Below are 70,500 nucleotides of genomic sequence, written 5' to 3'. Positions count from 1 at the left end.
TTATTTTTGTTTTTGTTTTTCAAGACAGGGTTTCTTTGTGTTGCCCTGGCTATCCTGGAACCTTCGAAAGGATTTTTTAAATTGCATGTCACACACATCTCTACCCTGCTCGCTATAGTCCCTCTGGCATCCTTCTGGCCACACCCCAGTCCCCTGGACTCTACCTAATCCTCACACACTCAAGATCACACTTTTCTCAGGACCTTTGCACTTACTGTCCCCCACCACCTGTACACATATCCTCCAGGGATTCGCATGGCTGCCTTCCTGTGCATGCTCAGGCTTGGCTCCAAAGGCAGAGAGGGCTTCCCTGCCCCTTGCTGCCACTGTCTGCCACGTGGCTGTATTTCATTTCGTCCACAGCTATTAACTGTGGCCAAAGACGTCTTGCTCTCTTTCCCCTGACTTAAAAAGAAGCCACCAAGAAGTCTACAGTCTGAAGGCAGGGTTCTATTTGTCCTCAGTACTGGGGAGGTCCCAGCCAGCACCTGGTGCCTTGCTGGGTACCATAGACACACAAGAGATATAGGATTTACACACAAACGGCTGCCCAAATGGGTACTTCACAGCCTGGCATCAAGCCTGAGTGCTTGGAAGCAAAGCCTGCCTGGACCTGGGCTTTTGTCCAGAGCCCTGGGGTTCAGAGAGTCCCATGTCCCACCCAAAAAACCTCTCTTACAGACAGGGAGGGAAGATATTGGTTCTGGAAGGAAAGGCTGTTTTTGTGAAACCAGAAGGTTGCCATGGTAATGCTTCCTAATGCAACAAAGACCCCCCCTTAAAGTTAGAGAAGAGAGGGTGCAAGTCAATGGATATTGACCAATAGCTGTGGGGCCCTCTGCCGTGCACAAAGAAGGACTTTCAAGTCACCCCTGCCTGTCCTTCAGCTTGATCTGGCCACTGTGCTCTGTCCCTTTGGTTGTCCTCAGCCTGCTCCCATCTAAGGGGCCAGCATCAGTCACCCTGGGACATGAGGGAGAGGAGCAGAAGGTCAAGGGTCATCCCAGGCAGTGGAGCCAAGCAGGGAGCTGGTCTGGCTGAGCTGTGACGAGTCACACATGCACTAAACACCACACTGTTGTGGACTTGCTTAGATGAGTTAGGATCCTGAGCTTGCCCAGCCACAGGGGACCACATGCAGCTGTCTGTCCATCCCTAAGGCTCAGAGAGGTCATACTGGGCAAGGGATAGTTCTAGGGTCTTATCGCAGACAACCCACATGCAGAATTCAAGCCTGTAAGCACACTGCCATGACCGCAACCTTCAGTGCAAACGGATGTGATAGCTGCTGCCTGCTGCATTTGCTGTGGGTCGGCCATGTCGTCACCTGAACACCTTTGCTATTTCATACTAGGAAATGGCATTTCAGGGGTAAAGACCATGACCCCAGCAGTAGAGTTGGGATCTACACACCTGTCCAGAGCCCAAGTTCATGTCCTAACATTGTTGGAACCTGGGTATGCAATGCCAAGACAGCCTTTCCACCTACCTGGCCACTCTAGCCGGTCGTGGGGCTGAGGGAACAAAAACCTCACCCTTGGGAGCTGGGGAGTTGCTGAGGCTGTCCAACAGTAAATACTACCAGCCACTGTCCTCAGGTGGGCTAGAGAGGCCACGGCCTACAGACCCCACAGTGTCATACACTGTTGTCACTACAGTGGCTACATCAGGATGTGGACCAACTCCTCCCTACTCTTAGGCACATCCAAGGACACTGGAGCAAGTGCTGCCCAACCTGCTGCACTGAGAGAGGCTTTTCCAGCAGAGAAGAGCCCCTTCTTAGGAATGGGGTTGGGAGCAGGAAGCAAGGGGCAGAACCAAGCACATCACCTGGCACTTACTGCTGCGGCGCCTTCCTCCCTCTAACTGGCAACTCCTAAAGGCATTTCTATTGGGGATTCAAATGAGAAAATTGAGATCTTTAGGGACATGCCCACTATACAAGGTGGCACAGGGCTGAGCATTCATGCCAAGGCCGCAGTTCCTGGTGGTTTACCGTGACAATACAGGACCCCTGGAAGAGCACCCAGTGCTCTAATAGCTGAGCCATCCCTCCAGCACCAACAAGAAGCTGTTTGAACAACAACAACAACAAAAAAAGGTATAAACCCTTTTTTGGTAGCTTCTCTACCAGCATTGGCACAGTGTCCATGCTGCAGGAACACACATTTAATCCCAACCCTTGGGGGCTGAGGCAGGTAGATATCTGTGAGTTCCAGGCAAGCCTGGTCAATATAGTGAGTTCCAGGACTATATAGTAAGTTCTAAGACTATATAAAGAGATCCTTTAAAGAAGAAGAAGAAGAAGAAGAAGAAGAAGAAGAAGAAGAAGAAGAAGAAGAAGAAGAAGAAGAAGAAGAAGAAGAAGAAGAAGACGAGGAGGAGGAGGAGGAGGAGGAGGAGGAGGAGGAGGAGGAGGAGGATCTAAGGAACTTTTTTTTTGGTTTTTCGAGACAGGGTTTCTCTGTGTAGCCTTGACTGTCCTGGACTTGCTTTGTAGACCAGGTTGGCCTCGAATTCACAGCAATCTGCCTGCCTCTGCCTTCCAAGTGCTGGGATTAAAGGCGTGCACCACCACCGCTGCCCAGCCATCTAAGGAGCTCTTTTGGGAACCAGCCTGTGATCTAAGGATAGCTAGCCTTGACAAAGCTAAGGAAACAATGCAGCAAGCCAGGAAGAAAGCAGCCACTGGGTGATGTGGCGTGCCTGAGACCCAGCCATGCTTTACTCCTCACCTGTGCAGCCCACACATGCCCTTACTTGCCAACAGCTCCCATTCTCATCCAAAGCTTGTCAAGTGATAAGGATGGGATCAGAAAGATAAGAGGACAACACATTGCCACTGGCAAGCACCACACACCGGGCCTGGGAGCATCACTGGAATTTGGTCCCCACTGTGTTGGGTCTTCAGAACCAGGTAGTGCAGGGTGCCTTTGACACCACCATGCTTTCGAGCCCAAGCAACCACCTTCTCCACCCACACCTGTCACCTTCAATGTTCTGCCCAACCCTGAAGCTGGGGAGCCTGGACCTGCCACCAGCATAGAGGGAAAACAGCTGGCCATTTTTTATTATTGTGGGCACTGGGACTCCCTACATTGAAACTTATCTTTGGTGTTGTACTATGTGCTGACTCTCTCCAGTCAGTGAGGTGTAGGACCTGGGAAGGGGGCTCTGCTTTGTCCTCACACCCATGCAATAAATGCAGGTGCGCTTCTGCCTCGACACACCCCTAAAGCCTCGTCACACTCCTCCTCAGCTCTCTGGACTAACAGAGCTTTCACTGTTGCTAATGATCCAGAGTAGTCAATTATTTTGCATTTGTTTACTTATTTGGGGAGGGGGTGGGATGAGGGGGGACGCATGGTGGTCAAAGGACAACGCGCAAGAATCTGTTCTCTCTTTCCACTCTGTGGCTACCAGGGATTGAACTGAGGTCATCAGACTTGGTGGCAAGCACCTATACCCACTGAGCTATCTCACTGCCCCATGGTTTTTAAGTTTTATATGTCGTTGAGTTAAGGAGTAGATCCAGACTAGGAGAAATATTGAGAAACTTGAAATTTGTGCAAGAGAAAGGGAGAGGCTAGGGGAAGGGACAGATAGCATCACAGGAAGCCGACCCTCCTTCTGCCCTGATCACTTCAGGCTGCCCACAGTCCTTTCTCTCCCAGCCATTGGTCTCTTTTCATCCTGACCCTGCCTCCTCCTCCATGGCTCCAGGCCCCTCCATTGCTGCTTCTTCACAGCAGCCCCACCCAGCAGATTCTTCAGCTCCACAGGCTCCCTGTGAGCCAAAGGCTGCCACTCCACAGCCTGGACAGACAGTGCCCCCTTCAGGCCAAACTCAGCCCTGCGCTGTGGCTATTGGAGTGACAAAGACAAACACCCATGGGAGAGATTAGAAGGACACGGGCAAACCTCCACCGGCGACCCCAATTTCAGATTCGAACTCAGGTCTCCAGAGGTGAGTGGGAAGAAAATGGCTAAATTAAAATGCTAATTACCGTCTCCGGCAATTCGTTACCAGACAGTCGCATGTATCTATTATTAACAGTTTCTCCCAAAGCCCTGGCTTGCCCAGAGACACCGGTGACTTAAGATTCAGGTGCAAGAGAAAATAGCATAAAGCTGCGTCTGCACACGGCCATGCAAGCATCGCCTGGCTGTGTGCACCTCCCAGAGAGGTGAGCTGAGATGCTGCTGAGGGACTTAAGGCCTCTCCAAGCTGCCCCGTGGAGGCCCCTCCAAGGGTGCTCTCGACCGTGAAGTGGTTAAATCAGACAGAATAGGATGACATATGAACTCCATGTCTAAACGCATCTGCAGAGTGCTGCATGTCTCTCTAGCATCTCCACGGCCCCTCTCCCAATCACACTCCTTTTTCCTTTTTGTTTTTGCTTTTTCTGGCGGGGGGGGGGGGGGGGGGGGGTGGGGCGTTGGAGCCAGGAATTGAAGCCAGGGCTGCCATGTTTTTATTAACCAAATTTGGATTTTAGAGAAGGCAACTGGGGCTGCTGTCCCCTCTTCCCTAGTAGAAAGAGGTCTGGGTAAGGTTCTATACTGGGCACACGCACATGTGCACACACTCAGTGCACACATGCACACATATACTACACACACACACACACACACACACACACACACACACACACACACACACACCAATCCTAGAATGTGAGACTTAGGGAAGCAGATCTGAAGGAAGGAATTTGCTTCTGGCAATGGGGGGGGCGGCGGGGAGTGGCTCCTGTATGAACTGTGTAGCACTTAGGAGAACCACAGCACCCATCCATGCCTGGGATGTCCCTCTACACTGACCTCGAGAAATGAGACAGAACTAGTCTCCAGGGATATCGTGGGGCCTTGACAGTGACAGTGAGGGACCTGCTCAGGCCAACGGCATAGGTGGCCAGGACAGGAGATGGAGGTAAGAATCCCAGGATGGTGACTCTCTGCAGGCAGACAGAAGGAGAACTGCCAGAGGTCTGAGTCTCCACTGAGGACACAGGTGGACACTGCTGTCCTTTGGTACTCCCAAGCTAGATACCAGCAGGTAGCCTACAGAGGTCCTCTGCCCTGTGTCACCCTGGTGAATTGCTGTCCCAGCAACAGTGCTACTTTCTAAGATACTGTTCTGCCTGGATCCTGGCCCCAGGTAGGGCATAAACATCCCCAGTGACAAATAGCCCCACAAGCAGCCACAGCATAATGGGAGCCCTCCGCTCTCTCCACCACCTGTTCCTGCTCAGCCAGAGAGAGGGGCACGGGTGGAGGGGTCTCTACCCCAGTCGGAGTCATCCATCCTAAGTAATTAGCTGCCATAGACAATGCACACCTGCCAATGGGAACAGCGCTTCCTCCGCCCCACCAGCCTTGCAAACTCCCCAGTCCTGGGGGCCTGCCTCCTGGGGCTGCTGGAGGCTGCAAGGAGGCTGGGAAACCATCTGCCAGGGCGCAGTGGCTCTTCACAGATCAAAAGCCAAGTCAATTCTTTCAAGACTGGCACTGTCAGGCCCTGCCATGCCAGTACGCATCTTCCCTTTAGAGCTGCTAGTCCAGGCCCCTTGGCAATCCTCCCCTACGCAGGGGAGGGCAAGTGTGTTTAACAGACACCACTGGTCACCTGCCTCAAGTCATTCTTACAGGAAACTGTTCATGTTGACACTTGGTGGCTCACTGAAGTACTTGGAGGCACATGAAGGGAAATCAGATGTCTCTTTGTTTTTATGAGAGACTCCCAAAGAGAGGTTCTGCTATCTCTGGGCACTGTGGTTTCTGGATGTTAAGTCATTGTGACTGCAGGGGAGAGTCAGGCTGAGGGCAGAACTGAAGTACCAACAAGTACAGAAAAGAGACAGGGAACAAGCTGAGGAAAGAGTTTAGTTAGTTAGAGTTTTCTCACTGTGAAGAGACACCATGACCAAGGCAACTCTTATAAAGGACTGACTTACCGTTTCAGAGGTTCAGTCCATTATCATCATGGTGGGGAGCATGGCAGGGAGCATGGCTGCGTGCAGGCAGACATGGTGCCGGGGAAGGAGCTGAGTGAGAGTTCTACATAGTGATCTAAAGGCAGCAGGAAGTGAACTGAGACCTCAAAGCCCCACCCCTGCAACACATCTCCTCCAACAAGGCCGCGCCTCCTAAGAGTGCCACTCCCTGGTCACAAAGGATTCAAACACAGGACTGTATGGAGCGGTCCTGTTTAAACCACCACACTGGACTCCTTCTTTCCCGCCCCTGCACGTTTTTTCTAGACTCCCCCTAACGCGCCATAAGAAAGGTCATTATCCACTCTGAGCTGGGCTGCGTGCCAAAGGCATCTGAATGATGTGAAAGCAACAGCCGCAGGTCCTTGTGCAGTGTGCAGTGGAATCTGGCCCCTCTGCGGCTCGCTGGTTTGGGCTGTCCCTGAGGTCCAAGCTCCAGCGTCTGCTGCATTAGCGCTCTTTCTCCACAGAGGCTAATGCCGGCATCCTCTGTTACAAACACCAACACAACTCCCACTGCCCCTGCGTGTCTTCTCTTAATGCCTACAGGCCACCCAGCCTGCGTCACCACGGGCCAGAGGTGATAAAAATCAAAGAGCCCAGCTGGAGAGATGGCTCAGAGGTTCAGAACACTGCTCTTCCAGAGGTCCTGAGTTCGATTCCCAGCAACCGTATAGTGGCTCACAACCATCTATGATGTGATCTGATGTCCTCTTCTGCAGGTATACATGCAGGTAGAGCACTGTACACATAATAATAATAAAAAAAATAAACAAATCTTTAAAAAAAAAAAAAAAAAAAGAAAGAAAGAAATCAAAGTCCTCGACCTGCAACTGATGGAGCTGGTTTTTTTGTTTTGTTTTTTGGGTTTTTGGGTTTTTTTTGGTTTTTCGAGACAGGGTTTCTCTGTGTAGCCTTGGCTGTCTTGGACTCTCTTTGTAGAGGAGCTGGTTTTTTAACTCCTTATGGCCCCTGCCACTTGGGCAGGATAATGTGTGGCCTCACCCACCGGGCACCTGTAGTACAGACTAAAGGTCCCGGCAGCCGGGTGGGAAGATGTCCCTTTGCCTCCCCTGCCCAGGTCCTGTCTCCCTCCCCTATTATCTTCTACAGCAAGTGGGTACACTGGAAACCTCTTCCCAGGGGTGACTTTTTTCTTTCTTTCTTTCTTTTGGGGAGCATGGGGTTTGGGGTTTTTTCGAGACAGGGTTTCTCTGTATCCCACTGGCTGTCCTAGACTCTCTTTGTAGACTAGGCTGGCCTGCAACTCACAGAGCTCCACCTGCCTCTGCCCCCCAGCGCTGGGATTAAAGGCGTGCGCCACCACACCAGGCTGGATGGCTTCTAAAGAAACCTAAAGCAAGGCTGCTCTCTCCCCACCATTCTTGAGTTCCCACCGTGCCGCCGCAGACACTCCAGAGACCACAGGAGACATGGTGGCCCAGCTCTCTGTGCTCCTGTGGAGGGACAAGTGGCAGCCAGAACATCTACCAACTGCAGATCATCTTACACACAGCGCTAACGGGGGACTGGACAGTGTCAGAGATAGCTTAGGGTTTGTTTAAGAGGCAAAAAGGGAGGGGACAGCCTTGCCAAGAACTGCAGGAAGATCATGCCAGGCAGAGGGAACCGCAGCACTCGCAGGCAGTGGGGCAGGTGAGCACCAGGCACCTGCCGCCATGCAGCAGCAAAAGGAAGGCGAGCCAGGAGGAGAAGAGGAGAGGAGGAGAGGGAGGGATGAAGCAACTGAGGCTAAAGAAAGGGGCTTTTACAACACACAGTCATGGGTCCATGCAATGGAAGGCGAGAGGGGCGGCGGGCGCGGAGGGGGGCCGGGGGGGGCGTGAAAGGCAAACTCGCTGAGTATTCTGTTACTGCGCATGCGCGGAGGTGGATGGTAGCAGAGTGGGAGAGGGTAGACTGGGGACCAGCTAAGGCAGTATCAATTGTCCAAATGGGAGATACTGGCGTTCGGCGATCTTTTTTTTTTTTTTTTTTTTTTTTAAGATTTATTTATTTACTTTATGCATACGAGTGCTCTGTCTGCATTTACACCTGCACGCCAGAAGAGAATCTGATGATCACATTCTAGATGGTCTTGAGCTACCATGTAGTTGCTGGGAATTGAACTCAGGACCTCCAGAAGAACACTTAACCACTGAGCCATCCATCTCTCCAGCCCCCATTGGCAATCCTCTTGCTCTCTGCAGTTTGAAAAGCTGCCTCCTCTACCTTCCAGCCTAGGACTAGGCCCTAGCCTGACCCAAGGCCATGTACTCTAGTGCAAGTCTGTTATCCTAGCTGCTCAGTGGGGAGGCTGGGGCAGGAAGATCAATTGCCTAGGCAACACAATGAGATGATCTAAATGAACAAAATAAGCCTAAGGGCCAGAAATATGGCTCATTGGTTAGGGAGCACTTGCTGCTCTTGCCAAGGCCCCAGGTTCAGTTCCTAGAATCCTCTTGGTAGTTCACAAGCATTCTTAATTCTCCTTCCAGGGCATCTGATTCTTCTGACTCCCTTGGGCACCAGCACACACGTGTGCAGGCAAAAGACTCCTAGACATAAATAAACAAAATGAATCTGAAACAAGAAACACAAAATAGCTTAGAAGATGGGCAGGGTACTACACACCCTTAAGGTCAACCCCTGGGAAGATGGGATCATATAGCAACAACAAAAAACAAACAAACAAACAAAAAAACAAAAAACGAATAACTGAGTCCAGGACAGGAGCCATGGCTGGAGTCATCAGAACAAAGACAAACTGTTGGGCATTGGGCGGGGACAAGTTGGAGACCTAAGGATGCTAGGTGGACACTTCCATCTTTCCCTGTCTCAGCTCCCTAGTCCTTCGTAGGACTGGTGGTGAAGGTTGCGGCCCTACACACACTGGCGGGGGCAGGAATCCTGGCGTACAGGCTGCTGTATCCACACACACACACACACACACACACACACACACACACACCCTTCCCTATTTCCTCCCTCTGAATCTTTAGCTGGCCCACAGCAGTCCTATAGCAGCTGACTCTGGGCCACAGGCCTTTGTTACGAGGGGAGCTGCCCCTCCCCCTGGAGTTCCCTCCGCTCCCCTGCTGCGCAGTCTGCATCTTGTGCTCTGGTGGAGAATTCCCACCAGGGCACAGGTAGAGTGAGTAGTAGCCAACGTTTATTTTTAGCAGGAAAGAGAGCACAGTGGAAAGTACAGCCTCCAGGGTGGAGAGCGGGACTGAGGAGACGCAGCGTGTAGGTTGCCTCTGCAGTCTGGACTGCTATGCCTTTCTCTACCAGTTCTCTCTTTGTCCACACTTCATGTGGGATTTCTTTCCTTTCTTTCTCCCTCCCTCCCTCCCTCTCTTCCTCCCTCCTTTTCTTCCTTCTTTCCTTCCTTTCATACTGGAGAGGCTGAGAACCAAGTATGTGCTCACACCACGAGGCTGGATGGCTCAGTAGTTCCAATCTGGCGCTGAAGGCCTAGAGGATAGATGGAGAGTTGCTGTCTTAGTCAGTGTTCTATTGCTGTGAAGAGACACCATGACCATAGCAACTCTTACAAAGAAAAGCATTTCATTGGGGCTGCCTTACAGTTCAGAGGTTCCATCCATTGTCGTCATGACAGGAAGCGCGGTGGCACGCAGACAGAGACGGTGCTGGAGGAGGAGCGGAAAGATCTACCTCTGGATTTGAAGGCGGCAGGAAGAGAGAGACACTGGGACAGGCTTGGGCTTTTGAAACTTCAAAGCTCACTCTCAGGGACACATTTCCTCCAATAAGGCTAAAATCCACTTATAAGTGAGTATACACCACGTGTATCTTTCTGGGTTGGGGTTACCTCACTCAGGATGAGTTTCCCTGAGGCAGAGGCAGTGGTTGAAGGGAGGGAACAAGGCAGAGAGACATGAAGGTGGACACCAGACCTGTAGCAGGGGTAGGAGGACAGAGGCCTGTAGAGAAAAGAGAAAATGTTGGGCAAGGGCATCTTTGCGACAAGCTGGAGACCTAAGTCAGGGTAGACTCCTGGGAGGATATGAGGGGGGACTCTAGCTAAGATTCCTAGTAGCAGGGGACATAGAGACTGAAGAGGACACCCTCTAACTAGACAAGAGTCCTAGTAGGGGAAGGGAACACCAACCCACCTACAAAAACTTCAAACCAAAATTTACCCTGCCTATAAGTTAAAGATAGGACAGAGATTGAGGGAATGTCCAACCAATGCCCGGCCCAACCCAAGACCTACCCCATGAGAGAGAAACAACCCTTGACACTGTTAACAATACTCGGCTATGATTACAGACAGAAGCAGAACAGACTTGTCCTCTGAGAGGCTCCACCCATCAGTGGTTTGAAACAAATGCTGAGACTCATAGCCAAACATTGGGCGATGCATGGGGAGTCTTGTGGAAAAGTCGAGGGAAGGAGAAAAGGACCAGGAGGTAACAGGACCTCCACAAGAAAACCAACAGAGCCAACTAGCCAGGGCTCAAAGGGGCTTGCTGAGACTGAAGCACCAACCAAGGACCATGCATGGACTGGACCTAGGTCTTCTACACAGATGTAGCCAATGGGCAGTTCAGGCTTCATGTGGGTCCTCTAATAAGGGGACTCTGTTGCCAGATTTTTTTAAAAAATCACTTCCCCCTGTCAGGATTGCCTTGCCAGGCCACAGGGGAAAAAGAGGAGTTCAGTCCTGATGCAACTTGATGAATTGGGGTGGGTAGGAAGGGGGGCTCCCTCTTTCTGAGAAATAGGGGAGGGGAAGGGAGGAAGGGCAGACTGGGAGGAGAGGAGGGATGGAGCCACGACCAGGATGTAAAGTGAATTTTTAAAAAAGAAGACCGCCCCTCATAGGAGCACCCTGAGGCTTGGGTTTTAGTTGATTCCAGATGTGGTCAGCTGCTTCCTCCAAGATTAGCCATGGAGAAGAGGTGTCTTTGGAGCACAGCCAGACACACCAATGCAGCTAAGGAAATCCCCTGCTCTCTCCCTGGCTCGCACCTCCATCCCAGATCACTTGAGAGATAAGCTCAACTCCTGTTCTCACTGTGGCACTGCTTTCCTCTTTCAAGTGGCTACTGCCACTCATAGCCAGATCTAACCCTAGCATGTGTGAGGCCCTGGGTTCAAAACCTGAAAAATGCAAACATCTACTCCGTCTGCCTCTCACCCTCTGAGAGACTGTGAGTATGGTCTCACCCTCTGCAGCCCACTGCCCCATACTTCTTCAAGGAAGGGGACAACGGGTGGAGGCCACCACAACACAGCAGAAGATGCTGCAGCGGCCTAGCCAGTTCTGGAAAGGTCCAGGAGCCGGGTTTGGCGACAGGAAGAGCATGACAAAGAAAAAGCCAGGTGTGAGAGAAACGACTGGAATGAATTCATGGTGTCTAGGATGGCTGAGAGCCAAAAGCCAACCAGCACAAGAAGGCAGGACTGGGTTGGAGAGGGCTCAGGGATCCACTCCCATCTCCAGAGCATTTGGACAGGTTTCTGGCAGCCAAGCAGGTAGAAGGAACAGCCCGTTCGACAGAGACCAGCATCCGTTCTTCTCAGTACCAACGTTGTCTGTCTACCTCTGAGAATCTCTTTTGGTCTATAGCTTTATTGAAATGCAGCTGACTCCACCCAACCCAGAGCTGGAGCTGTCATATGACTCAGACATGTCCAGTCAGAGGATTTGCATCCCTGCTGGCATGTTGACTGGTCATGGACACAGAGACCCAGTAAGTAGTGCCCACCATCAAGTCAGACAGACTTTAGCTGCATTTGCGGGAGGCAGACTGACTTCTCTCTTCCCATTTGCTACCACACACGCCTCAGGATGCCGCTGAGGTAGAAGTGAGCACACGAGGGAGACAGCAAAGCCTCTGGCTCTGTATGGCTACAGGCCTGGCCCTGCAAAGCCCTGAGCATCTGAGCACCTGAATATGAGCGTGTGCGGGAGAAGCCATTTCTTCTCACTCTGTAAAACCTCCTTGCAGCATCTTCAAGTAAATTTAAACTTTCTCCTCTCTGAAGAAGCCAGCAGATCTCACCAGCAGGATTCATTACAGGTTGGTACATACCTATGCCAGAGGCCTAGAAAGGCAAATCCACCTTCCTTTGTGTAAGCTGGCACCTAACATCCAGTAGGCGCTCACTAAATGCTTGTGGGATAAATGAATGGCTACAGAGAAGCAAGCTAATCGTTCATCAAGTTTATGGATGACATGAAATTGGGAGCAGTTTCTAGCCAGAGGTTAAAATCATAGAGCAGATTGCCTTTCGCAAATGAGGCTGTGGCAAGACAGACTCGGAATTGGATGACGTTCATTAAGTAACCAGTTTGAGGAAGTCGTCGCCGGGAGGATGTGAGAGCTGCAGACATGAATGTTTCTGTGCACGTCGCCTCGCAAGCTGTGGGTGGCAGGGTGGACTCGGAGGGAAAGAGGCTGATTGTCAAGGCTAGGAACAGGGTCAAGGTCAACTCACAAATTCCAGAGACACCCTTAGTCCCAAGACCTGCGTCTAGGAAGCCACTTGGGACTGTGTTTGGGGACGATGTGGGGAAGCAAGGGACAGATCAGAATTCAGGAACCGGGCTTGGAAATAGAGGTTGCAGAATCTGGAAGGAAGCAAAGCCCGTGCTCCAGCAGACTCTAAAGGCAGGAGCCAATCTCAGGCTGGGGATGATTGCTGGGGCTGGGAAACCAGTCTCCACCCTCCACCGTTCCACCCCCACCCCCCCAAACCCCCCAACCCCACCCCTGCAGCCTCAGGAGCTCCACCACCCCTGCTGTTTACACTTTTATCGTTTGCAATGAAAACCATGATGTGTGTGCCGCTGTATTGATTGTGCCTTTTAGATTTTTATGTCATTGTGGAAAGCAGCAATTATAGTCGTCTGCTCTGGAGGGAGCAAATGGCCCCGGGGGAGGACTTAAAAGGCAGCCCAAGGGATCTCCTGATCCGGAGATGGGGTGTGGAAGGGCTGTTGGAACCTGCGAAGGGGAAGGCTCAACACACCCGTCTCAGAGCTGTGGGCATCTATTAGGTGCCTGTGGTATGCCCAGTACTCAGTCACCATGGTGATCCCGCCCCCCATAGAAGCCTTCAGTGGCCTCCTGTCTGCTTCTAATAACAGATCCACTCTGCCTGTACCATCTGGCCTCACCTCCCATTCCCCCTTCATTCACTGCCCATTTCCTGACCTGCCCATTTGTCTCTGTGCCAAGGCCTCTCTTTATTGCCACTGCTCCCCTCTGCGCTGTTTGTAGCTGCATATTCAGGCCTCCACCCAGGAGTCACGCCCCAGAGTTCTATCATGAAGATCCACGTCACACAAACCAACTGCCACCATGGCTTCACCTTTATGTCATAAATATTCAGAAATATTTCCTCATTCAGAAATATTCTGTCTGCTTGTGAGTTCCTTGTCTCTTTACCCTCAAAATGTAAATTAAAAAAGAAAGAAAGAAAGAAAGAAAGAAAGAAAGAAAGAAAGAAAGAAAGAAAGAAAGAAAAGAAAGAAGAAAGAAAAGAAAGAAGAAAGAAAAAGAAAGAAAAGAAAGAAAAGAAAGAAAGAAGAAAAGAAGAAAAGAAAAGAAAAGAAAAAGATAAGAAAAAGAAAGAAAAAGAGAAGAAAAAAAAAGAAAGAAAGAAAGAAAGAAAGAAAGAAAAATAGGGACCTCACTCTTTGTTCTTGGCAAAGGCAAAGGAATTCTTGGCATACAACCTTGAAAGAAATGCCTAGCCCAGCTAATAGAGAGTGGGGCTCAGAAAATGTATCCAAATACCCACAAAATAGCCACCTATTACTCCAAAGGTGATTGGCTACAGACAGTTTGCTCTGTGGTACCCTGACACACAGGCTTTCCTTGGGACTACTCGGAGCCTGTCTGTCACATGAATGAAGTGGCTCTTTCTTTCTTCTGCAATCATTTGACACTTAAAGCAAGAGAAAGAGGAGAAAAACAAAAATCAAAACCTCCTTCCATCTAAGCTTGGGCCCATTTTATAGGGCCCTTTCTATGACCAGGGCATCATTCACAGAGATTCTGGAAATCTCTGGCTCATTAGCCAGATCTGTGCCACCTGCTGCGAGGCAGATTCGCAACCAAGGTCTCAGGAGCCACACAGGTGAAAGCCAAGAGGATGTGGACTGGGCAACGCTGTTGAGTGAACAGCTACAGTGATGGCCCTGGAGAGGTGAGGTGTCTTACTCACGGCCATGACTACAAGCAGTAGAAGTGAGATTGCTTCTAGTATAAGGCTGTGCCCATCTACCACCCCCTGGGGCTGACATCCTGGCCCCTGGCTGGAGAGGAAAGGCAGTCATTCAGGTGGAGAGCCTGCGTGTTCAGTCACATCTATGCTGGCTTTGCTTCCTCACGTCTCTGCCTCTTCCTCCCATAGGCAGCTAGCTCACACTCTGGGCCTAGCAGTCAACTCAGGATCCAAACCCACCCATTTGCCCTCCTCTGCCCATATGCCTTGGCACTTCTTGGTGCAGAGTCCCTGCTCACCCTGCACCTGTTAGACTTTGATCGCCAGAGTCTATTCCTGAAACTCCGACTGAGAGCCAGAGTCCAGAGTCGAGGCAAAAGCCAAGGAATTTATTAAGCTGATGCGTCAGGGTCCACCATACTCCAGGGAGATGGAAAGACCCCGTTCTGTAATGGCGGAGGGCTTAAATACCCTTATAGACGCAGGACTTAGAACAAACATGATTGGTTAGTTGACCTTTAAAATGATTGGTTACTAGTTATTTTATCCCTGAAGGGGCAAGAGCTCAGCTCAGGACAGGTACGAGGATGTGGTTTTTCTCGGAAAGAATAGAACAGCCCTGAGGCCATCTTGGAAAGTACCAATTGGCCAGGGTGGAAAAACCACGTTTCTATCTCTTCACACCATTCTGCCCACCCTTTGAGCCCAACCAAGGGACCATGTTCTCTTTGTCCCCTAGTCATGTGACACCAACAGTGTGCCAGATCCTGTCCTTGCAGAGTTCACACTCTGGAGGTAGAGACAGATAATTTACAAACAACCAAAAATCAGACCACGCACGGTGGGATCAACACTGACAAAAGCAGCAGCCAGGGCCAGAGAGATCGCTCAGCCGTTAAAGGCTAGGCTCACAGCCAAAACTAGAAAAGCAGTAGCCAGCTTTAGGTGAATCTGGCTAAGAGGATGAGGTGGGCAGAATGGCCCCCTAAAGATGTTCACACGCTAACTCCCAAATTCTAGGTATGTTACCTGGCCAAGGTGAGGTGAGTTTGAATATGAAAGAAAGAGTCAGACTGGCCTCCTGCTGGGTTCCTTAGCTAAAGGTTGGGAATCTGAAGGCAGCAGAAATATCTTGTATGCTAATGAGGTCAGGGCCAGGGTTGGGAGTGTGGGGAAGACCAATTATGTGATTGGGAGGTTGGAGGTTTACTTTGAAAGATATCAGCACAATCTCCAGAGGGGAAGAGAGGCCAAAGACAGAATGGCCAATGAGCCAACTAATGCCACTGAAAAGAAGGCCTCCTTAGCTAGCAGCGCTCTGTACCACCAACTATGGACGCCCGGGACAGTAGTAGCTCATCCTTGCTGTTCAGAAGACAATGCAAACTTTGTGTTGGGGGCTCTCTTTTCTTGGTTCTGATTTATATTTGCAAGTATAATCCTTGCTAGAGCTCTACAGGTCTTTGTGATGATTATTAAATTTGGGCGGGTGGGCAACTCCTGATTTTGTAGCTGGCTGGTCAAGGATGAGGGTGGTACTGAGACCTGTGTGACACACGAGACATCTAAAAGAGGAGAGCTTAACCTTTACTTCTTTTTTGTTGTTGTTGGGTTTTTTGGGGGGAGTTTTGTTGTTGTTTTTTGTTTTTTTGGGGGGGTTGTTGTTTGTTTGTTTGCTTGTTTGTTTTTTTTGAGACAGGGTTTCTCTTGTAGTCCTGGCTGTCCTGGACTCCCTTTGTAGGCCAGGCTGGCCTCAAACTCACAGAGCTCCACCTGCCCCTGCCTCTGCCTCCCAAGTGCTGGGATTAAAGGTGTGTGCCACCACACCCAGTCTGCCTTGATTCTGGGTACTTGGTGCCAGAAGGTATGGCAGCTTGCTGTGTCAGCTGACTTTGGGTCAGAGAGATGCCTCTCACCTCCCCCGCTTGCTCTGATGCCCCATCATATGCACAAGGCTCCTTTAGAATGGAAGCATACACACTTAGCATGGCTAACACCCAGTTAACAATAACTCCGCCCTGTAGAAAGAGGGGAAGCAGAAAAGGGAAGAGGGTAGAGGAGTTTGTAGGAGAGAGGCAAAAGAGAAAGAACCAGAAGGATACTATGGGAAGGATTCGGCTCTGCCAAGCTGGCTTTGAAGACCCACAAGGCTGGAGGCATGCAGCCGTGAGAAGCTAGGAAGGTTCCCAGGCCTCCAAAGGGAGAACAGCTCTCAACACCTTGTGTGGAGTCTGAGAGGAGCCACACTGGACTACTGACCTCTGAAACAAACCTGTACTCTCCTAAACTAAGTTTGTGGTGGTTTCAAATTTTAGTCTTACATTTACTTAGTGTGTGTCCATGTCACAGAAACATCTCGCTGGCCACTGTGGTAGGTTTTGTTTGTCAGCAGGGAATAGATAAGGCAGATACTTCATCAGGGAAGAATCAAGGAAAGCCTGTGTGTGCAAAAGGTGACAAGCAAGATGGCAACTGAACCTCTCCTCATGCCTCGGAAGTCACATTGTCTCTAAGACCCTCCGAAACATAAACTTTAACTAATTTCAGCTAAAACTCACCTGAGACCTAGGAGAGATATCCTGAGTGATTTTCTTCCCAGATACAATGTTTGTTTTATTTAAAAGCTAGCATATAGGGGCTGGAGAGATGGCTCAGTGGCTAAGCATGCCAGCTGTTCATCTGGAGAACCCACAAGGCTGCTCAAAAACCAGCTTTAATTACAGCTCTATGGATCTGATGCCCTCCTCTGGCCTCTGTGGGTACTGCAATGCCCTCCTCTGGCCCTCTGGGTACTGCAATGCCCTCTTCTGGCCACTGTGGGTACTGTATGCATGTGGTGCACAGACTCAAGCAGGCAAACCTTATAAAATAAAAATCTAAAATTTAAAGCTAAAGTATACTTGTCTTTGTGTGATACAGGTTATTTGAACTCCATATACACATGGTGGTATGTGGCCACCACAGTGGTAAATACAAGAGACAAAAAGACTAGTGCCGGTGCCCGTGGGCTTCCCCAACCGCAGACCTGACACCATTGGTTCCTCTTTGAAAAGAATGCCCCACACATACAATGACCCAGCACTAGCCTCTGAGACTGGATTCTCTTTATAATAGTTTGTTGCTTTTTATTACAGAGTACTATCCATTATATTAATGGATATTAAGGCTGCCCTAGATATTTGCAACTCTAGTTTTCACAAAAACCTACAATTTCATTTTTTCCACATTGGGTACAAAAGAAGCTTAAGAATTACCTTGAATTCCCACCAGCAATATATAGCCAGCCCGGTTGCTCTGTATACTTGACAGCACTTGGTACTGGCAAGATTTTTGTTTTATTCATTGTAATGGTGTGTAACTATAATTTATTTCTTCCCTAGTGACTGATAGAGTTAAGCATCTTTTTATGTGCTTATTAGCCATCCCACAGATCCTCTCTGGCAAAGTGTCTCCTCAAATCTTTTGCACAGTTTTTATTTGGTTGATTGATTTTTTTTTTTTAAAGACAGCATTCTCTGTGTAGCCCTGACTGTCCTGGAACTAACTGTGTAGACTAGGCAAGTCTCGACTCAAATGCAGAGATCCACCTGCTTCTGCCTCTTGAGTGCTGGCTGGGATTAAATCCATGTACCACCATGCCCAGCTTTATTGTTTTTATTTTTTTAAGATTTATCTTATTTTTAATAATGTGTGTGTTCTGGTGTCTGTGCACAGGTGTATGCACATGAGCGCAGGTGCCTGGGGTGGCCTGGAGAGGGTACCAAATACCTTAGAGTTGGAGTGACAAGGCAGTTGTTAAATTGCCCATCTTCAATCCTGGGAACCAAATTCTGATCCATCGACAAGAACAGTGTGTGTTCCTAACCACTGAGCCATCTCTCCAGCCCTAGTGTGTGTTCCTAACCACTGAGGCATCTCTCCAGCCACCAACACTCTTGCTCAGGTTTTTTGTTTGTTTGTTTTTGTTTTTCGTTTTTCAAGACAGGGTTTCTCTGTGTAGCCTTGGCTGTCCTGGACTCACTTTGTAGACCAGACTGGCCTCGCACTCACAGAGATCCACCTGCCTCTGCCTCCCGAGTGCTGGGATTACAGGCGTGCGCCACCACGTCCGCTCTCTTGTTCAGTTTGTAATTAGATTCTTTGTTTTCTTCCCGTTGTGTCTTGAGGCTTCTTTATAGCTCTAATTATGCATCCACAGGATGCGGGGTTCACACATATTTTCAAATCTGGAGCTTGTCTTCTCTCTCAGGCAGTTTCCTTGTGATGAAGTCCAGCTAACCTTGCATGTACTGCTTTAAGTGATGTCTAAAAACTCGGTGCCCACTCACAGATGGAAACATTTCCTACTATGCCAGTCCAGTTTTTTTTTTTAAGCTTATAATCTATTTAGAGTTCGTTTTTGTAAAGGTTTAATGCAAGATTCTTTTTGCCTATTAATGCACTTTTATCTATTCTGGGTTTGTTTGCTTTGAGGCAGGGTCTTTGTGTTCCAGGCTGGCCATACTCACTATGCAGTCAAAGATGACCTTGACCTTCTAACCCCTCTGCTTCTACCCCCTTAGTGCTAGGTTATCTGTGGCACAGTCACACTTGAGTTATGTGGCAGAGCTCAGAACTAAGCCCAGGGCTTCCTGCATGCTAGGCAAAGGCTCTACCAGCTGGGCTACATGCCTAGCTCCTACCTCAGCATTTTTGTTTGTTTGTTTGTTTACTTGCTTGTTCATGTCATTCTTTGGATTCTTATGCAATCCCAGGCTGACTTCAAATTCATAGACTCCTCCTACCCCTTTCTCTCAAATTGCTGGGGTTCAGGGCATGAGCCACCTGGATCTGTTTTTTTCTTTTTGTTGTGTGTATGTGTGTGTCTGTGTTTTCTCTGTCTTTATGCACATGCTACAGTGCATGTGTGGAGTCATTGGACAGCTTGCAGGAGTCCTGTCTCTCTTTCCACTGTGTGGGTTCTGAGATTGAAACTAAACTCAGGTCATATTTCTTTGAACAGTTTGGGGGTTTGCAATAGACATACTGACTTTTCTTAGTCTGTTTAAAGTCCCCATCCTCCCTTTCCCCTTCACGCTGCCTGTATCTATCGTCTAGATAACACCTTTACCACTAAAAACCCCTTGAGATAATGTTATATTTTCGACCATCAGACACATAACAACATGAGAGGAGCAGCCTGTGATATTTGCCCAGGCAATTGACATTTCTGCTGCTTTTCAGTGTTCCTTGTTTCAGGTTTCCCCCTGATAATATCATGTGCTTGCTGCCTAAGTGACTCTTCAGAGACCCCAGTGCAGGTCTCCCAGCAACAGGGCCTCATAGCCCTCCTCCATCTGAAAATTCTTCCTTCCCCTCTCATGGCGTCTGAGTTCACAGTTCTTTTCCTTCAGCACTTTAAGAATATTATTTCAGGGACTGGAGAGGGGGCTCAGTGGTTAGGAGCACTGGCTGTGCTTGCAGAGGACCCAGTTTGGTTCCCAACACTCACAAGGCTGCAGTTCTTCATCCATAACGCCAGTTCCGGGAATTCCTATGACCTCTTCTGACCTCCACAGCACCACTCATGCACATGGTACATACATACATACATACATACATACATACATACATACATACAAACACTCACATACATTAAATAAAATAAATAAATCTATTTCTAAAGAACTTTTTAACGAGAGAGAAAGTGGAGTAGGGAAACAAAAGTCAAAAGAAAAGCTGTATGGATGAAAGGTGGCAGGGGTGAGGGAGAGGGGGGAGTCTAGGCTAAAGATAGACTGACTAAAAAGAGGTAAAGATGCACAATCAAATGATATAGAGCAGTCTCGACTCTCCAAGACCTTGAAAACCAGGTCAATCTATGTTCTTTGGGAAGAAGAAGGTATATATATTATATATATATATATATATATATATATATATATATATATATATAAAAAGATACAGGGCAAGAACAAGCAGGACATGGTTGGCGTCCCAACTTGACACTGGGTATTCAATAAAGGAAGAGTTGGTGAGGAGAGTGGAAAGACAGGGACGCAGTATGTGAAAAGTGACTGGCCTGGTTGCTGGATTCAGTCTCTTGGCATTCCTTCCCCGGCTCCCAGAATCCCGTCTCACCCCAGGGCATCCCTCTGAGGTGGGTGTCGAGTGGTCCTGTTCTCTTCCATAAGTTCTTTTAGATGGTCAGGTTTCTGATGCTGGCCTTGTTCATGTTTTTGCAAGTAGAGTTTCAGGTGCTCTCACAGTTCTGTGAGTCTCGTGGGGGGCCCCCTCCAGCCCCCCCAGCAATCTGCTGGAGATGTTAGCCCCACCCCTGAGCTGCTTGGAGTTCATAGAACAGTTCCCTTGCAAGCTTTGCTCCCTACCGAGTTTCCAGCTGGCTGAATACAAGGCGGATTTGGTGCAAAGTTTCTTTCCCATGGTTTACAGCATTCCCCCAGCCAGGCTTCACCATATGGTCCCATGACACTTGCTCTGGGGTTCCCAAGAGGGTTCCACAGAGGCTCTCTGGCTGCTGAACCACCACCGTGCAGTAGGGACTTTGAAATGGCCTCTCACGTCTGCTCCATTGGGAACTCCGAGGAGAGTGTTTTGTATCCAAGCAGCTGACATTCAACTCGCCCGGCCCTTTCTACTTGTGTGATAAAGGCAAAAATCTCAATGTCTATAACCCCAACCTTGCTTTCCTGTGACACAGGGACCCTTATAGGAACGTGGCTAGGATGAGGGACAACCATGTCTCTGGAGTTTTATCTTTATCTTGGTCTGAAGCACGTGGCATGTGTTCAAGAAGCCATGGCTGCTCTTGATGCTACCATGATCAATTGCATTGCTCAGTTGCAGAGTTCTGAGCCGATGGCTGCAGAGATCAAATTCTGCTCACATTAAGCGAAACGGGAAGATTCTATGTGGGGCCCTCAGATCCCCCAGGTAGCTGCCGGATCAGCTAAGAGAACTCTAGGGACTGAAGGCCGGAGTGAGCTTCTCAGTGAAGGCCATTCCTTGCCCTACAGGATGGGAAGAGCTATACTTGGACTTCAGGCACAGGGAGCAGGCTTCCATACCCTCTTATCAAGAACACACCCAATGGGGGTGTCTTTCCAGAGGGAAATGGATACAGTAAGGGAGGGATGTGAGGGAGGGTTCTGCAAAGTCTTCCCTCCCAGATGAAAAGTCTTCTTCCTGATAGCTACAATCATAAGCAGTTAAGCCAATCTCTCAGCACCTCTGTCTTCTTGGCTTTAAATTAAGGCTATTAGTGGTAGACACTGAAGATTCCAGCCAATGATGTAAAAGAAAATAAATATAACTTGGGCTAAATTATTATTATTATTATTAATTATTATTATTATTATTATTACTACTACTACTACTACTACTACATGTAGCTGACTTTCAGACTCATGCCTACCCCTGGGTGTTATTGACTTTGCCCCCCAGATAGAGAAGCTTACCAGACTCATTGATTTAGCCAACGACACAACAAGGCAGTGGTTCCAAACTCAGGGACTACTTGAAAGGTTGTTTGGCTTCCTCATAAGCCCGGCCCATTATGGGGGGAAGGGGTTAAGGGTGTCCTACTGTTGGGAGAGGCACTCAGTAGAGCAGCTGACCGGAGTGGAGTAGGCTTGGGGGGTAAAGTGTCTTGTGAAGAGGAGGGTGTGGAAGTTCTTCTAGCTGAGGTCCTCCATCATTTGAAGCAAGGCACTGCACAAGGTCCCCTTGCATGTGCAAAGTGTGTCTGCTCTGTGCTTTTCTCATGAAGAATGTCAATTGTTTTTCTGTTAAAAATGCCTAGTCAGGTCCGGGCGGTGGTGGTGCACACCTTTAATCCCAGTGCTCAGGAGGCAGAAGCAGGTGGATTACTGTGAGTTCAAGGCCAGCCTGGTCTTGAACAGGAGCAGCTGACCAGAGAAGATGGTGGCCACACAGGGGCAGGGCGATTCTCAAGAGATGTGACAACACTCAGATAGCACACAACTTCCTCACCCTTTCTTTTCTTTCTTTTTTTTTTTTTTTCTCCCCACTTAGGAAAAAGCTGTAGTGAGACAAGCTCATGGAACAGCAAGATTGATTGTGTCACTATGGCCTTTAAGGGAAGAAAGGGGAAAAATCAAATTATTGGACAGGGTCCTTTTAAGGAGTTGCTGCTTTAATTTATTTTCTTATATTTTGTCAATAGCTGGTTTTTTTTGTTTTTTTTTTTTTTTTCCTTAAACAAGTGCAGTGCTTAATAAATGGATTTTGCTTGGGCAAAACCAACAGCCATTTCACAATCTTCCACCTCAGCTTACTTGAAACATGGTGATCAGCCGAGGCAGCCCACAGGCTTGACTACAGGCGTGACCATCACGGGATGGGTCACCGGGAACTTTAGAGAGCGCCATTGCACTGCAGGAGGGGCTGTGCTGGTGCAGATACGGATGCCGACATCACGTAGAGAACACTCCTTCAGATGCCCAGTTCCCCCTTTGGAGGCTGAACTGGGTCCTGGAGCTGGTTTGTCGCACTCAGGTGGTGATATAACAAAGCAGCAAGCAGGCTCGACGCCCAGATCCTCAGCCCACCCTCCCTGATTCCTCGGGGTGACCTCTTATCCCCCCATTCTCCTCCAGCACCTCCCAGAGTGTAGCCTCTTCTTCCAGGGCCTGTCTGGAGTTCAAGCTCCCCGAAGAGGAAAAGTCCCATGAACCCGGAAAACCTCTGGACAATCACCTCTGTGGCCTCCTAGGGACACTGCCTCTGCAGTCTTAGAATAAAAAATTGCAGGTGAGCTGGGAGGAAGTGCAGAGTGGGAGACAAAAAAATGTGCGTGCGGAGCAGCAGGCTGCCATGGGAAATCAGCAGAGGTTCAGCCAAGTGAGAGGCTTCAGGGCAGGCTAGGCCTGGTGCATAAGCACAAGCTGCCAGGCCTGAAGGATAGGGGCAACACTGCCCCCACGGGTCCAAACCAGGAATCTAGTCCGTCCTGAACTTCTGTCTTGGGGTAGGGAAGTGGGAGAGTGTCACTCACAAGCTGGCCAGGAACCCAGTGGCCTCCACCTCAGGTGGCTCCACCTCCACCCGTGGCTCGCCTCACGGGTACTAAGATTACAGGTGTGTATCACCATGTCCAGCTCCTTCCTGATTGTTCTTACAGGGAGATGAAGCCCCTTGTTACCTACACAGACTCCCTACCGTCTGTGCTGACTGAGACCAAGGGAACTAGAGTCAGCAGACTGGCCCCTTCAGCTGCCCAGAAGGGAGAGGAGAGGGAGACAGTTGACACAGATGTTTAAAATGCTGTTTGTTTCAGCCGGTGAATTTCAGGCAAGGCGGGGTGGGGGGCAGGGGCCAAGAAGAGAACTCAGTCTGCTTCTAAGCTTAAGGATCTGAGTTCAATCCCAGCACTCCACCCCCCCAAATGACTAGGTGTGGGGGCTGGAGAGATGGCTCAGTGGTTTAGAGCACTGGCCGCCTTTTTTTTTTTTTTTTTTTTTTTGAGACAGTTTTTCTGTGTAGCCTTGGCTGTCCTGGTTTGGTGCCCATCACTAACATGGCAGCTCATAAGCACCTGTAACTGCAGTTCTAGATCAGATAAGATCCTCTGAGTCCATGGGCACTGGGTGTGCATATGGCAAACAAAACAAAACAAATATAGCTAATAAAACTGTTTAATTAGTTAATTTTAAAAACTAGGTGTAATGGTGAATCACTTGTAACTGCAGGGCTGGCAGAGGCTCTGTGAATGAGCATAAGCCTTGGTATACACAGAGAGAAAGACAGAGACAGACAGACAGACAGACAGAGACAGACAGACACAGAGAAAAAGAAAGAAAGAAACAGAGACAGAGAGAGAGAGAGAGAGAGAGAGAGAGAGAGAGAGAGAGAGAGGAAAACAACAGGCATGAAGCAATGAAGCAGAGCTGGTGGTGCAGACCTGTAGTCCTCCTGGAGGCTAAAACAGGAGGTTTGACAGTTTAAGGCCTACTTGAGTTACAGAGCAAGTTTAATGCCTGTCTAGGCAATATCCTATCTCAAAATAAAAAGTGAGAGCAGGGCGGTAAGAGAGCACTTGCTTAGCATGGGAACAACCTCAGAGACACAGAGAAAAAGGACCGCTGGCCAGGAGAGCACTTTGGGAATGCTTTAGAAGAGTGCTAAAAACATCCTCCCAGAGGGACCACTGGGCTGACTCAAGTGTAGAAGAGACAAAGATGAAGCTCAAAGAAGAAAGCGCTCTGGCTGGGCAGTGGTGGCGCACGCCTTTAATCCCAGCACTCGGGAGGCAAGAGGCAGGTGGATCCCTGTGAGTTCGAGACCAGCCTGGTCTACAAAGCGAGTCCAGGACAGCCAAGGCTACACAGAGAAACCCTGTCTCAAAAAGCAAAAACAAAAAACAAACAAAAAAGAAAGAAAACACACTGGAAAAGGGAGTTGTAGGTGCGAAGGGCCTGAGATGGGCCTTGGTTTAGCTCAAGCATCAAGGAGGAGACACAGAGGGGTCTGGCTTACTATGCGGCCACCCCAATGCACAGCCATGAATCCCATAGACTGGGCTTCCTCTCACAGCCACGTATGCTAGCCAATTCTGTGTCACTGTAACAAAAGACCCGAGGCAATTCATGTAGAGAGGTTTGTTTAGCTCACAGTTCTGGAGGTTCCAGCTCAAGACAGAACAACCATAACCCTGGGATTCCTGCATGGTGAGCACATCTGGACAGGGGTTTGCGGTGTCAAATCATACACATTGTGAGCTAGGAAACAAAGAGAAGACCATCCACAGCCTCCCTTGTGGGAACACTCCCACTGACCTACAGCTTTCCCTAACCCTAACCCTAACCCCTAACCCCTAATCCTAACTCTTCCCATATCCCGTCTCCTCCTAGAAGGTTCACCTTAGGAACCTTCCCTAAGCCACAGCACCAAGCCTGAACCCGGGAGATGGAGCTGGAGCACCACATTCCCCAGACGAGAATCCCAAAGGGCACAGAGGATCCTGCCTTGTCTGATGTGAAGGGATCAGAGGTCTCCTGAGCAGATGTCCCCTGGCCTGCTGCTGTGCTTCCTAAGCTTCCCTCTGTGCTGACAACACACAGAGCTGGCTTAGGTCCCAGCCTTCCTCAGGCCACTTCTCTGGCTGAGTCACCCTGGCTTCCTTCCACCCCAGCAATCCCTTTCCTTCCAGCCCCTTCCTGTCCCTGGCTCTCACCATGTAGGTAACTCCCAGGGCACAGGAAGAGGATGACTGCCCACCAATAAGCCTGCTCCCTCATGCGGTATGTTACCAGAGGAAGGACCCTGAGGGCGTGTCCAGCACCCATCACAATGCTAGAAGAGCGAAGGGCAGAAGAGCCCTGCTGACCTAGGAGAGCTCCAACCCCTGTCGGGAGGCTAGCCATGCACGTGGGTCTGAACCCACAGCAACCTTATCTTCCTACGACCTTGTTGCCTGCCTGCAGCAGAAAGTAAGTCTCGGTCATCACAGCACCAGGTTGATGAGGATCCCTTTATCCTATCTCTTTGCGCCTGGATTCCAGAAAATATAGGTGGAATGGCAGATGGGTCATCAACCTGTGTTGTCCCCCACTGGTTCTCCCCACATATACACAGGACATCTGGTTCCTGGATGCGTTGGCAGGCGATGAGGTATCTGCAAACCCATCTGGTTTCTGTAAGGGCCAAGGCAGTTTGGCTGTGGCCTCACCTCTGTGACTTAGAGACCCCTGGGTGCCCTCCCTGAGAAACGCAGGCTGCTCTAGCCAGGATCTGGGAGCTGGGGAGCTCACCAGGCTGCCTCCCCACCTACTGTCACCACCACGGGATCAGGGCACCTGGGGCCCCACTGGACCCCTAAGAGAAACTCCCCTCCAGTCAGATCCACAGCTGCAAATAAGGGGCTTATCCTCCCCCAGCCCAAGCCTGGAGAGCCAGCCTGGAGTGCCCAGCGACCCTCCCTGCACTGTTGTGATAGACACCACGACCTCGGGGCAACTCTTATAAAGGAAAGCATTCTATCAGAGCTGGCTTACAGTTTCAGAGGTTTAGTCCATAATCATCATAGCAGGAAGCATGACAGCACGCAGGCAGGCATAGTGCTGGAGGAGGAGCCAAGAGTTCCACATCTTGATCCTCCAGGAAGCTGCCCCACCAGTCCTAGCCTGAGCATACAAGACCTCAAAGCCCGCCTCCACAGTGACACACTTCCTACTCCAACAAGACCACACCCCCTATGGATCAAGCTTTCAAACACATGAGTCCAGGGGCCATGCCAGCTCAAACCATCACCCCAGCTGTGTCCCCATAACTTGGGAGAGCTCCAACTAGAGTGATTTGAACCTGGCATGCTTTCTTCTTCCTGCCTGGGTTTTAACCCTGTTTATTAAGTATCTGTGACAAGTTTAGAAGCCACCAGATAGTGCCCAAACCTTCCATCTATGATGAGACCTGGGCTTTGGACATGACCTTGTTGCTTTCTCTGCTTCTCCACTCAGCCTGTACCTCAAACCTCAGCTCTAGTTACTGTTGCGGGAGGGGAGCAAGGACTGGCCACTGTGGTAGGGTAGAGACATAGGCTGGAGGGAGGAGCTACAGAGGTGGGGGCCTGAAGGCATTTCTGAGGCACGAGTGAGAACAGACTCAGAAGGAGACACACACACACACACACACACACACACACACACACACACACACGAAATGAAATGCTGTAGGGCCATCCATGCTGTCAATGAGAACAGGAGTCCATCACAGGGGCCTCACCTCAGAGGAAGGGCTGGCCAATTCCTCACCCTGCATTCATTGTGCTATCACCTGACCCCTGACAGGCTCCCGGTCTCTGAAGCCTCAGGAGTAGCAGTGGCATCTGTCAACCATTTTTCAACTCTAAGTGACCAAAGTCCCCATGACTGTCTTTTCACAGAAGAAATATACTGACTCACAGCTGACAGTCAAGAGGGCATACCTCAGATATTCAGAGTTTTGCGGGAGGCACTAAGTCCTATGATTAGATCAAGAGATGGCTGGAAGCTGCTGGAATGGCCAGAGTCTGTCAGAGACAAGAGGACCCAAGAGTATGGAAAAGGCTCCCCTCTCCTGGGTTGTTCGCAAGGCCCTAAGGTTCTGGCAATGCTTTTGTACGCTATTTTGGCCCCCCATTTCCTGCCTGGGATGCCCTAGGCATGATACTTCAGAACTTCTTCCACTCGCCAGTGGAAGATACTTTGGTCAGTCTGGGCTCATGCTCAAACGCATACACACAGATACACACACACACATGCACATGTGAACACCACACATGCACACATGCATGTACACATACATGGTCACACAGACACACATGCACATGGAAACACAATGCACATGTATACACATGCTCACACACATATGCTCACAGAGACACACATGTACATGCAAACACGTGTGTGTGCGCGCACGCGTGCACACACACACACACACACACACACACACAGCATAGCGCATACCAAGTCTAGTCCTCACCTGCTCTGGAGAAAACCCTGTCCTCGTACCTGCAAGGAGGAACAAGGGTGTTCCTTGAATCACATCTGTAGCTGTGGAAAGCTAGAAACTACCCAAGTGTGCACTGAGGTGATAGAAACCCTGTGTACAGTTCTGGGAACAGCCTAGAACCACAAGTGCCTACACAGAACTTGGAAGCATATTGAGTGACACAGAATACTTCTTTGGGGGCGGGGGCGATGCCCACAAGAACAGAACTGCACCTGTAAAATGTCTGTGTAATTATAAAATCAAGAGGAAAGCTGTTCCGTGTTGGGGCAGGAGGCCAGGACTGGGGCAAATGGATGCCAAGGATTTCACCTGTAGTGTTTGAACTTTTTCGAAAGGAAAATGACACGTAATTCATCACAACCAAACAAAAGATGGAGAATTCCAGCTGCTGCGGTCCTTCTTAAAAATCTCCTGGCTGGCTGCCCTGCCCCCTCCTCCCTATCACCACCTCCAGCCCTCCCTCTGTCCTCTGCCTCTCCATGGACCCGGGGCTGAAGGCTGTTAGGTCTTCCATTAAAAACTCCTCAAGCTTGCCGCACTGGGGAGATTCTTATTCCCTTTCAGATGTAGCTGTCTGTCAGCAGTAATAGTCTCTTTCGATTTCATTTCCTTCAGCTCCTGCCAGCCACTGCCAGAGTCTCTTTCCCACCCCAGCCTCACCCCTCCTCAGCCCCCAAGTCAAGGGAAAAAAATACATTTTTGCCTTTACTATGATGTATGTGATCCCATAAAATAGCGAAACAGATATGAAAGGTTGAGAGAAGGTAGATAAATGGCTCCTATTATTCTACCAATCAAATGAAATACCTCTCCACATCCTCATTTGAATGATAATAAAACTCGAGAGGCTGCCTTCGCTGTTGTCACCACCGCTAGTGGCTCACCACAGGCCAAGGTAACCTTGGTGTGTCCTCCGCAGAGGCCAGCCTTTGGCTCCATGCCACTCCCCAACCATGGAATCCCCTTCCTCAGGCACAGCCCTCCGTCCCCCGCCCCTTTCCTGCCCTGAAACTGGACAGCACTGGACCATTGTACACCTATTTGCTCAACCCCTAATGCCCTCCAAGGTCCACAGCGTCACCTGAAAATGCCCTTCTCTCTGCCACAGCCTGTAGTCTCAGCCTTCCCAATGGCCTCCTCAGAAAGTCCCTGGCTATCTGCCTGTCTGGGCCTATCCCCCTCCCTGGGCAGGGCCACAAGCCCATCCAGGACAGGCCATTGTGTGTGGGCTACTGGTGCCATGCAGGGTACCTCTGCTGTTTCAGTCATTACATGCACTTTTTGTTTTGACTTTTGTTGTTGTTGGGGTTTTTTGTTGTCGTTGTTGTTTTGTCTTGTTTTTTGTTTTTTGTTTTGGGCAGGGTTTCTCTGTGTAGGCTTGGCTGTCCTGGACTCACTTTATAGACCAGGCTGGCCTCGAACTCATAGTGATCTGCCTGCCTCTGCCTCCCGAGTGCTGGGATTAAAGGCGTGCGCCACTACCATGCCTGGCTCATTTCATGTACTTTTTAAGAACAGGCATGCAGTCCTCCTTCCCATAGACACTGGGCTGTCCTCAGTGGGGCCTGGTAGGAGTCAGGCCTCTCCCCTGTGAGCCTGACATACCCAGGCCTTCCATTGCTTAAACCTCAGGGGCTACAGTGCAGGTGCCTACTGTCTCAGGAGCCTGCTGTGTACTTGCCTGATGCCAACCCCCACGCTCAGCCAACAAGGGACACATATGGCTTTTGTCTTCCATTCACTCCCTCCATCTCGTCAGGAAGGAAGTGGCACCTTGGGACTTCTCTCCTACCACAGGCCACCCTGGCTCCGTGTTAGTCCTGCAGCCCCGCGCTCCACCCTGGTGCCACCAGCACTGGCCAGGGAAGCCAGGCTGGGCCCTTCACTCTTTCAGTCTTCAGTCTCTCATCCGAGTGCAGCACTGCAGATTTGCCTGCCTCTTAGCTTGTCATGGCAGATGGTCCTTTATTTCAAATGGTTTAGCCTAGAATGTTTCAGTTTTACAATGGTGGAAGAGCCTAGCCAGACAACCGTCCCGTCTCTCACTTTCAGCGTGATGTTCAATAAATTACCTGTGATGTTCAGCACTTTATTTTAAATAGGCTTATGCTAATGATTTGCCCACCGACGCTAATGAACACTTCTGAGGACAGCACATGGGCTGAGTGATACATGATGCTCTGTGAGTTTGGGGGAGTTAGTACAGTTTCCGCTGAGCAATATTCTTGACTTACAATGAGTCTAAAGACCTGAACCTGGGGTTCCCCATTCTGGCCTGACTGTCATACTTTTCTTCAAGGTATTGAGCTTAATTATGGTGGCCAAGTTTCTAGCCAGAAAGTGACAAAGTATGGACCTGCTCCTAAGCTGGACCCCAAGGCATTGGGACCCCCTGAGTCACCTGCTGAGCTGGGACACTCACCATCTCTCTTCTTTTACATTTGCAGTAAATCCCTCTTTCCTGCAGTACTGGGATCAGTGTCTGGCTCATATGTGACATTCAGTGAAGCAGCGCTGATGGGCCCCAGAGCCTCACCCTTGCTCCCCACACCTCAGCCTCCTCCTGAGCACCAATACCAAGCTCCCAATTCCTTCTTGGAGTCTCCTGGGGCTAGGAAAACGGCAGGAGGCAGAGAGCAGAGGGACTTTCCATGGGACAAGCTGACACTGAAGATTCCAGTCCAGGAGGGAGAGGAATGTCAACCACCGTACGCAGGGTAGCTGACTGCAAGCCAGAGAAACTTCCAGATGCTTTGAGAGTGTGTCGGAGAGCCTGCTGGGACGCCAAGCCTGGTAAGACAGCTAGGGTGAGGACGACACACACAGGCTATTTAGAGTCTGTGCCATCCGTTTTTACTCACTGAGTCAGACTTTAGCTCAGGGCTCGAGCCACCCCCCCCCCCCCCCCCAAGCAGAGATGTGTCATTTAGCAGAATTGACATGTGGCCCTTCAGGAGGCCTTATGAAACCTCACGGCCCACTACAAAAGAACCCCACCACACCTCAATACAATGACTCAAGGTCTGAGATGTCTCCATTGACAAAGTAATTGCAAGTACGAGACTCTGAGTTTAACTCCTGGCGCCCATGTAAAAACCTGGAATGCGTGCTTGTACAAGTGATACGTGCATGTAATCCCTATACTGGTGAAGTGTAGACAAGGGGACCATTGTCCAGCCTACTTGGCCAAATCTGTAAGCCCGGGTGAAGGCCCATCTCAAAAACCAAAGTGGATAGTTCCTGAGACCACTCAAACCTTTGGCTCCCACGTGAAACAGCATGCATGTGCACTTGCATGCACGTTCGTGGCCCAGCTGACAGCCTCAAGTGTTATCCCATTTAGTACAGAGCTTGCTCTCATCTGTGTAGCAAACAGCACAGAAAATGAACAAAAGCACATATGTCAACAGTTGTATCCTCCAGGGCCATAACTCTGAATTTCCTTCGGGTGTTTGTGTGCTTATGGCATGGGAATGTGGGTGGGCGTGAGTGGAGCATCTTCAGGTGGCGGCTGTGTGCGCACATTGGCACAGAAGGTGCCGTTCGGAGATGGAACCGATGCTCTCACAACCCAGCTTCCAGAGGCTGTGAGTCAGGCTGCCTCTGCTGCTCAGACTTACAGCAGGCCTGGAAACGCAGACCCGGACAGCTGAGTGGTTCTTAGCAGGACTGAAACGGCACACTGACTGTCCTATCCATAAGTGAATACTGTGGGCTAGGGGATTCATACAGAAAAGCGTTTGTCTATTCACAGTTCTGAGAGCTGGAAGTGCCAGAGCATGGCTCTGGCATCTAGCAAGGGCCTTGTTCCATCATGATGTAGTGGAGGCATCACACAGTGGGACAGAGTTCAATTTGGTTAAAACAGGCCCTCCACAGATACTCCACAGAGTGACAGCCTCTCTGCAGATACCCTACAGGGTGACAGCCTCTCTGTAGATACCCCACAGGGTGACAGCCTCTCCGCAGACACTCCACAGGGTGATAGCCTCTCCCTGGATTATCCCCCCTTCCGCTACCCCCCTCTGCTGCCCCGTCTCTGACAGGCTAATCCTTCCAGAAGGACATTCACCATGCTCCAGTCATTTCTCAAAGATGCCATTTCTCAACACCATGGCATTGGCAGCCAAGCTCCAACACAAACTTCTGACACATTCAAAGCATAGTACCAGCCAAGGCACACTGACAGAGCCAAAGCCCTTCCCTTGTCACTACAGAGCTGACCAAACAAGGACACTCAGGTGTCACCCTGCTGACACTTGTGGGCCGTGTGACATCCTGCGTGTCCCTAAAGCTCCAAGCTCCATCCTGTACACTGAATGAGGCTACTTCACCCAGTGACAAGGATTAAACAAATACTTCATTTACTAATACAAAAATACACAGACTAGAAGTGAAAACATATGTCCACACAATGGTTTGTACACAAAAGTTAATGGCAGCTTTTTGTAATTGCCCAAACAGCACAAATGCTCCACGGAGGGTGGATGAATAAAAAAACACGCCACAGGGCTGGTACTACCAATAAAGCACCACACCTCTGGGACCCCTCAGAGCAAGAGTCAACCCCAAGAGTATCATGAGAGCACAGAAGCTCACAAGTGGTGAATTCATGAGTAGTCATGTCCCACTTTTTGTAATAATGGCCTTTGAAGTCCCAGAGTCACAAATTGCAGGTACATGCAGAGAAGATGGGGTTGGGTTCCTACAGGCCTCTGTTTATGTTTTTGTCAACTGATCAGTATGTAACTTAGTGGTGTTTTCTATTGAAGGGTACAGCACTTTGTGTGTGTGTGTGTGTGTGTGTGTGTATGTGTGTGTGTGTGTGTGTGAGAGAGAGAGAGAGAGAGAGAGAGAGAGAGAGAGAGAGAGAGAGAGAGAGAGAAAGAGAGAGAGAGAGAGAGAGACACGGAGATGGAGACAGACAGACAGACAGACAGACAGACAGACAGACTTGCCATTGAACTCGTGTGTTCCAAAGCACCATGGGTCACACCTGCTTGAGGTTTATTTAACATATATATCCTCTGTGAGATACAAAGCGACCTTCTTTTTTCTTTTCTTTTCTTTTCTTTTTTTTTTTTTTTTCAAGACAAGGTTTCTCTGTGTAGCCCTGGCTGACCTGGACTCACTTTGTAGACCAGGCTGGCCTTGAACTCACAGCGATCTGCCTGCCTCTGCCTTCCGAGTGCTGAGATTAAAGGCATGCGCCACCACCACCTGGCACAACTTTCTTGTGATTAGGAACACTTACCAGCATTTCTGCTTTATGTTTCAGGCTATTTAAAATAGGGAAATTGCCAAGAATAAGCAGCAAAGGCTGAAAAGCAGCACAAAGTAAATTGTGAAAGAGACACCCATTTGGTGTGGGCATTGTTTGGAGTTAAGTGTTCACGGGTTTATAAAGTCATCATTCCCTTGAAAGCTACTCTTTGTGTTTTAACAATGTATTTGTTTATATTTATGTGTCTTGTCTGCTTGCATAAGCTGCATGTTCCACATGCATGCAAGGTGCCTCAGGAGGCAGAGGGTGTCCTCCCCTGGAACTGGAGTTACAGAGAATTGTGAACCATCTGATGTGGGTACAGGGACTTCAACCCAGGTCCTCTGCAGGAGTTTGAAGGGCTCTTAACCACTGAGCATCTCTCTAGCCCCTGGAGCTGTTGTTTAGAGGTGGAACATTGTTTGGTTTCAAGCACGGCTGGAAACATACACTTAGCGGCAACTGACATTGCCATCCACAGATGGCCACAGAGGACCACAGGAGCTCTGCAGACACTGATTCGGAGTAACAAATACCTCTTTGCTAGTAAGCAAATGTAAAATATGGAACCCCCAAATTCTGAGGATGAATTTCTCAGTTGACCCTCCATGAAGGCAGATTGGTTCCATCCCTCCATTCCCCAACAGACACCAACATTGGAGGATGCTCTAACTCCCTATACAGTGGTCTGGATTTGCACAGAACTGACTCCTGCCCTCCCCCTGTGCTCCAGTCACTTCTAGACAACTCATAATCCCTGATTCGATGTACATGTTGTGCAAATAGCTGATGTACATGTTGTGCAAATAGCTGCATCCTTTAGAGGATAATGGAAGTGAAAAGATGTGTGCATGTGTTCAGGATGGTGCAACTTTTTAAAGGTCTTTGATGATTGCTTGGCTGAATCTGAGACTGAGAAACTGGCAGATATAGAGATTCAATTGCATATTAAATCCTAAAGAAAACAGAATCACCAGAAAGCAGCCTGACGGCATATGGCAAGGGAGGAAGGGCAGAGGCTCTGCTGGGCAATCACAGGGCACCTGCTGGGTGACGGGACGTTCCCCACCCTGACTGTGGTGGTGGTTACTGTGGGAACAGATGCATTTATAACACGCATTGAGATACATGCTTAGTATGGGGTACGTTTTACTCTTTCTAAGTTATGCCTCAAATTTTTGACTTTACAAAAACTAGCTCTTAGTTGAAGTCTTGGCTATGCCTTCATCCCTCGTGTACAGGGTAAGAGGCAGGGATGGCTAGCTTCTAATCCATTCGGAAGCTCTGTTTGCATTTTCCTATTTCATCAATCCAGACACTTTCTAATTATTGTTTTTATATTTGTGTATGTATTTATTGGGTGGGGATGGGCACTACAGTGGGTGTATAGAGGGCAGAGGGCAGCTTTCCAGAGTTGGCTATCTCATCCCAACATGTGGATTCTGGGAACCAAGCTGAGCTCTTTAGGCTTGGTGGCAAGTGCCTTTAACCATTGAGCCATCTTCTTGGCCTTTAATCAAAACTTGGGGGGCAGGGGCTGGGACCAGCTCTGACATCAGATATGACTAGATCTAAGGGCTCACATGTGGCCACCAAGATGGCCTTGTACTTCCCTATGCCATTCTTGCAGAGGACCATGGGCAGGAAAGCGGTTGTGGGCAGATCTGCAGCTTCAAGGAGGAGCATATGTTTATCACCAAGGACCCTGGAGCAGCAGCCATTTGCCGGCTCTCCACTGCCAGGCAGCTGGAACACACTGTTGCAAGCCTGGGTTCTGTGCACTTTCCCCTGAGAGAGCATGGGTGGGATCCACCAAGGAACACCCAGACAGTGAGAAAGAGACAGAGGACCAGGCAAAAGCAGCCGATGCCTGACACTTGCTGACCCACGAGCCACTGATACTTGGCTGTGCACATCACAGGTACCCCTGAGAACCCAAACCTGACAGGAAATGGATGAGAGACAGGAAATTGACTCTCTTCAAGCCCTGTAGAAAACAGTAGGATGTTCTGGCTCCATATAACTCAGGAAAGTGAGTAGAAAGTCTCCAGAACTCTGATGACTGCCGCTCCTCCTCTCTAGAACACACTTTCTAGTGTGTCCCCAGATCCATGCTCCCAATCTAGAAGCCAGATGTCTTCTTCTCTTTCCCTCACCACAGAGGTTCCACTGACCTGACATCTCATCTGCTTCTAGACCAACACCAATTCCTTTGAAACCTAAGTCTTTTCTGACACCCCATTCCCTCTGGTCTTGTTTTGTTTTGGGTTTTTTTGTTTGTTTGGTTTCGGGGTTTTTGTTTTGTTTTGTTTTGTTGGTTTTTTTTTTTTTTTTTTTTTTTTTTTGAGACAGGGTTTCTCTGTGTAGCCTTGGCTGTCCTGGACTCACTTTGAGGACCAGGCTGGCCTTGAACTCACAGCGATCCACCTGCCTCTCCCTCCCTAGTACAGGGATTAAAGGCGTGCGCCCCCACCCCACCCCGGCTCCCTCTGGTCTTAAGGAAACAGTGTCACCCATCACTCTGGCAAACCCATTTTTGAACCTGTAAAATACATGGGCTTTCTCAGGCTTAAGCTTCAAATGTTCTTTATGGACTCACTGAATTTTTACTCAGTTTAATAAGCATTAGGTATCGGCTGAGTTGGAAATGAGGGGAAAAATAGTTCCTGTCCTGGTCTTTTCCCTGCTAATCTTCATACTTCTAATTTATTTTCTTACGTTATTACATTGGCAATGAAGTACTGAGAGTCAGTATCTGAATCCACATCCTTCTACTAATGTCCCCGTGTGAAGAATAAAGGTGAGAGCCGGGCATAGTAGCGCACCTTTAATCCCAGACAGCCAGAGCTACATAGTGAGGGGAAAAAAAAAAAAGAATAATGTTTTGTTCTAGATGGCTATTGGCTGCCTTTTACCAGGTTTCTCTTCCACCATGTCTCTTAGGTGGCTTTTACCAGGATAAGGGCATCCTTTTCTATTTTTGGTTGCTAAGAAATGATGATCTCTAAAAATCATAACTTGATGAAATTTAACAAATGCCTTTTCTAGATCAAAATCTGCTAAGATCTACACTCCAAAGCCACAGAGTTACCCCTGCGCACCGTCAGGGCTGGCCCAGGACCACAGAGTTACCCCTGCGCACCATCATGGCTGGCCCAGGACCATACTGTGTGGCTTTTCTCACTGATCCACTGTCACTAAGAAGCACTTTAAGGAGGGGAAGGATTTTGCTGTTGCTATTTTTGTTTTATTTTGTTTTGTTTTGTTTTTTAATGGGGTTTCAAGTGGCTCAGGCTGGCCTTGCATTCCCTGTGTGGCCAATTCTGGCCTCAAGCTCCTGATCCTGTCACCTCTCCTCCCCACGTGCTGTGACTGGCAGGTAGAAAAGATACATTCTGGCTCAGTGAGCATCAGTCCGCGACGATGTGAGAGGCACCGCTGCTGCAGGAGTGGGTGGGTGAACTGCCTCATGAGACTGCATACGGTTCGGCAGATCAGGAGGCAGAATGCTCAGGCCAAAGCAAGAAGTAAATACCATGTTCAAGGCCACCCCAGTGACCTGTCAGGCAGGGCTCAAAGCTTTTCAACTCAGAACCACAGCTAGAGGCCAAGCAGTCACACACACACACACACGAGCCTGTGGGAGGCATTCCACACGCAGACAGTTACACCTACAGACATGTTAAATCATCTCCAGGTTAGCTGTTATTACTTAACAAATGCTGTGTAGATAGTTATCACACCATATTGTTTAGAGAGTAATGACAGGGGAAATCTACCTGTGCTCAGTGCAGACATATTTTCAAAATGTTTGCACCACGGCTAGGTGAATTAACAGATGCAGAGCCCACTGACACAGAAGGTCAACTGGGCTGTCAGTTTGTCTAGATGAGGCTATGGAGAATCCTAAAGGACAGCCAGACGCTGTGTGAGGCAGGAAGGAGCATTTGAGCAGGATGGTTGCGGGCTAGCTGTACAATGTCGCCAGCAGGGGGCACCACTTAGAGATGCTTGGACTGGGCGGGTGGTGACCAAGGCCATGGTTAATCCTCTGGAGGAAGCAGGTCACTGGGGTGTGCCTCTGAAGAGCATGTCTTGGCCCTGGACCATTCCTCTCTTTCTCTACTCCTAGGATGTCACAAAGTAAGCAGCTTCCTCCATCACTTGTGCCCGTGGCCAGATAGTCCACCTCATCTCAGGCCAGCAACAGCGGAACCAGGAGACATTAGCCAGAAATCTCCAAAACCAAGAGCCAAATAAATTCTAATCTTTTGATTCCCTGTGGTTCTCTGTCACAGCTACAGACCTGCTGCAAACCCCAAAGTAAGCTGGGCATAGTGGCACACACCTGTGATTGTAGCAAGGGGATCAGAGTTCCAGGCCAGCCTGGGCTACATAGTAAGATTCTGTCTGAGGAATTGGGGGTTGGGAAAAGGAGGGAGGGAGGGACCAGGCATCATGGGGTGAGGGGCAAACTAAGCAAGAATATGGAAGCGTTAGCATTTGTTGTGAGAGCGGACGATGAGTGGCTATGATCCTTTCATGGACCGCATTCTCCCTGGGTTGCCAACACTTGCTCACAATGGGCCTGAGGCACCACTTAGCCCCACAAGAACCATGACAACAGCGTACAGCATGGGTATTCAGCAGCAAAATCAGTGCACATGGCAAAAACCAAGAGAACACTCAACATTCCCCTTGAAAATCACTTAAACTGCCCATAAAAACACACGTGGGTTTTTATGTCTGAGATCCTGAAAGATTTCTAGAATGCTCTTGCTTGACTGCACCCCGCTCTGGTGTGAGGCTTTACCAGGCCTCTTTAACACACATTATAGGCACTCCAGCCGTTCAAAGCATTGCCTGAGTGAAGCTCACGAGACTGCGCAGGGCTGGACAAGGCAGAAAGCCTGTACCGTGCATGCCCATGAGCTGACTTTTTCTACCAGAGGGGCCCTTCTTACCTTTAAAGCTGGCTGAGACTATCCCAAAGGTCCCTGGGTGTCTCTTCTTCACCATTTGGGGTACAGTGGCAGTTTCGGGGTGCTGAGGTCCTCGTTGCAGACGGGGAGGGTATTGCAGGATATTTGAGCTCAGTGGGATCCCTGAGATTATGAACTGTAAATGCCTGTTTCTTGTGGTTCAGCCCTAACACACACCTTTAATCCAAGAACTTTCTGTTTATTGTGAACAGGTGACTGAGGTGTGGTTCAGCCAGCCTTACACACACTTGTAATCCTAGAGCTATCTGTACACAGGATTTAATAAAGTTAACCCTAGGTCAAGAGGCGGAGCAAGAAAACAGCTGACCAGGATTAAAGAGTAGGAAGGACTTTGAGCTGGGAGGTATTTAAGACAGCGTGGAGAAGTAGAAGCCGTCTTTGGCGCTTTAGCTCTTTAGGTTGGGATCAAAGATCCTGCAAATTTAGCTTAGCTCTCTAGCTTTTGAGCTCCTCAGCTCCTTGGCTTTTGGCTTTTTGGGCCGTGGGCTAGCAAGCCTTTGGCCTTGGGATTTTTGGCCTTTTCCTCCTGGGCTGCCAGCTGAGCTAGTGAGCCTTTTGGACCTTTTCCATTAGGGACATGAGCTGAGTAAGAAGGTCAGCTGGGGCCTTTCTTGGCATCTCTGAGCTAGCAGGTTTTTCACCACAGCATCCAGCTCTGGAGTCTTTACTGGTAAAGTAGAATGATCAGGGGTTTTCAATTAAAACAACAGGAAAGCAAGGCGTGGTGGCGCACACCTTTAATCCCAGCACTCGGGAGGCAGAGGCAGGCGAATCGCTGTGAGTTCGAGGCCAGCCTGGTCTACAAAGCGAGTCCAGGACAGCCAAGGCTACACAGAGACACTCTATCTTGAAAAACAAAATTAAACAAACAAACAAACAAAAACCCTGGAGGGCACTTAGTCTCCTAAGCCTAACTTCCCCTAGGTTTTCAGGCCCAGCTGTGATTGGCCAGCGTCATGTCAGCAGAAGGATGTGATCCCTTAGGCCTGCCACCAAGCTTTCAGCCTTGACCATGAATCTCCATGCTTTATTTCAACCAGTTCCTAGCCTTATCTCTTCCTCATGGGTCGTAGCTCCCCGCAGCACACACACTTCTCCTGCTCTGTTTTCTTGGATGTACCCAGCCCATCACCACCTCAGGCCTGTCTTCTTCGCTTACCCTGTTTTCTTGATCACATAACTCCTGAAGTTCACCTCTCCCAGGGGTAGGTGGGAACAGTACCCATCACTGAACATCACTTCCGCTCTCCTGAATCTTGATTGCCACCTTTCTCCCCCTCCCACAGAGGATGGTCTCCGCTATCTCATGTCCGCCAGTGCCTCGCACAGAGCCCGCCTCACAGTAAGCGCTTCATTACTTGTTGACTGACTAAACAAAAGAGTCTTATCATGAATCCTTGTTGCAGGTCTGCCCCATATCTGTCCTACTCTGGAGGGTCCCCACAGCGAGTAACTAGAGATATTGCCTACCTAACCTTGATACTCCAGTGTTCATAACCTCCCCAGGGCTTTTGGAGAACTGTAGTCTCCCTTCCTGGACAAGGCTTTGGTCTCTGGGGCCAGCGGCAGCTGAATTCCAGAGCCACTCACTCTGTCCACCCATCAGCTTGTCCTGCCTGCTGTAGGGCCAGGTTGAGGGCAGGGTGGGCAGAGGCAGCCAAGGCGAGGGCAGGGTGGGCAGAGGCAGCCAAGGTGAGGGCAGGGTGGGCAGAGGCAGCCGTGGACAGCAGACATTCAGACTAGCTCAGCATCTCCATTGCCTGCCTGCCTCCCTCTGCACCCTGTGTGGGCCTCCAAGTGATCATCCCTCACGGTACCTCCCGCCCCATTCATCCCCATTAGCTGATGTCCACACTGGGCCAGAGGGAGATCAATTACCAGCCTGGCCACTGAACCGTGTTAATGAGGATGTACGCTCCTGGCTGGTGGAGCAGGGTGGGAGGAGCAAGGAAGGTCAAGGGAGGCAGAGAGCCTCCCCCGACACCCCACCCCCCCCACCCCGGCTTCCTCACTGTAGTCTTTGGGGTAGGATCCCTCTACAAGATGCCTCCTTTGAGTTGTGGGGAATGCCCCTCTCTGTCTGGCATCGCACTGTAACTCCAGCTGTGAGGCAGCAAAGAGGAAGCAGCCTGGCAGAGCTGGGTTGGGTGGCAGGGACTCAGAAGCAAACAGTGAAGAGAGGATGGGCAGCCATCCCTATCCCCCACCCCGTGCGCCTCTGCTCAGGCCGTCCCCTCTGCCAGCAGTGCCCTCCCTGCATCTGTCCCCCACTACAACAAGGACTTCGGCACCCTGAAACCTTCTGCCAGACAGAAACAGCACTGCAGTGTTGGGCTCCCCTGCCCTGGGGCCTCCCATGGTGGCATTCTGGTTGTGCCACTTCCCATAGAGCTGTACCAAAACAACAACAACAACAAACAACTCAGCCATGCTCACAGGGGGAGTAAAGCTATGAGAAAGATGGCTTTCTCCTATCACACTGGCAAAGATGAAATGGACAGACAAAGGCCACTAGTGGCAGGGCAAGGTATCCCCCTTGTATTATTGGTGGGACTGAAAACGGGCCATGACTTCTTCAGAGGGTAAGGCAGTTATGTTAATTTTTAAAATCCTAGCAATTCACTTCCAAGCATTCATTTTATAGGCGTAAAATAGGTGTGCAAGGATGATAGCTGCCAGTACTCACCCTTAGGGTGCAACTTGAAGGAACCAGTGGGCAGCTGGCCTGTGTGGACCCCTGCATCAAGGGGCAGATGGGAAACATCTCCTTGTGTGGTTGAGTTGTGCCGGGCCCATCAGTTGATGCAAGGAGAACGCTGTGAGAAACGGTCCTCATAGAGTACAGCCAGGGTCTCGTTGTTGTCTGTTTGCTGTTGCTTGAGGGATCTGGAACATCTCCACATATCCCCAGGGCCAGTGGGCAGAGCGAAATCCGCAGTAAGGGTGCGGGTCTGGCTTGCTTCAGTCCTTGAGATTTGCTTTCTAGTAAGTAGCTGGTGACAGTCGCGACACCCATCCCACATACCACCCCCCTGACCGGAAGACTAGAAGACAGCAAGGAAAGGTGTGCTTTTCATGTAGTTTCTGGGGTTTTGGCCACCAGAACACCACTTACTTGGACAAATCATAGATCACTCCTAAAAACTAGCAATGAGTCTGTGTCCTACCTAATTGTGATCTCCCAGGGATGGGGGATGTGGTGGGGGGGAGGACAACACCACCTCTGAGTTCCAGGTCTAGGATGGTTATGGTGCATTTCTCTCAGAGAAAGATGGGTGTGCTGGCATGGCCTGGGAAGGGCTGGTCTCCCTGCCAGCAGCCTTCCTCCAGATAGAGAGTCAACCCTGCAAGCAGGGCCCAGGTATACAGATGTGTCCAAGCCTCTGGACACCCAAGGAAACCTCCAGTGACACTTGGACCGCAGCATATGTCCCTCTGCATGCAGGGTAGTGATGTCACCATCTTGGTATATCCACAAAGAAGACAGGAGACATTACTGCGGCAAGAGCCTTTGGGTTAACTGTGTGTGTTGCACATTCTTCGGGGCTCAGATTTTATAATGGCGGCCAGATGTCAGAGTGAGAAGCAGAAATGAGACCCCAGGTGGCCTTTGCTGGAATCACCTTTGCCATCAGCAAAGACTTAGGGCCACCTCTCTCTCCTGTCTTCATCTCCCTTCCCAGTGAATCAATGATTGCTACAGGCTGTCTGTGGCTGGGGGAAGGGGAAGGGGGAGGGTGGGGTGTCCTGGGAGATGAGAAGGCTTGACCACACCCCCCTCCAGACCAATCTAGTGGAAAGAGCCCCAGGCTGGAAGAGCTCAGCCCTGCCATTGGCTGAGAGACAAAGCCTGCTGAGGGGCCACCAACAGCTGGCCACACACCATGTGGGGATAGGGTAGAGGGAGAAAGGATGGGGAGGCGGGGAAAGGGGCCAAAAGCAGGTGGCAGTGAACTGCGGACAGTGTCCTGCCATTTATAGCATACAGGAAGTGATATTAGGCATTCCCTATGGGTGCATAAAATGAATTCAAAATTTAAAGCATGTGAAAGGCCTGCCAAGAGCTATAGGTGGCCCTGGGCACTTGAATCCTCAGGGTCTACATTTAAGGGTTCAGCCAATCACAGGTGAGACTATTATTACCCTGCTGCCAACATGAGCCCCGAAGTCAGGCCAGTGGTGGCTGCATCTGCCCTGAAGTTACTTTCTTCTCTTTTTAAAAATTATTATTTATTTAGTGGCAGGGAGAGAGGGGGCTGTGTACATGTGTGTGGATGTCAGAGTACAGTTTTCAGGAGTCAATTTGCTCCTGTCATCATGGGGGCTCCAGGAATCGAACTCAGGTCATCAGGCTTGACAGCAAGCGCCCTTACCCATTGAGCTATCCGCCAGTCCTATGCAGACTTTTTTCCTTCTCATGATTCATCAAGCAAAGCAATCGTTGCATAGAATCTGCATCTATTTTATATCCTAAGTAGTTTAGAGATGATGATTTAAAAATATAAGGGAGGAACTGGAGAGATGGCTCCGTGGTTAGGAGCACTTGCTGCTCTCACAGAGGACCCAGGGTTCAATTCTCAGCACTCACATGGCGGCTCAGGTTGTCTGTAACTCCAGTTCCAGGCACTCTGACACCCTCTTCTGGCTTCCATGGGCACTGCGGGCACATGGTGCACATACATACAGGCAAAATGCCAATACATATAAAATAAAGTGAACAAATTTTTTTGTTTCTTTTTTTTTGAGTCAGGATTTCTCTGTGTCTAGCCATGGCTGTCTTGGACTCACTCTGTAGTCCCAGCTGGCCTTGGACTCACAAAGATCCGACTGCCTTTGCCTCCCGAGTGCTGGGATTAAAGGTGTGCGCCACCACTTCCTGGGTAACAAATCTTTTAAAATAATTAAATTTAGAGTATTTACTGATGTAGCATGGGAAATAGAATTAAGCCCTTTTGTTTGTAGCAACATGGATGGAGCTGCAGGCTGTTATTACATTAAGTGAAATAAGCCAGTAAAAAAAAAAAAAAAAGACAAGTATCACATGATTACACTCCAGTGTGGAGATTTAAAAAACGCTCATGCCCTGGGTGTGGAGATGGGTGATTCCCAGAGCCTGAGAGAGTCAGGAGAGGGTGGTGGAGAGTGGTTGATGAATGGTACAGGCTATAATTATATAGGAGTGGGGAGTTCTACACAGCGCGGTCACATCTCACAAGCCTCGGGATGTGCTGGAGAGACTGCTCAGTGGCCTGGAGTGCTTGCTGCTTGTGCCGGCGAGTTTTTGTCAGCTTGACACAAATATTTAATTCCCGAATAGGGAGCCTCAGCTGAGGAGATGCTTCCACTAGATTGGCCTGTGGGCGTTTCTGCTGGGCATCTTCCTAATTAATGATTAGTGTGGATGGGTCCAGCTCACTGTGCGTGGCGCCACGCCTGGGCAGGTGGTCCTGGGCTGTATAGGAAAATAAGATGACAGGCGGTGATGGCACACACCTTTCATCCCAGATTTCAGGAGGCAAGGGCAGGCAGATCTCTGAATTTGAGGCCAGCCTGGTCTACAGGTCTACAGAGTGAGTTTCAGGACAGCCAGGGCTACACAGAGTCTGTGTCTCAAAAAAAAGAAAGGAAGGAAAGAAGAAAGAAAGAAAGAAAAGGTGAAATGAGGCTGAGTGAGCCATAGCCATTAATCCATTAAGTAGCGTTTGCTTTGTGGTCTCTGCTGCAGTCCTGCCTCCAGCTTCCGGCCTTGAGTTCCTGCCCTGGCTTCCCTGGGCCATGGGCTTCACACTGTAAGCCAAAGAAACCCTTCCTTCCCCAAGCTGCTTTGTTTATAGTTTGATACCAAAAACAAAAGCCTCACTAGCACTCTGCTCTTCCCGAGGACCTGAGTTCAGGTCCCAGCTTTCACACTGGGCAGCTCACTGCCTGTAACTCCAACTCCAGAAGATCTGCTACTCTCTTCAGACCCTCATGGGCATGCAGAGGCGTGTGTGTGTGTGTGTGTGCGTGTGTGTGTGTGTGTGTGTGTGTGTGTGTGTGTGTGTGTGCGCGCGCGCGTGTGCCCATGAACGCGCTCTCTGTCTCTCTGTCTCTGTCTCTGTCTCTGTCTCTCTCTCTCTCTCTCTCTCACACACACACACACACACACATTAAAACAATAAGAATGAAGAGTCGAGGAGTCAAAGGCAGTTGTCAAGCCAGTCCTGTCCCACAGTTGCCTGCCTCTTTCTTTTTTCTTTCAACATGACAGATGCTGCTGTGTCCTTCACCAAGGACTTCTTGGCTGGTGGAGTGGCTGCAGCCATCTCCAAGACGGCAGTAGCACCCATAGAGCTGGTCAAGCTGCTGCTACAGGCGCAGCATGCCAGCAAGCAAATTATGGCAGATAGACAATACACAGGCATCATAGACTGCGTGGTTCATGTCCCCAAGGAACAGGGAGTCCTGTCCTTCGGCATGGTAACCTGGCCAATGTCATCAGACATATCCCCACCAGGCTCTCCAACTTTGTCTTCAAAGATAAATACAAGCAGATCTTTCTGGGTGGTGTGGACAAGAGGACCCAGTTTTGGCGCACTACTTTGCAGGGAACCTGGCATCAGGTGGTGCGCTGGGGCCACATCCCTGTGCTTTGTGCACCCTCTTGATTTTGCCCGCAACTTTCTAACAGCTAATGTGGGCAAAGCTGGAACTGAAAGAGAATTCAAAGGTCTTAGCGACTGCCTGGTTAAGATCTACAAATCTGATGGGATTAAGGGCCTGTTCCCAGGCTTTAATGTGTCAAGTACAGGGCATTATCATCTACCGAGCTGCCTACTTTGGTACCTATGACACCACAAAGGGAATGCTTCCAGATCCCAAGAATACTCAGGTCTCCATCAGTCTGTCACTGCTGTTGTCGCCCTGATTTCCTGCCCTTCTGACACGGTTCGTTGTCGTATGATGGTGCAATCAGGACACAAAGGACAGATGTCATATATACAGGCACGCTTGACTGCTGGCGGAAGATCACTCGTGATGAAGGAGGCGAGGCTCTTCTCCAGGGCGTGTGGTCCAACGTTCTCAGAGGCATGGGCGGTGCCTTTGTGCTTGTCTTGTATGATGAGATCGAGAAGCACACATAATTACGTCCTAGGTGTTCTCCCCGAGAACAGGCATGTTGTATGATATACTGTATCTTGAACATTCTGGACAGATTCTCTGGGCGTGTCTTTTTTATCAGTGGCAGCTATGACCAGTTGAAAAGTGGGAAGCAATAATATGCATCTGACCAGTTTTCTCCTAAATACATTTCCATAATGATAGTAATGATGGGACTCAATTATATTTTTTATTTCAGTCACCCCTGAAAATAAAAATTGAAGGAATAAAAATATCTATAATAATAATAATAATAATAATAATAATAATAATAACAATGTCTTTTTTAAACTTAGAAAAGAGGGTTTTGAAATTTTTCAGCATAAATAAATGACAACTATTTGAAGAAACAAATATGCTAATCCTTAAACATTCAGTGTAATGTATATATGCATCAAAACACTGCTGGGACTGGAGAGATGACCAAGTGGGCTAAGAGCACTTGTTGGTCTTGCAGAGGACCCAGGTTCGGTTCCCAGCACCTACATGGTGGTTCACAACCATCCATAACTCCAGTTCCAGGGGATTTAGTACCTCCTCTGACTGCCACAGGCACCAAGCACACACATGTGTACATATACACACATGGACAAAATAATCACACGTAAAACAAAATGTAAAAATCTAATTTAAAAATTTAAACATTACATAGCACTCCACTACTGTATACAACTTTCATGCCTTTATGTATCAGTTAAAGTGAATTTATAAACTATGCTAGAGAAGTGGGTCAGAAGTTAAAAGCGTTGGCCACTCTTGTAGGGGACCTAGGTTCAACTCCCAGCACTCATGTGGTGGCTCACAACCATCTGTAACTCCAGTCTCAGAGGAATCTGACATCCTCTTCTGGCCTCTGCAGGCACCAGGCAAAACACCCATGCACATTTAGAAAGAAAAAAAAGGGTCAAGGAGGACATCTGTAGGCTCTGTGCAGAGATGGCCATTTTATGCAGGGGCATGAGCACAGTAGATATCGCATGGTTGCTGTGGGTTGACTGCACAGCCTTGGGTTAGGGGGCTGGAGACCAGAGGGGACCTAAGAGACTTTAGTTTCATTTGTTTTTGTTTTGTTTTTGTTTTTCAGCTAAAAGGAGTCCCTGTTTTACCGGTGCTATTGAAAATATCTTAAAATTAAATTTAAAGAGTCTTTGCTACATCTTGCCTTCATAGCGAGGCTGTTCCAACCACTGCATTTCTTTATTGGTGCTGGGAAGAAAACCCAAAGCTTTGCTCATGCTATGCCACGACATCCAAGTCCCACCCACCAGCTACATCTGTAGCTCCCACAGTTTGCTTCCTGGTGGCGATGCTTTGTTCCTGTCCTCAGGCCAGGGGACAGCAAACGCCAGCCTGCAAGGCAAATCCAATCTGCCTGTTAGGCCAGCTCCAGAGCTAAAGATAATTTTCTATGTTTTAATGGTAGAGAAATCAAAAGAAAGCCAAAGATTTATGACAGCTGGAAATTTGATCAAATTCCAGTTTCCGTATCTGCAGATGATGGCCCTGGAACCTGGCCACTGACATTTGTTTACATCCTGTCTCAGCTGTTTTCTGTCATGAAAGCAGAACTAAGTGGCTGAGGGGCCATGTGACTCTGGCTCAGGATATTTGGCTCCTTGCAGGCAAAGTCAGCTGACCCCAGGTCTGGATACCTCCACGAGAATTGTAGGGATCGCTTCCCTTTTGTACTCCACGTGCCAAGAATACTGCTAGCACACAGTAGGTGCTTAGCAAACCTACCTAAACAATTGGAGGTGCATGCGGAGCCTGTTGCTTCAGCCTGCTAAAAATGTCACACACACACACACGCACACGCACACACACAGACGCCCACCACCACCACCATTGGTCTCAATTCTTCAATGCATTCTCCCATGCTATCCAGCAGTCTCCTTAAGCACTGGCAGAGGCATCCTTGGGGGTGTCTGTCAGTTACTCCACATCCCTAGAGGAGATAATGAAGAAGGCGGCAAGACTAGAACTTGGCTCCACTAGGGTGGGGCTTTATGGACCTGGAATAGTGACATACCTGGCCTATTCAAAGGGATCACTTGTCACCCGCTCCTGGTTGATGGACTATGCTGCAAGGCTTGCACTTTGCTGCCCTCTGGTGGTCATTTGGGGAGACTGCCACCAAGGACTTCATTTCCTAGGACACCCTTCCTTCAATCCCATCTGATTAACTTCCCCAGAGATGAAGGGGCTCTGTCCCCCGAAGCTTCCCACTGCTAACCTGCCCCGGGGTAATCAGGAGTCACAGCAACTTCTCTGGCTAGTCTGATGGGGAGATACCAGCTACCTGCACTAGAGGTCTGGGGGGCATCCAGCTTGGCGCTATTCATGTGCACTCCGTCCTGACAGAGTAGGAAGGTAGCCTTGCTCCCTATGGACCACCTAGAGGGATGCACGATGCAAGCCCTGCCTGTTGTCTTGTGTTTTCTCCATATCTGGGAAGGCACCTCTGTGGGTGGTGACTGGTGGGTACAGAGAGGACTGCTCCGTGAACTGTTGTGGGCCTGGGGAGTGGGTCTCTAATGAGCCCCAAAATGCACTGAGAAGCGGTTTATGGTTTAGATCTGAGATATCCTCCCAGAGGCTCATGCATTTGAAGGTTTGGTTCTTAGGCAGCTGTGTATAAAGGCCTCTGGGAAATGACAGGCTCGTGAGGACTCTGGCTTCATCAATGGCTTCATAACCTGGTAAGAGGTGATGGTAAGGAGGCAGAAGCTGGAGGGAGTGGGTCCTGGGGCACGACCCTGGGAGCTATGCCTTGTCCCAGGCCCTGCCCCTTGTGCTTTCTGGCTGCCATGAGTCAAGCAGTTCCATCCTGCCATGCCCCCTCGCACTATGTCCCACCTCACCACAAGCCCGTGGGATGGAGTCAAGCGGCAGGGGAGCAGACCCTCTGAAGCCATGAGCCAAAAGAAACCTTTCTTCCTTTGCTTCTTTTCTGAGGCATTTCATCAGAGCAAGAAGCTGACACGGGGATAGTCACATGCTTCTCAGTACATCCTCACAAGGCTAGCGACTGCTCCCTGCCTGCCTCTGCCTCAGAAACCCCAATCTCTGGCTCAGGCCTCCTGGTGTGGGTGGTGGTGTGTTTGTGATAAGCAGTGGGCAGGTGGAGGGTGCACTGAAGCGGGAGGGCGGGGGGATGAGTGGAAGGAAAACTGGAGATCTCGCAGCAGGATGAGCTTTGGAAAACTCTGGGCCTGGCCCAGGTCCCAACTCCTACACCATCGCATCAAGTTTGGTTCTAAATATTCTGGCACCTTCACTTCCTATGTCTGTGTTCTCCACTCTTCACCCCCTCCCACCTTTCCAGCCATCCCAGCTCCCTCACAGCAAGCCCACCGCAGCATTGGAGACCCTACCAAAGCTGATGCCAAAACCTAGAGCAGTGTTCTTCAGAAATGGCTCCCTTCCCAACCCTCCTCCCAGGCCCTCCAGCTGTCACTCATCTTCTTTCGAACACATATTACCAACAAAAATGCTTGCCTCCTCGCCATCTGTCTCTACCACGAGGCAGCGTGGGGTGGGCACTTTGCCTCCCTCCCCACCCCCCGCTGTGTCACTAGCACCTAAGAAGATTCTGGTCTCACTTTTGGGGGATAACGGTAACTTTACACGTTGGTTGCTAGTTTGGTAGAGGTCTCACCAGACCTGTCAAGGAGTGTAACTCCAAACTCCAGCACAAGGGGGCGGTAGACTCTGTGTGCCTTGACCGCTCTCGGTGGCCCCCTCCCTCTCTAAATCTGTTCCTCATTAGAAAAAGAAACTGCAACTCACAAGGGTGTTGCAAAGCTTTGAGGGAGAGATGAAGCCATCTGAAATGAGAAGAGCAATGCTTTTTTGAGCTGTATTTATAGCAGTGTACAAACCCCCATGGGCACACCATCAAGAACTCTGCACGGCCTATGCCGGGGGCAAGACGATCAGGGGCACACTGCCCATTCAGCCCGCCTGGCAGCAGCTCCCAGCACCCCCACATGGCTGAGGAGTCAGGGCCACTGTGAGTGATGCTGACGCAGGAGTCAAAGATGGGCCCTGGGCTCTGTGCTGCCTGCAGGTTTGAAGTAAAATCTGGCTATCTTACAACAGCCTGCAGATTCCCAGCTTCGCTGAGATTCCTGGTGTCATCCCTGCATTCCCACACCACAGCAACCAGCTACACCTGCGCTGCAGCCAGCACCTGTGGGTGAAGACCTGTCTTGACACAGTTCCCACTGTGCTCCCAAGCAGGTCGTTGTCCTCACCCGGATGGCACATAGGTATCTCATCGCCGAACCCATGTCTTTCTCTGTCTGGTCTCCAGTACCAATCGAGGCAAAATAGATCTCTATTCCACTCACTGAGGGAGCAGAGCGCACCAGAGCTGCAGCCTTTGAACCAGCCCAGGCCTCCATCTGCCCAGCACAGGGAAGGGTCGCCTCACACATACCACCCCTTCAGGCAGCTAGATTGCCGAGGCCTGAGCTGCTTTGCTTCTTTAGAAGTTTGCAAACCACTCAAGGAAAGCAGGGGTGGTACTGAGGTGAGGCTGTAAAGCTAGAAGCAGAGAACGTGGTGCCCAGGCGCCCTCTGGTGGCCACAAGGCAGCACTGAAGGCCATGGGGCCGGGTTCTGAACCAACCGCTGATGGACTCTAAAACATACCCTCATGGATAACAAGACAGGGCTTCCAGGCACTGCCAATGTACAATCCTCTTGCCCTCCTCCCACCACGCCATCCACTTTCACGGGCATTCTGATACCCACCTCAGCCCCCCGGCACAGCTAGGACCCACCAGGCTCTGTCCTCTTAGAAGTGATCTCCAGGATCCCTTTCTTCATTTCTTTATGTCTTTCTTGAGGCTGAGACCTAGCAGCCTTGAGGTGTATACCGGAAATAATCCACAGAGGTTGGAAAGGTCAGATCTCAGATGTCAGGGGTCAGGTACATAGAACAGATCAGGTAGGACGCCTCTATGTCCCGCTGCAGATGACTAGGACACTAAAAAGCTGGTGGGGTTGGCCGGTGGTGGCAGGGCACACCTTTAATCTCAGCACTTGGGAGGCAGAAGCAGGTGGATCACTGTGAGTTCGAGGCCAGCCTGGTATACAAAAAGAGTCCAGGACAGCCAAGGCTACACAGAGAAACCCTGTCTCGTAAAACAAAAAACAAACAAAACAAAATCTGGTGTGGCCAGTCATTTTCAGAAGCAGGAGATTTGGCCCATTTAAAGCCCATTTAAGTCGGGCATGGTGGCACTTGGAAGCAGAGGCAGGTGGATCACTGTGAGTTTAAGGCCAGCTTGGTCTACAAAGTGAGTCCAAGACAGCCAGGGGTACACAGAGAAAACCTGTCTCAAAAAAAAAACCAAAAACAACAAAAACATTTAAAAGGTTGTTTCAAGTGCATCATCTACCCAGACCTATGAGAATTAGGTGGGAGGCTGGGTTCAGGCCAGGGCCCTCACCGGAGAGCTCTGTAGAGGCCCTGCGGCCAACAGAACCTTCAGAGATGGTGAGCATAACCCACTGTTTTTCAAAGTGTTGTTTATTGAGTAGTTTGTAGCCATCACCATGTGTGATCCTGAGAGGCAAGCGAGAGAGAGAGAAAATTCTTGGACTCCTTTCAGAGGCTGTGACACTGAGGGCAAGGCGGGCTCCTGGCAGGCTCAAGGTCACGGCGAGTATGGAGAGGTCTGAGACAGCAGGCTCCTAAGCCACACACAGATGCATCGCACAGTAGACCAGGGGACACAGGGGCGTGCCCTACCCTCCTGGCTGAATCTCCCCTAGAGCTCTGGAAGGAACACCACCTCACAGTATTGGGGTGATGACTCCAGGCACATTTATGAGCATACACGCGTGTACACACACACACACACACACACACCCCACAGCCCTGTGGCAAGTATCAGTACAGCCTCAGTGGCTTCCTCACGGGGATAATAAGCACCATGCTCACAAAGCCTCAGGGCTCAGGTCATAACAGATGCCCCACAGGCCTTGCCATTGTGAGCAAAGCAGAGTGTCCTAGGAGACCCCCACTAGAGAGGTCTATTAGGCCAGGCATGTGGCCGTCACCCCTGGCAGCCTCACCAGTTGGCCTTCACTGCCTTGATGTCACTCACGAGGTTCTGGGCCAAGCAGATGCCAAATATCTGTAAGACAGAGAGCAGGTGAGGAAGAGCGGGCGGCTTCGAGCAGGAGGTGGGTGTGTGAGCCAAGGCTGTACCTGGAGGAGGGCGATGCCCACCAAGACCCCGGCCACCACAATCAGGTTGTCTTGCAGCCACTTCTCAAACTGGCCCACACAGCCTTTGGTGTAGATGGAGCCCTGCTGTTCAAGCTCCTGAGGGCACAGAGGACCAGGCTCAGCCTGCCTGCCACTGTGGGCCTCAGCTCAGATCTTCCCTCTTGCACCTTGCCAAGCCCATCCCTACCCCAGTGCCCTCCCCAGCAGTGTCTGTCTCCTGGAATTCCGCCATAGATAGGGCCTTTGCACAGATGCCTCCTCCTCTGGGTCTTAGCTTGGCTGTCTGCTCTGAAGGGGTACCCCTGACCCCAAACCCAACCTGTCTGCTTTGAAGGGGTGCCCCTGACCCCAAGCCCAACCTATCTACCTTCCAAGTCCTCAGCCCAACTGTCTCATGACTGTCCGTATTAGTGTGTCTGCAAATTGACTGGTTTTCTTCCTCCACTCTTTGAGTGCAGAGACAATGCATTAACACTGGATCCACCGAGGTCCAGAGCAAAATGCCAACCACAGCAGGTGCTCCACAGAGGAGAAATGAGCAACCCAACACCTCAGACCCACCCAGGGTCAGATCCACCCTCACAGAAGCCCTTAGACCTTCCAAAAGGCGCGTATGAGAGGCCCCTTGTCACCCTTGTATTCCAGGCTACCCTCAACCATGTCCCCACCTCCCTCACCAGCTTGAGTCGGATGTCATAGCCACACTGGGTATTGAGGACATCTTCCTGTGGGGAGACAGGCATTAGCAATATTCTAAGGGAACACCCATGGTCGATAAGGCCCCTCCTTCACAGAAAAGCAAATGGAAGCCTGGGTTTTGCCAGACTTCTCAACTCGCTTATAGACATCTGAGCACACTGCCATGCACTTCCTACTGCTAAGAGAGCCTGCCTCCTCCTGGGGGCCCCACTCACCGCAGGATCCCTAACACAGCAGGAAAACGGCACCCCACAGCGCTCTCGGCTTGGGTTCAAGTCAGTGCAGTTGAAGTAGATATTGAGGTTCCAGTCATTGGGTCCTCGGGCTCCACAGCAAGACCACTGGGAGAGAAGAATTCTGGGGGTGAAGGGGTACACCACTGGCAACCAGGCCCAACCTGAGAGCCTCACCCACCCTGTTTGGGGCAAACCTGAAAGAGAGGGCTGGCTGGCTGGGAGGGGAATTTCCATTCCCCCAGCAAATAGGCCTAACTCATAGGAACCAGAGTGGTTGGGGGACCCTGAGAGGGGAGAGACACTGGGTTGAAGGCTGTGGCTTCCTCACGGACCTCCTTGAGGAGACAGAGGCACTCCAGACTCTCAGGTCTGCCCTGGGTGTCTTCACACTCGCCCCAGAGATTTTGCCAAAACCTCAATGCAGAGACAGGAGAGGGACCCCAGCCAGCTTTCCCTTCCTGCCCCTTTCCCATCCCAGGCCACTCCACAGACGCCTGCTGGCACCACGCTGGAGCCCCTCCCCGTCCCCAGAACATGCTTGCTAGCCCTCCCAGATGTGGCCATGGCAAGGCCAAGCCTGCAGTGCGAGAGGAATAGCATGTGACAGTGCAGAGCCCTAAGCAAGCTCCACCAGCCGCTGAGAAGCTGGCTAAGAGGTCTGGGAAAGATGCAGGATGAGCAAGACTCGGCTCTAGTGGCAGACACCGGCCCTGTGAGCAGAGCCAGGGGCTTGATGCCTGGCCCCGTGGCTGCGTGTGCAGGTCTCAGACACAGCTGAGCCAGCACCTGCCCCAGCCCCAGCTAAGTGCCTGCTGCCCCTGCTGGAGTACTGTCTTGTCCTCCACCCACCCACTCCTTCCCCTCCTCAGGGAGGCGTCAAGGTCACCATTCGGAGACTCCCTCCCCCTCCCTCCCTCTTTCAGCCACAGGATATTCTCTCCTCCTGCCTCTCTGTGTCACCGCCCTCCATATGCCCTGTTCTGCATGTTTTACTATCATCTCCCCACCACACCGCCATCACGAAGAGAACAGGCTGCACATTTTAAAAACTGAATCTCCCTGGCATATGCCAGGCCTGTCCCAGTTCCATACTGAGCAGAGAAAGGAAGCGCACAGGAACTGCAGGCCACAGAACTGCTCTGTAGCCCCAGCGCCTAATCTTGGTGTGTGACGGGGTGTGACAGGGTGTGGACTGGAATGTCCAGGTGGTAATGGTTTCCATGGCTATTAAGTACAGAAGTTGCCATTATAGACAGAGCCCACGATGCTTGATGAACATAAGCAACTATGCTGGGCTGGAGAGATGGACTGGTAGTTATGAGCACTGGCTGCTCTTCCTGAAGTCCCAGGTTCAATTCCCAGCACCAACACAGCAGCCACAACTGTCTGTGACTCCAGGGATCCAACGCCCTTTCTGGCTTCTTAGGGCACCAGCTACACATATGGTTCACATACATATATATGTGCAGGCAAAACATCCATACACACAAAATAAATAAAACTGAAAAAAAAGAACCTAAGTAACTATGTTGCTAGATTTTGCTCAGATGTCTGCACAGGGACAAAAACCATGCAGCAATGCATTTCTCAAGAGTGGCCCCTGTCACCAAACCTAAGCAGCTGAATGAGAAGAGAGCTGGCAGGTTAATATTGTACAAAATTTGGGCACAGTCAAGGGGCCCCAGTAACACAGCCTCAACAGATACTCTGAGCCCAGACTGAGTAGAAAGAAAGCCCTGCACTGCATGTTCCATTTCTTCCTCTGGCTAGGGTTTCATACGTGTGTGTCCCTATAGGCACGAGGAAGCCCAGAGAATGAGCAGAGCTGGCTTCTAACCAACGGCTCTCCTGGGGTCCTTCGCTGGCATCTGCTGGCCTGGGCAGGAGAAGCGGTCCACGCATACACAGAACTTGCTTCCTCTCTCGTGTACCCATCACCTTGCATGGGGCCCTCGATGGATACTCACATATTCCTGAGCAAAGTCAATAAGGTTCTGGAGGTCAATATCATCCCGGTAGGCTTTGACATTGCTGTTGATGAAGAGATTAAGCTGGTCTCGGATCCAGTCCTTGAAGACAAAGGCCAGGATGCCTGCCGCCAGCTCCAGGAAGAAGATGAGGCCCAGGAACACAGAGAACTGGGTTGGGGACACACAGATGGTAGGCACTGGAGAGAGGCATGGCTCCTGTGGACAGGGCAGGTCTCCCCACTACTGCTAAGACCCAAGGGAGCCACCATCTCCAGTCTCTACCCTCTACTGTTGCCTGCTGCCCCCTCCCAGCCCTGCAGGATGGACCCCAGAGGCCTGTGTGTACTAGGCGAATGCTGGACCACTGAGCTTCCTTTCTGCCTTTAAGTACTGTTTTTTTTTTTTTTTTAAAAAAGAGTCATTTATTTATTATTTTATACAATGCTCTGCCTGCATGTACACCTGCACACCATAAAGGGCACCAGATCTCATTATAGATGGCTGTGAGCCACGATGTGGTCACTGGGAATTGAACTCAGGACCTTTGGAAGAGCAGTCAGTGCTCCTAAGCTCTGAGCCATCTCTCCAGCCCATTACCTGTACTCTTCAGACGAGGAAACTAAGGCTCAGAGGGAGTAGCACAGCTAGGAAGCAGTGAGACAGGTTTTAAAACTCAGCATCCTACTATAAAGAGAGAGATTTTACGGGCACGAGTGTTTTGCTTGCATGTACACTGGTGCCTGCGGAGCCCTGGCAACTAGGTTTTGGATGGTTGTATGCCTTCCGGAGGGCGCTGGGAGAGCAACTAGTGCTTAACCTCTTGAGTAGTTTCTCCAGCAGGAGTCGGTGACGAAAAGCAGGTGACATTTGGTTATACTGCTTGAAAACAACCACTAACGTCTGTCTTCCTTAAAGTTGAGCTGCCCTCTTCCCCGCTGCATTTCCCTAGCACAGGACTTCGATCCACTCCCCACTGATTTGATCGAGTTCACCTTAGTGCTAATAAGGTCTTTGAGATCGAGAACTTTTACCTGACTTGGTTCTACTGTTTTCGTACAAAGGCAGCGGTTCTCAACTTGTGAAAGTCAAACCCTTTCACAAGGGTCACATAAGGCCACCAGGAAACACAGATATTTACACTAGCATTCACAACCATGGCGAAATTACAGTTATGAAGTAGCAACAGAAAATTTCCCCCCTTGGTTTTTCGAGACAAGGTTTCTCTGTGTAGCCTTGGCTGTCATGGACTCACGTTGTAGACCTGGCTGGCCTCGAACTCACAGTTCCCGAGTGCTGGGATTCAAGGCGTGTGCCACCACGCCTGGCTTGGGAGTCACCACAACATGAAGAGCTGTATTAAAGGACCGCAGCATTTGCAATGTTGAGAGCCAATCTTAAGTACTGTTTTATGTTGATAAAAGACTATGGTTCTACCAGTCTCTTGTCTGGTCACCATGACTAGGCAAGAACTGAATGGGGAGAGGTTAGGGATTGCCCGTGGATCTGGGGGAGAGAGAGACTTACAAACTTGAGCAGGAAGGTGTTTTCCCGTAGGGCCCCAATGCAGCCGGCGAAGCCCAGCACCGACATGACACCCCCAACCACCACAAACAGCCACACAGGGTCAAGACCGCCTAGATCTGTCAGCGCCGAGATGTTGGAGAGAACGCCCTGCACCAGGGAGGAGGCAAGTGTGAGGGAGGGTCTGCTCTTCCACCTCCCCCCTGGGCAGCACCACTCTCTTACCTTCTCACCCCAAGCCCAGAGGCCAATGGCCAGGAACAGGGCTCCCAGCACCTGCAAAAGGAGTAGGATCCTGTTCAGGGCTGGACACCAGCACCAGGGCTCTTCCTTACACCCCCACCTCCCACCCCCATCTTTGGCCATCAGGAAGCTGAGGGAGAAGCCCTCCCCACCGCCACACCCCCAAGGCCGTGAATGGGACTTGGTGGTGCATCTACCACAGACACCTTTCAGTCCCACAGAGCAGCTGGAGGGCCTGAAGCCACCTCAAGCCTCAGGCTGGACATCAGCCCCTTCCTCCACTCTTCAAGGGGTCTCTCAACATAGAGCGTAATTCTGCTGGGAGGCCCCAGCCAGCCTCAAGAAGCCTCTGGCCTCATGGGTTCTTGTGCCTTTTGGGGGAGGGTTGTTTTTGAGACAGGGTCTCAGTGTAGCCAAGGCTAGCCTTCAACTCACTGTGTACCTGACAATGACCACAGGCAATTTTCTGGACACTCCACCTGGAATCCTTTGCTCCCTCTCACTCCTCCTTGCCACTCAAACCCCAGCCGCCTTCCACCCTCTCTAGCCACCTGGGTGTCTGCTTATGCTCAGTATTTCCACTGTGCAGGGGTAAGCAACATGAGGGCCACCCTGGCCCGTTCTCTCAGGTGTTCGTAGAGCTAGCAGTGCTTGGGACACCGAGGTGTCTGAAACAGAAGGTGGGGTGAGGTGTGGACGTGACGTCAGTGAGATGCCAGTGTCCCATGCAAGCTGAAAATGAAAGTGACTGTGGAGAAGGAGGAGGGGAGGAGGCTGAGGTTGAAACCCAGGGTGGAGGGCAAAGGTGGGGCAGAGGGAGACTGAGGAGCGGGAGGAGGAACGGGGTCGGGGGTGAAGAAGGAGGGGTTTAGGGAAAACAAAACATTGGCTGGTCTCTTGTCCGAACATGAGGTACCTCAGATGGGATGAGGAAGACAATGTGGTATTTGGCTGTACACCCCCATACCCAGCACAAGAAGGCATTTCCAGGGAGGGTACAGCCAGGGAAGGGAAGCACGGGTGGTGGGTGGGGGGTGTGTGCCTGGGGTCAGGGACCAGAAGCTGGCTGGCCTTGACAATCAGGCCTCTCCAAGCCAGGGAGCGAGGCCAGATAATGAGAAAGGTTAAGGTGACATCGGGAGCACAGGCTGCCCAGCTGAGGAGTCTGTAGCTGGCACAGGTAGAGCCAAGCAGAGAAGCACAGACCCATAATCCCAGCACTTGGGAGGTGGAACATGAGGAATTCAAGGGCCCAGACCCCTCCCCATCTCCGGGTCACCTTGCCATACACCCACCTGCAGCTACAACTGAAGCCCTGACTGCCCCTACTGGCCAAACACACAGCCTCAGTCTCCTGTCCCTGCCCACCTTGTCATGTACACACACACACACACACACACACACACACACACTCACACACACACACACACACACACAGAGTTACCTGAGCTTGCTGCCCTGACTTAGCTCCACCCACCGATAATCGTCTGTCACTCTATACGAATAACTTTAACCTCTTGGTGTCTATTCCTTCAGTCCCCTATCTGTAAACTGCAGATAATAATAAGGTAGTTAGAAGGGGCCTCATTTAAAGTGAAACTGGGTGTGATAGATCACACTTGTAATCCCAGCACTCAGGAAGCTCAGACAGGAAAACTGTAGCAAATACCAGGCCAGGATGGGCTACAGATTAAGACTCTGTCTCTACAACAAAAGCCCTTGTTTAACCTAACAGTACAGAAGGACGAACTCCAATACCATCCCGCCTAGGCTGGAAAGCTAAGGTCCAGAGAATAAAGGTGGCTTGCCCAAAAGCTCTGGACAAGGCCGGCTACACTCCGGCCAATGCTCCCTGCAGCTGCCCACTCTCTCCAGAACAGAAGACTTTTGAGATCCAAGGACACCCACTACAGGGCAAAACCAGCAAGCAGCTCGTGGGTGGAGAACAGAGCCACTGGTTCCTGCTGAATACAAGTTGGAAAGGCCTGGAGTGAAGGAGAGCGTGCAGAGCCCGCTTTGGCGATAGGATGGGGGAGGGAGAAAAGAAAGATGACTTGGCAGGGCCAGGACACAGATGCCACTCTGGGAGGGAGCCCTCTGCTCGGCCAGCTATGGAATGCTAAATTCTGTTCCCAAGGGACAGCTCCCAGCTCTCAACTGGAGCTCCTCTCCCTGCGGAGGCAGAGGCCTTGGCTTTTGCCACTTCCTGCCTTCCTGGCTCTCAAGCTTCTCAGCGTCTGTAAGGTAGATTCGGCGAACCTCACGCACCACGCTGGGAGCTGGAGTGGCCAGGAGGCGGGGCGGGGCTGGTCCTGCAACTACCGCGCCCCTGCAGTCTTCTGGCAAACACCGCCCCCTTTTTCATCCAAACTTGGGGCTATAAAGACTCAACACTCCCCTGCTGAGACTGGGTCCCGCCCCCCAGCAATCCCAGTAGCTCTCCAGAGTAGTTCTTGGGGACTGGGAATCGGGGTGGAGGGGGAAAGGAACAGTCCCGGTCTCCCTCATCAAAAACTGAGACTCCCTAGCCCCCATCCTCAGCGCAGGGAGTGAAGCCGACCCCGCGCTCACCCAGAAGACAATGTTGAAACCAAACAGGAAGTATTTCCCGCAGCAGCCGACCTCAGGGTCCTGGAAATGCTGGTGCTTGCCGGGCATGGTGAGCGGCCACGCGCCGCCCCGCGAACCGGAGCCGGAGGACCGGCCCAGGCCTGGAGCCGCCCCAGGCCTAGCCGGGCGGCTGTGGCTTCATGGCCAAGGCCACACAGCGAGCCGGCCGCCCCGCCCGTCCTGGCACCGCCTCCGGTTCTCAGACCGCCACGCCCGGAGTGCGGTGCCCTGATCCGACCCCGCCTCCCAACAGCGGTCTGGCCACGCCCACAGAGCCAGTCCACGCCCCTCCTCAGCAGAACTCAATCTTCTTGAAGCTCCGCCCATGCCCTGCCCCAGCCAGGTTCATTTTCCCGGAGCCCTGCCCATGCCCACAACTCCGCCCCTGGCCGGATTTAATCCTTTCAAGCTCCGTCAATGCTAAGCAGTCGTCCTCCCGCAGCCGCGCCCATGCCCCGCCCAAGACCCTGCTCCCAGCCAGCCTGTTCTGGCCCCGCCTCCGATCCGCTCTAGACTCCGCCCCCAACTGGCCTCAGTCCTGGAGCTCCACCCTACTCAGCATCAGTTCTGAGCCTTGTTCCGCTTCCTTGGAGCCACACCCCACACATCGCTCCCCCATCCATACCCCTCCCCTGGAGTGGGTCTCGCTTCTCCCCAAGACCTTGCTTCTTGTCCAAGCGTTGGCTACACCCTCAGCCACAGTCAACCTCTTGCAACTCCACCTCTGAGGAGCTCTCACTCCCTATCTCCCGCCCCCATCTCAGCAAGCTCCCCAAGTCCTCCAGAGGCCCCAGATGAGCCAACTGCAGCGCTGATGACCCAAGTGTGAAGGCCCTAGATCTAAAGGCTCAAGTCTAAAGGCTCAAGAACTAGTGGAGTCAATCCCCAGGAATGAGCAGTGGGGGATGGCAGGACCAGTGAACACAGCCATGCATCTAAAACACAGTGGAGTTGAATATGAATGCATGAAGATCTGGGGCTGGAGTGCCATGCCTGTTCTGGTTTGCCTATTCCTAAGGTAGCCCCTGTCCCGTACCAACTTGGGCTTTCTCTGGTTTCCTTGCTACCTGGGACTCATAGGAATTCCTTTAAAGCAAGACAGGACCGATCCAGGGAAGCCTGCTTCTTAAATACTTAAGATTCCAAGTTTATTCCGAAGTATTTAGGACAAATGCAAAAGGACCCTTAAGCATCATTAACCTCAAGTGGACCCCTTCTAACAAAACCATGGTGAGCCCAACCACCACCAGAATTTCCTCATGGTGTTAAGGTTTAGCCATTCCTCCACCTCAGCCCCCTCCTAGGGCAGGAGACGACACAGAACCCACGGGACTGCCTTTAGGTGAGAGGGCTGTGCAGGCATTCTCAGGCCCTAGTGTCCATCTGTCTTCACACAAACGCCATGTTTTCCCTCTAACCCACTCCAGTACCTGAGGTGTAGGGTGGGCGGGTGGGGGGGGGGAAGCACCAGCAAGTCACAATTGGCCTAGGGAAGGGACCAATGTGATGAGCACTGAAACTACAGATCCGATTCCGATGAGGGGTAAGCAGTGCTCACGGAGAACTGATATCAGTGGCCTGGAGCCCTTCTCCCAAGACAGAAGAGCCTGCCAGTCAGTCCCCTTCCCGGGCAGGGACAGGATTCTCCCATCCTCATTTGGCAGGGTTGAGCCGGGACTTTGCTTCACCCTGCCTTTGCCAAATGGCCACATGCAGAGCTAGGGATTGAGTGTGGCTTACAAGTACTGGCCTTCTACCACCAGGCCTGGGCCCAACAAATGTCAAAGAAAAATATTACGAATCCAGGCACAATGGTGAGCTCCTGCAATCCCAGTTAGATGGGCTAAAGCAGGAGGATGGCTTAAGCCCGGAAACGAGAGGCCAACCTGGGCAACGTAGTGAGACTTTATCTAATGGGCTGCGCTTGTATGCGTTCCAAGACAGGTAAAGAACCAGGCTGTCTGCCCCCACCCCAAACCCTGCCCCAGGATCCACAGGGCAGTCTTCCCTGTACGCCAAACAACAGTAAGAGGAAGACCTCAAGAATGCGGGCTGAAGCTGCCTCACACCACAAACTTGTTCTTGGCTAAAGAGTTGCTCTTGGCCGCAGTGTCTGCATGGGCTTGGTAGCCAATGATGGTCTTCGTAGAGAGGCCCAGGCACTCTTTGTATACATGCCTGGAGTCGGGGACAAAGCAAAAGATGGCAAACATAACCTAGGCACAGTTCTTTTGTTCAGCTTCAGCCTCGCCTGTCTTGCATGTTTTTACTCAGACATGAGACCAGTACCCATAGTAGAACCCTTTGTGGTTAGGGTATAAATTCTTACTCCTAGGGGCTGGAGAGCTGGCTCAGAGATTAAGAGCACTTGCTGCTCTTCCAAAGGTCCCGAGTTCGATTCCCAGAAACCACATGGTGGCTCACAACCATCTACAGTGAGATCAGGTGCCCTCTTCTGGCTTCAGGGATACATGCCTGCAAAACACTGTATACATAATAAAGAAAAAAATTTCCTGCTCCTTTTATACAGGTCAGAGGCAGTATGGGCAGTTCCAGAGGTCTCCCTTGCAGCACCCCCACCCCCAGGACCATGTGGAGGGGGCCCTCACCCAATGTGCAGCACCCCCTCTTGGTTCTCTGCTTCACTTGTCCACACTGCAATCTTGTCCCCCTTGCTGCGGATGTTGACAACGGCTCCACACACTTCTGTGCCGTGTTTCTCAAAACTGTCCCCCAGCAGACACAGCAGCTGGGCCCCAAAAAGGAGCGGTAAGTGTCCCAGCTCGGATGCAGGCCACTCCATCAGTTTGGAGGCCACTGCCCTTCTCAAGGCCCACCCTGGCGCCCCCTCCCACCTCCCTCCCACCACTCACTGTCTCCAGCCACAGGCGGTCCAGTTCCGTGTAGCGCTGTTGCTTGGCAAGACTGAGCAGCCAGCGGCCACCCCGCTTGTTTCTGTTGTCTTCCCACATGGGCTGGATGCCTTCCTGTGAGGAAGGGCAGATCAACTGCCTCCCTTTGTTTAAAGGAAGTGGCCACCAAGCTCCCTATGCATACTGCCCTGTCTGCGCTGCACCCAAGCCTTAACTAGGCCCTGCTTTCCTCTTACCTGCATCCCCTCAGCTTCCCACACTGGCCCCTTCCAAGATCCCACAGGTCACTGAGCCTCACCGTTGCCACCTTTTGCAACCTTATCTGTGTCACCTTTACTGAATCCTGGGGGTCAGAACTCCTGTGGGCTAGGGTAGACACTCCAGCTTGGCTGTGTGGTCCCCAAACCTTGCTGGGCAGAAGACATCTGGAGAAACCTCTCAAAGCCAAGCCGATGGCAGAACCTCCAAGATGAGACTGGGCATAATAAGGAACGCCCCCCCATCCCGCATCCCCCCGCACATCCCACCCCCCACCCCCATCCCAACTGTAAGCGTGTGCAATTTTGATGTTCATGCTAGCTTAGAAATCAGGCCAAAAACCTGGGCTGCATCCTTGAGGCCCTCTTCCCTCCAGACTCAAGCGCCCATAGCGGCCCACAGCCCCATTGCCCATGAGGGGAGAGCCCAGGCTTCAGTGCCTTGACCAGAGCCTACCTTGAACACAGCATAGTCACAGCCCGAAGAGAGCTTACTGGCCAGCTTGACATGGCTGTACGTCCTGGAAAGACCCCCACCCCCACACAGAGATCTGAGGCTTTGCAGCATGTGGTTCACCTGACCCTAACTTCCCACCACCCACTTCCTTTCTTCCCAGGGCCTTCCCACCCCCCTACACACACACACACACACACACACACACACACACACACACACACACACACACACACACACACACACACACACACACACACACCACAAGGGCCCTGCTGCCTGGAATCCCTTCTCTGGGAACCTGTCCCAACTAAGAAAGCCTGGAGAAGTCTATCTACACCATTAGGACACTCCTGCTGGGCCTCCTTCCTGGGTTAGTGTGGGTTCTCAGCTCTCTTTGGCACACACATGCCAAAGTTGTGACCTAATCCTTACCATGGCTAAGCCAAATTTCTAGAGAGAGGTAGGAACCTGGTTAGAGCCACAAAACCAGGGTAGCAGGCCTCACTCCTGCTTTCCCCAGGCCCCAGATTCTCCCTAAACCCTAGGAAGTTTTCAATCTGGCTAGAACCTACCAAACCCCAGCTCCCAGTAAATGTTGATAAGCCTCTGAGAAAGTGGCAGGTGAGGATGCTTTTGACCCCCAACTCAGAGCTCCTGAGGGCAGACACTCACGCCCAGAAGTCCTCCACAGTGTTAAATTTGGTAACAAGCTGCAGGTTGTCCTGCCAGGCCCGGCTTCGGTCGTTCTTGAAGAACCACAGAACCCATCTGGGAAGAAGGAGAGAGGAGGGTCAAGGCCCCCACACGTCCAAGGCCTGCAGTGCCTGGGCTAACAAGTTTGTAAAGTAGGAGGTAAGATCTGGAACACAGTCCTCACAAGGTGTGGGAAGTCAACTGTCTCTACAGGCTGGCTGAGTGGGTATTAAACCTCCAATCTCCACTGGGGTAAGTCCACCAAGTGGAAGGCAGGATCCAAGGGTCACGGAGGTGCCCCCAGGGGCCTCCCTACCTGTACTGCAAGGGGTGTAGCTCCTCAGGGACCTCAAGTGGGCGTTCCCTGTGGTCCCTCCTGCTGGGAGACCCAGGAAGGTCTCTGGCTTCTTCTTGGAATATCTCCACAACTGCTTCTGGTGGCTTTTCTTTCTCCACCTCCTCCTCGCACTTCAGCTCTTCGCCCTCAGCTTTGATTGTCTGACCAGAGAAAGGACTGAGAGTGAGCTGTAGCCAGACAGTGGTGCCACACACCTTTAAGTCCAGCACTTGGGAAGCAGAGGCAGGCTTCCAAGTTCGAGGCCTGTTTGTTCTAACACAGTGAGTTCCAGGACAGCCAAGGCTACACGGAGAAGCCTTGTCTCAAAAACCAAACAAAAACAAAACCTAAAGTGATTTGTAAGCCTTGGCTGACCCCTGTCCCCCACTTTTTTCACCCCAGCTAGTCACTGGCTATGGGATAGACTCACAGCCTCAAAAGTGGCCATGACAAGGCTCAGGACTCCACCAGCAACTAAGAGGCCCACAGCTCCTTGCTTTTAACCCACCAGAGAACCCAGTTCCACCTGGGCAGACAGGTGGATGGAGGAGTTGGGGTTAGGGGGAGGGACAGGGACTTACCAGAATCCTTCAGTTAGAGGTAAATCATTCATCACCCTGCACAGCTGTGTTAAGAAAAACCTTCCCTCAGGCAGTGAGCAGGACTCAGAGAATTGGAAGTCAGGGTCAACGTTTGGGGTCTAAGAGCTCTTACAGCGATCTTAGAGACCTACTAAGGAAAGCCTGAATTTGAAACATCAGGGTGACAGAGTGGCAACATTTACAGACACCCCACCCCCACACACCCTGTTTGTGCCCTGGATGTTATCCAGTGGTGTTTACCTGGCTCTAGAAGCAGCTGAGTTTTGGGAAGAGGCAACCACTGGACAGGGTGGCACATGCCTGTAGTCCTAGCACCTAGGAGGTAGAAGCAAGGGGATCACGGGTTCAAGGCCAGTCTCAAGTACTGAGGGAGTCTGAGGCCAGCCTGCGCTGAAAGAGAGCCTGTCTCCTCAGAACAGAAGGGTAACCATTTGTTAATGTTTAGAGACTGGGGAGGCTTTTGTATTAAAAGGCACATGCCTTATTTTTCTTGAGAACTTGGAGGGTTTGGTAGCCAGAGGCCCTCTACTTTGTAGGGCCCCGTCCCTTATGTGGCTGCCCTCCTTCCCTTCTGCCAAGAAGTCACCCAGCACGTTAAGTCCCTATGCTGACCCACATGACTGAACCTCATTTCCCTCCGGCTGCAGAACAGGAGGTCAAAATCTGGCTCATAATGTGACATCCAGAGAGTGAGGCCTGGCTCCCGCTCAATGGGTATCAGGTGAAAGCTCCCCCTGGGCAGGGGAGAAAACCAACTAGGAAGAGAACAGGAAGCCAAGGTTTGCAACCTCCCATCATCTCAGAGTTGCTCAACCTCCTCTCACAGAGGACTAGGATAGGATGCTCAACAGGAGGCTGACAATGTGCTGGTGTCAGCTCACATCTCTAGCCACACTGTGCTACTTGGGGCACAAGGCCGGGTACCGGCATGCAGGAACGGGCACCCGTGTGTGGATGGAGACAAACAGCCCAGGGTTCCAGCCCCAGCAGTTTTGTTTTGTTTTGTCTCTCTGTCTTTAATATGTACCCTCTGTGCTGGGGTCTAGTGGGAACAAGGCTCTGTCAGTGACCTGCACAGAACATCAGTCCACAGAAGCACAGGCTGGGAGGAGATCAAGTCTAGGATCTGACCTGAGCCTTACAATGGGGTGGGCCTTTTATGCATGGATCAGAATTGGCTGCAAGGCTTGTAAAAATGGGCTGCTGGGGGGCTAGCTCAGCAGGTAAAGGCACTCGCTACCAATTCTGGGGACCTGAGTTCAATCCTTGCAACCTACATGGTAAAAGAAAATCAGCTTCCTTAAGTTGCCCTCTGACCTCCACATGATAAATGGTGCAGACACACACACACACACACAGACACACACACACACACTTTAAAAATAATTATTTTAAAGGCTACTGAGTCCTGCCCCCAAGTTTTCTGGTTTCTTGGGTCTGGGCTCAACCCAAAGACTTGCATTTCTGACTAGCTCATTTGGCTCACAGTTCAGGGGATCTGGTCTTTTGTGTCTGGGACAGCACGGTCCCTATTTTCATGGATCAGGAGGCAGAGAAAGGGAAACATACTCAGCTGGCTTTCTCCTTTACCCTTTTTCTTCAGCCTGTGATGCTAGCCTAGCCCACAGAACGGTGCTCTCCATACTCAGGCAGGCTTTCCCACTTAGTCTTCTCCGGAAATGAATTTACTGACACACCCAAAGGAGCACCTCACTAAAGCCCTTGGCATAGATGCTTTTATTTGTTTGTTTGTTTTTTGAGACAGGGTTTCTCTGTGTAGCCTTGGCTGTCGTGGGTTCGCTTTGTAGAGCAGGCTGGCCTCGAACTCCTGCCTCTGCCTCTGCCTCCTTTAATCCAACTAAATAGACAATCTGAATTAACCACCACAAAGTTGGCATGCCTTTAATTCCCAGAACTCAGGAGGCAGAGGAAGGAGGATCTCTGTGAGTTCTAGGCCAGCCTGGTCTAAGAGTGAGTTTCAGGACAGCCAGGGCTACCCAGAGAAACCCTGTCTCTGATGTGTGTGTGTTGGGAGGCCAGGGTGGGGTGGGGGTGGGGCAATTAATCATTTCATTCAGGTTCTGAGGCTTCTGCAGGAGACTGTAACCATGAAAAAAATTTGGGAGGACACCCACCAGGATGTTACTGTGTGTCAGTTGATAAATCTATAAGTATTGGGAGAGAAAATCAACAATCCACCTACCTATTGCCATGTAGCCCAGCTAGTCTTAGTGGCCTACAATTGTAAGAATCATTTATTTTTTTATTTTTTATTATTTTATTTTATTTTTTGAGACAGGGTTTCTCTGCATAGCCTTGGCTGTCCTGACCTCGCTTTGTAAACCAGGCTGGCCTCGAACTCACAGCGATCCGCCTGCCTCTGCCTCCCGAGTGCTAGGATTAAAGGCGTGCGCCACCACACCCAGTTTAAAAATCATTTATTATGCTCACAGATCTGCAGTTTGGGCAGTGCCTGTAGGGTTAGCTCATCTCTGCTTTGAAGCAAGATAGGCTAGGCTGGCTCACAACTTGGGGCTGAGGGCATCTGTCACTCACACGGTGTAGCCAGTGCAGCTGTCAGCAGGAACCTCAGCTCTACGTGGCTGCTCAGCTTTCAGTTTTATGGCTGGGTTCCCAGGGCAAACATCCCCAGAGACAGGAAGTAGATGCTGCCAGAGCCCTAAGGCTCAGGTCTGAAGTCTGGCTCAATCACAGGCCTGCTGTCTTCCTCTCAAGTGTAAGGACCCAAATTCAAGGCTGGGATAGAGCCCTTCAAGGGCACTGTGGAATGCCTCGGCACAGGCAGCCCTGGAGGAGGCCAGGCAGGGACCGTGCTGCAGATCCTTATGCGATAGACCAAGGGAGCAGCTGTCTCCAGGGGTGGCCATGGTTTCAGCTGCATCAGAGCTCTGGTTCTCTCCTGGCACAGGGTGGCTTCGAGGCATAACACCACCCTGGACACTGTCCAGCCTGGAGCAGCCCCTGGAATTGTTGTGACTAAGGAGAGAACTGAAATTAAGCCCTGGGCCTGCTGGGAACCTGGCTCTTAGCCGAGGTCAGCTAGCCTACGCCCCTGGAGCAGGTCAGTGGGGTGGATAAGCTGAGGCTCTTGGATCCCAGCCCTGCTCAGAATTTTCTCTCTCTCTCTTTTTAAAATTTTTACTTTATTTGTTATTTGTGCTTTTGGTCAATCTGTTTAGAAAGCCTGAGCCATTTGGTATTCTAGTCCCTTTATGATCACTGTTTCTCACAGAGTTAGTTCCTTATCCTTTGTCAGTTTGCCTTTGTCATGGTTTGTAAATGAGGATTGTGTGTGCACGTGCGTGTGCGTGTGTGTGTGTGTTACTTTTATATTACTGTGAAGAGACACCATGACCAAGGCAGCTTATATAAGGAAGCATTTAATAGAGGTTTATTGTTTCAGAGGGTGAGTCCATGCTAACCATAGCAGGGAACGTGGCAGCAGGCTGGCACACACAGTACGGGAGCAGTAGCCAAGAGCTTACACCTACTCCACAAGCCAGAAGTGGAAGAGAGAGTACTGGAACAGCCTGAACTTTTGGAACTGCAAAGCCCCACCTCAGTGACACACATCTTCCAATAAGGCCACACCCACTCCACAAGGCCACACCTCCTAATCCTTCCCAAACAATTCCACTAACTGGGGACCAAACCTTCAAACTTATGAGCCTATGATGCCATTCTCATTCAACACAACAGTGTGTGTGTGTGTGTGTGTGTGTCTCACAGGACAACTTGGTGGAGTCAGTTCTCTTTTTCCAGGATGGGGATTTCAAGGGTTGAAGTCAAGTTGTCAGGCAAGAAAGCATCTTTCTCCACTGAGCCAGCTCACTGGCCCTACATTTATTTATTAATTTATTTCCTGTGGAGAGTAGTGTGAGTGGGCGAGCATTCCACAGAACACATGTGGAGGTCAGAGGACAACATGTGGTAGTCATTTCTCTCTCTCTACCATGCTAGGGATCAAACTTAGGTCATCAGGCTTGGCAGCCAGTGCCTTTACCTGCTGAGCCATTCATTGTTGTTTTTAACAAAGTCTCAATAGTTTGATCTTACCAATAAAGACTTGAGAGCCAGATGCTGGGTGAAAATCTGCTAGCTCAGAGAGGCAGAGAAAGCATCCTGCTGACCTTCCTCCTCAGCCAAAGTCCCAAAAGAAAAAGAAAGCATTCCCTCTCCAAAAACAAAAAACAAAAACAAAACAAAACAAAAAAACCTCAAACTGAATGTCCCTCCCTTCTACTTCCTGTGTGTCTATCCATCCTCCTGATTTCCTCTTACTCTCTATGGTTTTTTCCTGTGTTCACTTGCTGTCTGCTGGTTGCTTGTTCTGCCTCTTGACCTATGGTTAACTTTATTTAATTCAAGCAGAAAACTCTTCAATTAAAGGTGTGTGCTAGAGCTGAGCCACACCACAACCAGAAACAGGGTTTCCAATAAACAACACAATCTTGGGGTTCACAGTGTGATCAAATATCCTGTAACAATTCATGGTCTCTCTGCCAAGTTCTGAAGTATAAGTAAGCTTTAAAATATCCGGTAAAGTTCACAAACTCCACAAAAATCCATAAAGATGTGTCTGAGTAACTCTCAACTACACTTTGGCATCAAGGTCACTTGGGAGAGTTTTGAGATGCGCACCAGTGGGGTTTCTGTAGTGCTGCCTGGAATTGGCTCTGCGTCCTGGGACTACTTTACCTCTCACACAGAGGAGGGCCTGGAACTTAGAGACTTAAGAAAACTGCCAGAATTGCTAAGACCGAGGGGAAGAGTTTGCAAGCCTTTCACAGTTCCAAAGGGATAGTAGTAGAAGATGTCTGTGCCCCTGGCAACGTCAAATGCAGTTTCTTCCAGATTGCTCCTCAGGTTCATGAGGAGGATTACAAGGCATCTCTGTTCCCAGCCCCTGGTACAAGGAGCCCGAGGGGCCTTTTATTTGAGTGTTGATATCTCCTCTTTGTTGTTGTTTTCCCATACGCACGCACATGCACACAAACACACACACACACACACACACACACACACACAGAGCACACCCTGTGTTATTGCAAGACCCCTGCTTCCCACTACAAGGCCAGCTCATGGCCAGGGGTTCAGTGTGCATTTTGGTTGCTCTATGAAAGGGGCAGTGCCCGTGTGAGTGGTCGTCCCAGAAGGTAGCCTTTGTCATCTGCAGCCAGATAATTCTTCCCAGTAGACCAAAGAAGCAATTTGCTTGATTCTTTCTCTGTGTTTCTTTCCTTGAAATTGATGTCACTTCGTTTTCCTCGTCTCATGCCTCATCCTCATCAGAAAAAGCCAAAGAACTCTCTGCACATGGCTTCCCATGAGTCTTTATTTCAGCTTTTCTGTTTTTGCTACTATTCCAAGCAGAAGCATTCCAGTTGTAGGGTATAGGCTTTCTGGAGATGGGGTGTCTGCATCTTTTTATTCATTCCTATCTCACAGGGAGAAAAGCTCTTCTGTGAACCCCACTTCCTGTTCCGAAACTTTCCTGTCTGCTTATTCCTCTCCCTCTGTTCCCATTCCAAATAATCCCTACCAGCTCTGGCCTTGGCCAATGCATGAGTCTTTCCAAACACTCTCCTTGCTTCCAATCTTGCCTCCTTATAGAACATTCTTTGTGTTCTCAGAGAGGTCATCTAAATATTGATCTGATAGTTTAACTTTTTGTTTAAGGCCTTCCTGCACAACCAGAGTGTGATCCAAAGTTTAGACTTGAGGCCAGCAGGATTCCCACCTCATAAGGTCCATGTGCACATTGCTCCTCCAACAGGCCAAGTTCATTTCTGCCTCAGCCTTTGCTTTTGAAATTACTTCTCTCCCTCCTCCTCTCCCTCCCTCCCTTCCTCCCTCGCTTATCGTCCATGCTGGCCTCAGCTTCAAACTTGCTATGTAGCTGAGGGTGACCCCAAATTCTGATCTTCCTGCCTCCACCTGAGTGCTGGGATTGTAGGTGTGTGCCACTATCCCTAGTTTATAAGGTGCTAGAGATGAACCCCTGGTCCCCATGTGTGCTAAGCCAGCCCTCTATCCACTGAGCTACACCTACAACCCAAATCTCTTTAGATAGTTGGTTTTCCCTCTTTGTCCTCCAGAGCTTGGCTCAATTGTCACCTCCTGCCCAGCCCATCTAAAGAGGCTTGCTGTCCCCAGGCACTCTTCAACTCATCTCTCTTTTTATATCCTTCTTAGCACCAAGAACCACTTAGTGGACTATTCATTCAGCAAATATAACGCACACTGTTCCTCCCACATACAGCCTGACAGACAGAGACCCCATGACAGACCAAAGAAACAATTCTACCTAGTCCAGCTCATGAACCAATGGGCTTACTGGACTTACCTGCAGGAGGGTGGATAACCCCCAAACAGCCACATCATGGAAGGGTTCACACACAGGTGCGCCAGAAGTAAGAAGACTGTGTGCAGCTGGGGACAGAGCAGGGAGAGTGATTGATGACCTTCCACCTGTCCTTATATACAGAAGAGTTAGTAGGCCCAGGCTTTGGGATGCTCTTGTGTAAAGGAATGTTAACTCAGAATATGGCTGTTCTGGCAAGAGATCACATCCAAAGATCTTCTAGGTCTGTGTGATCTGGCTGGAATACAAATACACCTTTA

The 70,500-nt window shown here is 50.5% G+C and overlaps 2 protein-coding genes and 1 pseudogene across 2 annotated transcripts; 1 reads left to right on the top strand and 2 right to left on the bottom strand.

Annotated features, from left to right (window-relative positions):
* The first annotated feature begins 44,216 nt into the window (after window positions 1–44,216).
* On the top strand, window positions 44,217–45,097 carry LOC127187023 (ADP/ATP translocase 2-like; annotated as a pseudogene).
* A 5,443-nt stretch (window positions 45,098–50,540) lies between these two features.
* Tspan17 (tetraspanin 17) lies at window positions 50,541–58,807 on the bottom strand. Its single transcript, XM_051171785.1, has 9 exons — window positions 58,598–58,807; window positions 56,009–56,059; window positions 55,787–55,933; window positions 54,260–54,430; window positions 52,272–52,397; window positions 52,035–52,082; window positions 51,337–51,453; window positions 51,201–51,262; window positions 50,541–50,816 (listed from the first exon to the last, which is right to left on the bottom strand). Exons 1-9 carry the CDS (start codon window positions 58,682–58,684, stop codon window positions 50,780–50,782), a joined length of 846 nt encoding a protein of 281 aa, XP_051027742.1. The 5' UTR covers window positions 58,685–58,807; the 3' UTR covers window positions 50,541–50,779.
* Window positions 58,808–60,586: 1,779 nt separating this feature from the next.
* Eif4e1b (eukaryotic translation initiation factor 4E family member 1B) lies at window positions 60,587–63,808 on the bottom strand. The gene is made up of 7 exons (XM_051143280.1): window positions 63,684–63,808; window positions 63,233–63,414; window positions 62,896–62,991; window positions 62,224–62,287; window positions 61,510–61,623; window positions 61,246–61,385; window positions 60,587–60,814 (listed from the first exon to the last, which is right to left on the bottom strand). The coding sequence occupies exons 1-7, from the start codon at window positions 63,699–63,701 to the stop codon at window positions 60,700–60,702; spliced, it is 729 nt and encodes a 242-aa protein (XP_050999237.1). The 5' UTR covers window positions 63,702–63,808; the 3' UTR covers window positions 60,587–60,699.
* Between the last annotated feature and the right edge of the window lie 6,692 nt (window positions 63,809–70,500).

The sequence above is a fragment of the Acomys russatus genome, chromosome 3, assembly GCF_903995435.1.
Source record: "Acomys russatus chromosome 3, mAcoRus1.1, whole genome shotgun sequence".
Lineage (NCBI taxonomy): Eukaryota > Metazoa > Chordata > Mammalia > Rodentia > Muridae > Acomys > Acomys russatus.
The sequence above is the reverse complement of the archived record's forward strand: the minus strand, read 5'-3'. Positions and strand labels throughout refer to the sequence as shown.

Bases quoted from the DNA above. Each gene is read 5' to 3' on its own strand.
- Eif4e1b (XM_051143280.1), bottom strand. The intron at 62,992-63,232 runs GTAGGGAGGCCC...CCTTCTTCCCAG, and splicing joins CTACACCCCTTGCAGTACAG to ATGGGTTCTGTGGTTCTTCA. The intron at 62,288-62,895 runs GTGAGTGTCTGC...GGGTCTTTCCAG, and splicing joins ACTGTGGAGGACTTCTGGGC to GACGTACAGCCATGTCAAGC.
- Tspan17 (XM_051171785.1), bottom strand. From the start codon at position 58,684: ATGCCCGGCAAGCACCAGCATTTCCAGGACCCTGAGGTCGGCTGCTGC. The intron at 51,263-51,336 runs GTACAGCCTTGG...TCTGTCTTACAG, and splicing joins TGGGCATCGCCCTCCTCCAG to ATATTTGGCATCTGCTTGGC. The intron at 50,817-51,200 runs GTGAGGCTGCCA...TGTGTGGCTTAG, and splicing joins AAGGCAGTGAAGGCCAACTG to GAGCCTGCTGTCTCAGACCT.